This window comes from Heterodontus francisci, chromosome 9 (assembly GCF_036365525.1).
Source record: "Heterodontus francisci isolate sHetFra1 chromosome 9, sHetFra1.hap1, whole genome shotgun sequence".
Taxonomy (NCBI): domain Eukaryota; kingdom Metazoa; phylum Chordata; class Chondrichthyes; order Heterodontiformes; family Heterodontidae; genus Heterodontus; species Heterodontus francisci.
Window position 1 is genome coordinate 42,488,344 of NC_090379.1, and position 72,089 is coordinate 42,560,432.

Consider the following 72,089-nt stretch of genomic DNA (forward strand, 5'->3'; position numbering starts at 1 on the left):
AGACTGTCCTATCGGATTGCACCCTGGTGAAGTGTGTCAACTTCAACATCCATGCAGTCAATCACTACCAATCCATCTGTGATTTCTGCCATAATTTGAACAAGTGGATGTAATGATACCTCGCGAAGTCATCTTTTTAATATAGTTAAAAATGGTGCACTGGCCCAAACATTTGATACCACTTCAAGGGCAATAAAAATGCCAGAAGTGTAACAGAGGCATACAGCTATCACCTTTGATATTAGAAGCCAAGATATACTAACAATGCAGGACTCCAATGTACAATTTTTTTTTGCACACTAACAGCTTTTCTTATTCAATCTTAAATTTACCTCTGATTATTAAATATTGGTATCTTACAAGGTAAAAAATTAATTAATTAGTATGATGCATTCTCTCTTTACTTTGCCTTTCCCCTCCACTTACTTTATATTTAAAGCTATTTAGGAGTTTTTTTATTATTATTCATTCTTGGGATGTGAGTGCAAGGATTGCATTTATTGCCCGTCCCAAATTGCCCTTGAGAAGGCGGTGGTGAGCTGAACCGCTGCAGTCCATGTGGTGTAGGTACACCCACTGTGGTGTTAGGAACTGAGTTCCAGGATTTTGAACCGACAGTTAAGGAAAGGTGATATTTTTCCAAGTTGGGATGGTGTGTGACATGGAGGGGAATTTGCAGGTGGTGGTGTTCCCAAGCGTCTGCTGCCCTTGTCCTTCTAGCTGGTAGGGGTCATGGGTTTGGAAGATGCTGTCGAAGGAACTTTGGTGAATTGTTGCAACTTCACACTGCTGCCATTGTGTACTGGTGGTGGACGGTGTGAATGTTTAAGGTGGTGGATGGGGTGCCGATCAAGTGGACCGCTTTGTCCTGGATGGTGTCGAGCTTCTTGAGTGTTGTTGAAGCTGCACCCATGCAGGAAAGAGGAGTGTTTTCCATTGAATGCCTGACCTGCGCCTTGTAGATGGTGTACAGGATTCAGGGAATTAGGAAGTGAGTTACTCGCTGCAGAATTCTCAGCCTCTGATCTGTTCTTGTAGCTACAGTATTTATATGGCTACTCCAGTTTCCCCTCACCTTCCCCACACATTTCTACAACATACATGGGCATTATAGGAATGCACCTATTTTGAAGAATTGCAAAAAGAAGCTCACCATCACATCAACTTGCAGGGTTATAAAATATATTATTTCAGCAAAAGTACAACAGCAAGTTGTGTAACATCAGCAATATTCTTAAAAGTACAATTCCTTCATGAACATTATGGTGAAGTGGATTAGACATTGGGGGCTTAGATCTTCTATTGCAGGAAGAGTAATGGATGGTAAGCTTATTTTGAGCTATCATACTAAAATATATGCAGATTTTAATTTTAGCTTTTATGAGCTAGTTGTGTAATTTGAAAATAGTATTGCTCTCACTTAAATATTTCTGAAGCATGCTTCAAATAAGTGTGACTAAAGGAAAATTATAATCTGCTTTCTGATATTCATTTTAGTTTTTGTAGTTTTATCAGAAAGTGGCCAAACTCAATACTGTTGTCCTACAGAACTGCTGTTTGATTATCAACAGATGTAGGAACATTACAGTAGCTGTTGCTGAAAATAGAGACATGTTGCTGAAGCTTTTCATCTTGCACTCATCAGGACAATCGGCAAGAATGCTAATGTAAGGGAAAGCATCAACTTTATACTGAAAGCTGTTGTTTTCCCTTACATTGGTATTCTTGTGGTTGGTCCTGATGAGTGCAAGGCGAAAAGCTTCGACAACATGTCTCTACTTACAGCAATACTCAAGTTCTGTACTACCAAACGACGAACAGTAGCTATTGTTATTTTAAACTAAAAAAACTGGAGCTAAAATTGTTACTGAAGTAGTTTTGCATCTCATTTCTGAAGGTTTAATCCTAACCTGATATCCTAGGTAATGATTATCCAGGCCTGAAGGTGATTTTTAATGATATTGGAGTCAGGCTTATAAAAGCTAAAATGTTATTTTCATACATAAATACATGTCATTTTTGTCTCTCATCATCCAGAAACATCAAATTTACCTTATCTTAAATAAACTAAATATATCAGGTCAAATGATGGCTAAAACTATTTTTGTTTGCAGGATGTTGCACAATGGCTGCCACAAATGCAGTTAATGCTGTTGATATGGTTGAGTGACGGGAAACGGGGAGTTGTGGTTAATAGACGTTTTTGGACTGGAGGAAGGTTTGTAGTGGAGTTCCCAGGGGTCAGTGTTAGAACCCTTGCTCTTCCTGATACATATTAATGACCTAGACCTTGGTGTACAGGGCACAATTTCAAAATCTGCAGATGATATGAAACTTGGAAGCATTGTGAACTGTGAGGAGGATAGTTTAGAACTTCAAAAGAACATAGACAAGTTGGTGGAATGGGCGGACAAGTAGTAGATGAAATTTAATGCAGAGAAGCGTGAAATGATTCATCTTGGTAGGAAGAACACAGAGAGACAGCACAAAATAAAGGCTACAATTCTAAAGTGGGTGCAGGAGCAGAGGGACCTGGGTGTATTTGTGCATAAGTCATTGAAGATGGCAGGACGAGTTGAGAGCACGGTTAATAAAGCATACGGCATCCTAGGCTTTATCAATAGAAGCATAGAGTACAAGAGCAAGGAGGTTATTGTTAGAATCAATTCTGAGGGACAGGATAAACTGCCATTTAGAAAGGCACGGATTAATCAGGGATAGTCAACAGTGATTTGTTAGGGAAAGGTCATGTCTTACTAACTTAATTGAGTTTTTTGAGAAAGTAACAAGGAGGAAAGATGAGGGTAATGTGGTCTACAGGGATTTTGGTAAGGCATTTGACAAGATCTGGCATGCCAGGCTGGTCAGTAAAATGAAAGCCCATGGGATGCAGGGGAATGTGGCAGGTTGGATCCAGAATTGGCTCAGGGACAGGAAACAAAGGGTAGTTTTTTAAGTTTTAGTTTTAGAGATACAGCACTGAAACAGGCCCTTCAGCCCACCGAGTCTGTGCCGACCATCAACCACCCATTTATACTAATCCTACACTAATTCCATATTCCTACCACATCCCCACCAGTCTCCTACTACCTACCTACACTAGGGGCAATTTACAATGGCCAATTTACCTATCAACCTGCAAGTCTTTGGCATGTGGAAGGAAACCAGAGCACCCGGAGGAAACCCCACGCAGACACAGGGAGAACTTGCAAACTCCACACAGGCAGTACCCAGAATTGAACCCAGGTCGCTGGAGCTGTGAGACTGCGGTGCTAACCACTGTGCCGCCCTAACGGATGTTTTTGCAAATGGAAAGCTGTTTCCAGTGGCGTTCCACAGGGCTCAGTGCTGGGTCTTTTGCTATTTGTGGTATATATTCATAATTTGGACTTAACTGTGGGAGGCATGATTGGGAAATTTGCTGATGACACAAAAATTGGCCGTGTGGTGAATAGTGAAGAAGATAGCTGTAGACTCCAGAATAATATCACTGGTTTGGTTGAGTGGGCAGTAAAGTGGCAAATGGAATTCAATCCAGAGAAGTGTGAGATAATGCATTTGGGGAGGGCAAATAAAGTGAGGGAATACACAATAAACAGGAGGATATTGAGAGGGGTAGAAGAAGTGAGAGACCTCGGAATGCACCTCCACAGGTCCCTGAAGGTGGCAGGATAGGTAGATAGAGTGATGAAGAAGGCATATGGAATGCATTCCTTTATTGGCTGAGGTATAGAATACAAAGGCAGGGATGTAATGCTGGAACTGTATAAAACGTTGTTTAGGCCAAGAATTGCGTACAGTTCTTCTCACCACATTACAGAAAGGACATAATTGCTCTGGAGAGAGTACAGAGGAGATTTACAAGAATGTTACCAGGGCTTGAAAGTTGCAGCTATGAGGAAAGATTGGATAGGCTAGGGTTGTTTTCCCTAGAACAGAGGAGGCTGAGCGATGACTTAATTGAGGTGTACAAAAATATGACAGGCCTAGATAGAGTAGACAGGAAGGACCTGTTTCCCCTAGCGAAGAGGTCAATTACCAGGGAGCACCGATTTAAGGTGATTGGTAGAAGGATTAGAGGGGACATGAGGAAAAACTTTTTCACCCAGAGGGTGGTGGGTGTCTGGAATTCACTGCTAGGAATGGTGGTGGAGGCAGAAACCTTCAACTCTTTTAAAAGGTACCTGGTCATGCACCTGAAGTGCTGTGACCTACAAGGCTATGGACCAGGTGCTGGAAGGTGGGATTAGAATGGGCGGCTAGTTTGTTTGGCCAGCACGGACATGATGGGCTAAATGGCCTCCTTCTGTACCATAATTTTTCTATGGTTCTATGGTTATGTTAAACTTGTATAAAACACTGGTTCGGCCTCAACTGGAGTATTACATCCAGTTCTGAGTTCCACATTTTAGGAAAGATGTGAAAGTATTAGAGAGAGTGCAAAAAAGATTCATGAGAATTGTCCCAGGGATGAGGAACGTCAGTTACGTAGATAGATTGGAGAAGTTGGGACTGTTTTCCTTGGAGAAGAGAAGGTTGAGAGGAGGTTTGATAGAGGTATTCAAAATCGTGAGGAATCTGGACAGCGTAGATAGGGAAAAACTGTTCTCATCGGTGGAAGGATCGAGAACAAGAGGGCACAGATTTAAGGTAATTGGCAAAAGAAACAATAGCGACATGAAAAAAGAACTTTTTCACACAGCGGGTGGTTAGGATTCGGAATGCACTGCCTGAGAGTGTGGTGGAGGTAGGTTCAATTGAGGCATTCAAGAGGGAATTGGATTATTATCTGAAGAGGAAGAATGTGCAGGACTACGGAGAGATGGCAGGGGAATGGAACTAGGTAAATTGCTCCTTTGGTGAGCCAGCACAGAAACGACGGGCCGAATGGCCTCCTTCTGTGCTGTAACAATCTGTGATTCTGTGATAAAAACAGTCACTGCACTTCAAAAAGTAATTCATATTTTTGGGCCCTGTTTGAAATCCAGGATAGACTGATGGAATGAAAGTCCCCTCTATATGGACAGATGCTAAATAAAATGAGATCGAACAGTCTCAATCCAGTTCCTTGTACACACAAAACCGCCCCCAATTTGGTATTAATTGGCAATGTCACTACGAAAAAGCCTAAAGATGGTTGATGTGGGAATTGGAAACAAAAGATAGCACACTGGTGCAATGAGTTTGTAAGATATTCTCTGTAATAACATATTTGTTACTAATATCATACATTTCAACTCCAAAGCAATTTATATGCAATTTATATGCAATTTATTCCCTAATTTAACAAACACATTAACCAATCCTAGTACCTGTGTTAAAGTAGTGGATAATTGCATATAGATTCATTCATGCTTTCAGAGTTGAAATGTATGATCCTAATAACCAATGTGCTAGCACAGAGAATGTCATGAATTAACAGTTAATAATATTGTATTGAGCAATTTCAACCCAATCATCCTCCAATATATTTTCTGCTAAAGATATTCAAATTTCTGTTCAATTCCTGTACCTATCCATATACCATACCATAATTTGTACTTATATAGCTCCCAGGGCACGTCACATTATAAAACAAAATTTGACACCCAGCCACATAAAGAGATATTGGGTCAGATGACCAAAAATCTGGTGAAAGAGGTAAGTTTTAAGTAGCATCTTAAAGGAGGAAAGAGAGTCAGAGAGTTTTATGGAGGGAATTACAGAACTTAGGGCCTTGGTAGCTAAGGGCATGGCCACCAATGGTGGAAGGAATATTGCTGAAAATAGAGACATTTTGTCAAAGCTTTGCGTCTTGCACTCATCAGGACAATCCGCAAGAATACCAATGTAAGGGAAGCAACAAATTTACACTGTATGAGAAGAGAGTGCTGATTGGTTGGCAAGCGGACTCTGTTTGGTAGAGGCGGTGCCATGGAGAATGCACCAGTTTATGGTGACTGACAGTTAACTGTCAAGCTTTGTTTGAATTTAAACCAGGCAGCTAGGCAGGTGCAATGTGTATACATGTTGCGCCTGTTTCAGCTAAACAAAATAAGTGACAGCCATTTGATGGTTCGGTTTTCACGGCAATGCCTTGACCAATCAGAGTCAAGCTGCCTGGTTTAAATTCTGGGTGGTAGATAGGCATTAATCCAGATTCCCAGAATGTGTTTAATGGTACATCTGTCTAGATCACCCACGACATGATCCATCAGTTGTAAACCAGAATATGGAATACAAAGAGCAACATTGTGATCCTGAAGTGAGTGCTCTCAAGATCACATCACACAGGCTTCTCTGCTGCCAATGGAGTAGGAAGTTGGGCTCACTGGATATTGCAAGCCCACTCATCCACATACTTTAAATAATCTCCACCAGGACGTGGTAACAGATGCGGGAGAAGATGGCACACATTGAGGTGTACCAAACAGATGGCGCAAGATTCCATGCCACAAATCTGTTTTGCAGCTACTGCTCACCCATGCCAAGCCTGTTTAAACAATCTTACAGCTCTGTCTCTGCATATCATGTTCACCCAAACCTCAATGGGGCAGACAGCCAAGATGCAACGTACAGAGGAAAGCTTTGCCACATGTATCTCTGTAGAGATATGCAAAATCATGAGGGATCTGGACAGAGTAAATAGGGAAAAACTGTTGCCACTCCTGAAAGTATCAAGAAGGAGGGGGCACAGATTTCAAGTAATTGACAAAAGAAGCAAAAACGACATGAGGAAAAGCTTTTTCACTCAGCGAGTGGTTAAGGTCTGGAATGCCTGAGAGTGTGGTGGAGGCAAGTTCAATTGTGGCATTCGAAAGGGAGTTAGACCGTTATCTGAAAAGGAAGAACGTGCAAGGTTAGGGGAGAAGGAGGGGGAATGGCACTCGGTGAATTGCTCATTCGGAGAGCTGTGGCGGATATGATGGGCCGAATGGCCTCCTTCTGCACTGTAACACTTCTGTGATTCTCTGTTCAGTCATCAATGCATTGAAATACAACTGCATGCCAAATCATTCATGGGGACACAGGTTAGCCCAGAGCTTAAGCACATGCCCATCAGTATGAATGTGTTCCTTCAACTTACAACAACTCAAAACTACTTTTCTACTTGCGCATCAAGGTGGCAGAACATTCAATAGAATATGTCCCAACTGGTGATAGGCTCACAGATCACACTGAACCTCCTAACATGCAATAGCCTGGAGGGGACAGAGAATGGTGAACCCAGCAAACCTCTTTTAATGCCAGGCCTAGTACTGTTCTTGTCTCAAATAGCTTTGGGATCTTGTAAGCCTCTAACTCCAGTATCTCCTTACTGATCACTCTCTCTGGTGAGCCAGGTCATGATTCTCTAATCAGGGGAGGGGATTCATGCCTCAGGCTCGAGTTCAGTTTACCACACCAACAAATACATTTGTTGAAAGGATAGATTATTTATTTAGCATTAAATTTCCCCATATATACGAATCTGACTTCAGAGTTTAGTATAGTCAGGCATAGAACAGAACAATTTTCTTTACCCAGCAAGAGCCAAATGCAGCTTACCTGCAGGGTCAATCTACCATCCTTCAATCAGTCAAGGTTCAACTCAGGACCATCTGACACAGTCAAGAGGCATCATCGGACCAGACTGCCTTAGATGTTTAGATCCCATTTTGTATCACAGCTATGCTTTATCATCACACAATATGATTTATTCATTTTATTTAGAGATACAGCACTGAAACAGGCCCTTTGGCCCACCGAGTCTGTGCCGGCCATCAACCACCCATTTATACTAATCCTACACTAATCCCATATTCCTACCACATCCCCACCTGTCCCTATATTCTCCTACCACCTACCTATACTAGGGGCAATTTATAATGGCCAATTTACCTATCAACCTGCAAGTCTTTTGGTGGTGGGAGGAAACCGGAGTACCTGGCGAACCATCACGCAGACACAGGGAGAACTTGCAAACTCCACACAAGCAGTACCCAGAATTGAACCCGAGTCGCTGGAGCTGTGAGGCTGCGGTGCTAACCACTGCGCCACTGTGCCACCCATTGACAGACCTTTGTCTAGGTATCAGCTCATCATCTAAACTAAGTGTTCACAATGCTAGGCAGTTTGTTGACCATAGATATCAGGAGGTCACAGTTATATTATTTAGCAGGCACAACAGAATAGTTTTGTTCATCAGTGCCCAACAACAGAAATATGGAAGGCCAACATTATCCTGTGGAACAGCTGACTTTTCCAGAGTTCAGAGGTCAGTGAGTCCACCGACATTGTTTTTCAGGCCCTGTGGGTATTGCTGAACCCTATATGACAGGAAATGGATTCTGTCCTATCAATACAGACAGAGGATTACCCACCAGCACAGATCTGTAAAGGGTGCCAGCTTCCCTGGAAGCTTCCAAGATGCTTTCATTTAAATTCATATATCTTATCTTATTCAAAGAAGAATGAAAAGTTAGGGATGCTGTGGCTTATCTCTGCAGCCATGGCTTGCGGTAGTCAAATACGCACCATAGACAGAAGCAGAGCACAGATACAATAAAGCTCATGTTAACACCGGAATTATTATCAAACATTTCATTAGGATCATGAAGCATCACTTCACATATCCAGATCCACAAGATCACAAGATAATTACAGATGAGGAAAACTATTTGGCTCTTCTTAATTCATCCATTCTGAAAGATATTAACATTCCCTTGTTACAGCATCCAATTGTTTCTTAAATGATTTCCATGTTTTTGCCTCCACTACTCTATCTGAAACTTTTCCATTGCTTTTATGTGATCAAAGCTGTACAAAATATTATAACTATGGTCTAAGGTGTGAACAAGTTCAACATTACCACTTTGCTTTGTATCCTTTGCCTGGAGATACAAAACCAAGAATTCCATTTGCCTTTTCATGGCCTGATCTACTTGTGATACCAGACTTAATCCACACCTAACTGCTTTTCCACTCCATTTTAAACCTTATCATTTAAGATGTACTCCCTTCTTCTATTCTGGCTTGCAAAATATATTACTTCATTTTTCTCATCAATGAACACTATCTGCCACAGACCTGTCCACTCATTGGGCTGAATTTTCACCACTGAGGTGGGAAACAGGAATCAGGAAAGTTTTCGAGTCAGGAACTCGTCTCCAGTGGGAAACTTATTAAAATCACGATTTTCACGTGAGTGAGCCCTTAGTTGTTATGGAGGTGGGTTCACTGTCCAATTAGAGCCAGCGGGGGTGGGTCAGATGAAGTGGGGGACTGATTTAGACCCCCATGGCAGCCAGCACGAGGCTGCTGGTTATCCCGATGGAGAGATCTGAGGTTTGTGCCAAAGCCTTCCACTGCACCAGAGGAAAGTGAAATTAATCAGGAGAGCGGGAGGCCTGACACCCAGGGAGGGCAGTACTCCTTGGTTCATTGATGCTGGCCTTGATCTAATGTTGGAGGCCGTGAGGAAGAGGAGGAAGGTCCTCTTCCTGGCGGGTGATAGGAGGACACCACCAGCTGAAACCAAGAGGCCTGGGTCCAGATTGCTGCCACTGTCAGCGGCAGAAGCGGGGCGGCACAGTGGCGCAGTGGTTAGCACTGCAGCCTCACAGCTCCAGGGACCCGGGTTCGATTCTGGGTACTGCCTGTGTGGAGTTTGCAAGTTCTCCCTGTGTCTGCGTGTGCTCCGGTTTCCTCCCACAAGCCAAAAGACTTGCAGGTTGATAGGTTAATTGGCCATTATAAATTGCCCCTAGTATAGGTAGGTGGTAGGGAAATATAGGGACAGGTGGGGATGTGGTAGGAATATGGGATTAGTGTAGGATTAGTATAAATGGGTGGTTGATGGTCGGCACAGACTCGGTGGGCCGAAGGGCCTGTTTCAGTGCTGTATCTCTAATCTAATCTAATCTAGAAGAAGCTGGATCCAGTACGGTAAAACGTTCAATGACCTCATACGTTCTGGCAAGGTGAGTGCCACTCTAACCCTCGGGACAGGTGTCAGGGCTTGTATTCTATAGCAGACACACAACCTGAGGAGCTTCAGAGTGCAAGCTGCTCCTGAGCATAGGAGGGGTGTGTACCCAGGGTACTTACTCAACCCTCAGAATGGCTCACAGTCCAAGAGCTACTGAGGACCTTACCACTGAGACATGCAGCTCCCAATGCATAGGGACAGATGACAATGAACACAGGAAAAGAACACCTTATCTCGCTCTCGTCTGTCCTTGCAGGAGAAACACGTGCACAGATGGGAGGAGAGATGCTGTTCTTTTACTGAGTTACCCCAGTGACAGACAGCAACGGAGATAGCCAGGATCGTGAAAGAGGCGGCAGTCAGCCCTGGTGAAAAGGAAACTCTTGGTTGACCTGGTGATTACAGAGAGCAAAACTGTGATTAGGGGGGTGCAGTGCACTCCACCCTGTCCGATATCATGTTGCACACTGAGTAGCATTGGTCGCCTCAGCACTGCAGCAGTTTTTACTCTCCTAGGCTAGCTTTCATCATCTCTACTTGTGTCTCGCACAGGTGCATATGTTCACCCCATGAAATCCTCTCCCTCTCCCTCCGCAGGCCCAGAGCAGCACGAAGGAGAAGAAGAAGCACCTTCACACCTTCTGAGCACACCGTTTACCAGCGCAGATACTCTCACCTCAATAAGTCCTTGCGCGCAGGTAGATAGGGTGTCAGAGGGTGATGATCATGGTACTAGTACGCAGGAGGAGATGCCAGAAGCAGAGGGAGCTTGATCAGTTCCCCTCAGGGGAGGGAGGACAGCCACAGCCCTGCTCAGCTGGAACAGATGCAGGGTCTCGGGAGACTCTGGAAAGGAGGCTGTACCTAGAACAGTAGCAGGAGATGCGTTCCCACATGTCGGAGTTCCCTGAGACAGTGCGGAGTCTTGGATAGAGTTAGAGGAGTCCATCCAGCTCATGTGTGCCGCAATGGCTCAGGCCTATGAGCAGATGAGCTCCTCCATAGAGAGCACGGCCAACCTCTTGGACAGCCTCTGTGGCATCACTCGGAATGTATGCAGGAACTGACAGCCATAGATCCATAAGATGCTGGATAGCATGGACCATTCAGTGGTGCTGGTGTCACAGAGATCATTGGAAGGTGTGCCAGCTGGTATCCTCCGCCAAGCATCCAGAGCACCCGGCAAGGGCTGAGGATGTCATGGAGAATGATGAGGGTGGCACCCCTCAGGGGCACCCTCATTATCCTCAGCCTACTTTGCCCCCCTGACTCTGCAGCAGGGACAACTGACAGAGGCTGTCCCTGCAATGATGCAGGTTCAGCAGCCTCAGGAGATGCCCCCACAGGCACCTTCACAATGAGGATGACTGCCACATCATCTCAGCTGCAAGTCGAGACAAGTGAGCAGACTGCCTCCACCTCCTCTGAGGCCAGGAGGGGAGCACCACGTAGATGTGGTCGAGTGCAGAGGCCACTGCGTTGCACGGAGCACTAAGTGGGTCACTGGCGTGTGTTCTTACTGCATTTGTCAATTGATTTCCTTTCTGAACAGTGTATAAATGATGACACTTTAAGCCACGTGTCTCAGATTCCTTTCATTGCTGCCATAACAGGAAAAGGGGTATGAGGAGGTGAAAGAGATAACAGGATCCTCCATGATGAAGACAAAGCCTCTGGGCAGATGTGCTTCTTTCATTGGTGATAACTGATTAGATGTTCCAGGCTGCGTCTTCTATCTATGTATTAGTTCAGGTATCTCAGACTCATGTCCATGCCATGCCCCTCAACTTGGGTCAAGGGAACTGATTTGAAACATTCCTGGATCAGGAGATCCCTGATATTCATGGCATCCTCATGAGCCCTTAGCACCCTGAGCCAGGCCCAGTCACCTTGTCGTATGCCGGGGCACCTCTCTGTTCAGAGTCATCTCTCACAGTCTCCACTTCCTCTTGCTCTCTCGCCTTCTGCTCCTGCTCTTCCCCTGATGAGCTTTCTCCTTCCAGGGCCTCTCTGTCCTCAAGGTCCACAACTCCCTGGAGGGCCATACTATGGAGAATGTAGCAGACCACAACAATGAGCAAGACCCTTGCAGAACTTTATTGCAAAGCACCAGTCAACCAGTCCAGGCACTGGAAGCACATCTTGAGAAGCCCAATTGCCTGCTCAATGGTGGTCCTGGTGAGCAGATGGCTTTGGTTGTATCGTCTCTGTGCCTCTGTCTGGGGCTCCTGTAGAGGGGTGAGTAGCCAAGTCTTCAAGGGTTATCCCTTGTCCCCTGGGATCAATCCACGCTCCTTGGAGGGTGGAGTGAAGATCTGAGGCAGCCTGGACTGCCGGATGATGAAGGAGTCATGGCAGCTGTCAGAAAAGCGAGCGCACACATGGAGGACCCTCTGATGAACATTGATGAACTTTGGGGAAGTGGAAGTCCCTCCTGTTGATGAATCTGATCCAGTCATCACTGGGTGCCTTGATGGCCGCATGGGTGTAACAGTGATGCCCTGCACCTGGAGGACTCCAGCAATGGCACTGAAACCAACTGCCCATTGTGCCTGTGAGGCTGCATCTGTCATGAGATGAATGTACTGTTCAGCTCTGGCAAAGAAAGCATCATTAACCTGCAAGATGCAGTGGTGTGCTGCCATCTGCGAGATGCCACTAAGATCCACAGCTGATCTTTGGAAGGAGCTGAAGTACAGAGGTGACTTTCACAGCTACTGGCAGGGCATGGACACCAGTGCTGCGAGGTGCAAGGTCCTCAGCGACGAGGTCACAGATGTCTGTGACCATCTGCCTGTAGAGTCAGTCTCCTGTGGTACTGGGTTTCAGTCGTCTCCATGTAGCTTTGGCTTCAGCGGTACATCACGTGTTGGTGGTATAGCCTTCATGTCCTCCCTGTACCTCATTCCTCTCCCGTGACTTCCTGCTGCTCAGGGTTCTGTCCTTCCTGCGGTGTGTTGCCCCTCAATGCCACTGGGCTCACAATCTGACAGTTGTGTCCCCCTTGGCAGCTGCAGCCTTCCTTTCAGACAGGTGGCCACCCTATTAAGCCTGGCAGCCTTGTCCCCTTCTCTTCTGCCCCTGCGATGCTGTGGGAAGGTGATGACCCCATTCATAGCCTGAGCACTTAGTGCCCACTCTCCCCACCACCTGCACAGCGCCAAGGGTACCTCCATTCCAAATGTGAACTGCCCCTTTTCCCCGCTAACCCTCATGGGGCCAAGATGATTCCCTGGGGCAGCCATGACTGACTCTCTACTGTGTACCCGCCTTCCTTCAGCTGATCAGCAACAGCCAGTGCATGAAACCCGTGCACCCCCTTCAAAATTCAAACCTCCCCCTCTAACAAACTCTTAATGAGCTGCTTAAGTACTTTAATTGGCCTTAATCAGGAGGCGGACAGGATCACTGTTCCGCCTTCCCTCCATCCTGGTGATCCTTGCTGGCACCAGAAAAGGCATCTTGAAACTGACATGCCGGCTGGCACTAGTATTTTCGGCCCCCAATGCCTCTGTTCCTGGGGGGCAGGGGGGGGGGCGGTCAGGGAATTCAGCCCATTGAGAATATCTATGTTCTCCTGCAATCTTTAACAGTCCTCATCACAATTTAGTGTCATTAGCAAATTTAATATTATTCCATCGATTTCTAAGTTCAGATAATTTATGTACAATGCAGCAACCCACCACAGACTCCTGTGGATCAAGACTCACCATAACTTTTCATTCCGAGGAAGTTTCATTCTGCCTTCTATTTTATGCCCTCTAACAATCTGCCTAGCAATGTATGGGGGGCAAAAATGAAAGCTAAGGTGATCCTCAACTCTGAGTCAGAGAGTTGTAGCTTCATGCTGAAACTTGAGCGCATAATCTAGCTTTACACCTCAGGACAGTACTGCCGGGGGTGCTGCATTGTAGAAGATGCTGTCTTTCGAATGAAGGCACATCTGTCTGTTCACATGGATGTAAAAGATCCCATAGTACTTTTTAAAAGAAGAGCATGGAGTTCTTGCACTGTCCTGGCCACTATTTACTCTTCAACCATCATCACCAAAGCAGGTTCATTTCCATTTGTGGGAACTTGTTGTGTGCAATTTGTCTGCCACATTTGCCCCTAGAACAAAATGATTTCTCCTCAGAAGTAACTTATTGGTTGTTAAGCACTTTGAGACATCCTAAAGATGTGAAGAGTGCTACATAAATGCAAGTCTTCATTCTTTCTAACTCTTTGTCACATTCCCTTAATTCCATGTGCCATTAGTTTTGTCTTGTGTCTGTTATGTGGTACCTTATCAAACGATTTTTGAAAATCTATATAAACCACATCCATTGTGTTTGCCTTATCTATTCACTTTGTTATTTCTTTGAAGAATTCTATCAAATCAATCAAGCCTAATCTGCCCTTTAGAAATCTATACTGACTGGGCCTGACTATTTCCTGGTTCTCCAAGGAATTATATCCTATATTATAGACTCTAAAGCTACACTTTTTTTCCATTTCTACACTGGCCAGTCTGTGATTTTCTGCTCAGTAATGTGAATGGATAGAGGATCACTGGCTGGCAAGCACAGAGGCATAAATTCCCTGAATAATAATTAACCAACAACTGAAACAAGACTAACTGGTCTATAATTCTCATAACTTAAAAATTCTAAGAACTCTATTGCCCCGCATGTTGTAAAAGCAAGTATTCCTTACTCTTGAGCAGTAGTACTTGCATATCTCTCTAAACATAGAACATGTCCAAGTCATATGATAATTTCTCTAACTCTAGACATTAGGAAGTGCGTGGGCAGAAAACAGAATAGGTTCACTCCATTGTAATGTTCCTCTACATACCAGTTGCTACATAATTCCTGGACTTGTGTACAGAAAAAGAATTATAGACCAAAAACATGTGCCAACAGAAGTAAACAGAGAAAATTTCAAAAACTTCAAAATCATATGAAATGGAAGGAATGGAGCCAACCGAAGGTTGCCAACGTGCTGACAGACAATTCTCATAAATATCCATTTACTTTCACTGTTCTTTTCTAATCCAATTTACATATTTAGTTTTAGGCTCCTAGCAGCCAAAAGGAAAAAAAAACACTCATTTTTGCAATTATGCAGATTAAGCTCATTTATTTTCTTTTGTTCACTGTCAATGAGAAAGAGAACATGGAATCCTTAAAGCTTTCTAACTAAATAAGTAGTTACATTAATACCTGTAATCTGTAAAGAAAGATGTTTCTGAATATTAGAAGGCATGTTGTTTTTCACAGAGAATGGTCTAGGATTTGTTTTAATTTGTTCTTGGGATGTGAGCATCGCTGGCAAGGCTAGCATTTGTTACCCATCCTTAATTTCTCTTGAGCAGGTGGTGGTGAGCCGCTTCCTTGGACCGCTGCAGTCAATGTGGTGTAGGTACACCCATGTAGTGTAGGTGGTAGAGGTCGCATGTTTGGAAGGTGCTGTCAAAGGAGCCTTGGTGAGTTAGAGTCATAGAGTTATACAGCACAGAAACAGGCCCTTCGGCCTACCGTGTCCACGCCGGCCATCAAGCCTATCTATTCTAATCCCATTTTCCAGCACTTGGCCCGTAGCCTTGTATGCTATGGCGTTTCAAGTGTTGATCTAAATTGCAGTGCATCATGTAAATGGTACACATTGCTGCCAATGGTGAAGGAAATTAATGATTAAGGTGGTGGATGGGGTTCTGATCAAACGGGCTGCTTTGTCCTGGATGGTGTCGAGCTTCTTGAGCATTGTTGGAGCTGCACTCATCCAGACAAGTGGAGTGCATTCCATCACACCCCTGACATGTGAATTGTAGATGGTGGACAGGCTTTGTGGAGTCAGTAGGTGGATTACTCACAGCAGAATTCCCAGCCTCTGGCCTGCTTTAGTAGCCACAGTATTTGTACGGCTGGTCCAGTTTAAGGTTTTTTTTACCCCTTCATGTGATATGGGCGTCGCTGGCTAGGCCAGCATTTATTGCCAATCCACCTAATTGTCCTTGAGAAGGTGGTGGTGAGCTGCCTTCTCAAACCGCTGCAGTCCTTGGGCTATAGGTACGCCAACAGTATTGTTAGGAAGGGAGTTCCAGGATTTTGACCCAGCAACAGTGAAGGATGTCAGGATGGTGTGAGGCTTGGAGGGGAGCTTGCAGGTGGTGGTGTTCCCATGGATCTGCTGCCCTTGACCTTCCAGGTGGTAGAGGTCGTGGGTTTTGAAGGTACTACCAAAGGAACCTTGATGAGTTACTGCAGTGTATCTTGTAGATGGTACACACTGCTGCCACTGTGCATCGATGGTGGAAGGAGTGAATGTTTAAGGTGGTGGATGGGGTGCCAATCAAGCGGGCTGCTTAGTCCTGAATGGTGTTGAGCTTCTTAAGTGTTGTTGGAGCTGCATCCATCCAGGCAAGTGGAGAGTATTCCATCACACCCATGACTTGTGCCTTTTAGATGGTGGACAGGCATTGGGGAGGCAGGAAGTGAGTTACTTGCCGCAGAATTCCTATCCTCTGACCTGCTTTTGTAGTCACAGTATTTATGTGGCTGGTTCAGTTCAGTTTCTGGTCAATAGTAACCCCCAGGATGTTGATAGTGGGAGAATTCAGTGATGGTAATGCCATTGGATGTCAAGGGGAGATGCTTAGATTCTCCCTCATTTGTGATGGTCATTGACTAGCACTTGTTTGGCCCCAACGTTACTTGCCACTTATCAGCCCAAGCCTGGATGTTGTCCAGGCCTTGCTGCATCTGGACACAGACTGCTTCAGTATCTGAAGAATTGTGAATAGTACTGAATACTGTGCAATTATCAGTGAACATCCCCACATCTGACCTTATGATGGAGAGTAGGTCATTAATAAATCAGCTGAAGATGGTTGTGCCTACGACACTACCCTGAGGAACTCCAGCAGTAATGTCCTGGGACTGAGGTGATTGGCCTCCCACAAATCTCAATCATCTTCCTTTGTGCTAGGTATGACCCCAACCATTGGGGAGTTTTCCCTCTGATTCCCAGCTGCCTCATTTCTTTCATCTAATTGTGTCTAACATGAGGTTATGGAAATACCACTGATATTAGGGTTACTGTTTCAATGCTAGCTAACAAGCTTTAAGACTTCCAGATGAGGACTTCATTCTGACTCTACAGCAGTTCATAAAACAAGCAAAAGCCTAATTCTAATCAATAGGAATCAGGATGTTACCAGGACAACTTCAACTAGATTCCCAACAGTGAAATCAGCATTAGCAGAACAACTTGCCTTTGATCCAAATGAAGCTACAATCTGAACCCCAGTTGAGTCACTTTTCAATTTTATTTTACTAACATACTGGTATTAATGAAACAGGCATTACTACAGAGATTTACCTTGTGCTTTTCAAAGCACAAATCAAGAGTAGAATAATATACTATTGAATAGTCATTGTACATGGGAATAAATAAGTGTGGAATAGAAATGAGACAAAAATAAGAAACAGGATTTGATTCAACAGAAAGCAATGGAATTTATCCAATCTTGGACAAAACCTTCTCGCCTCCTCTCTTTGCATCGTCAAAGATATAAACTCCTGAAGAGTACTGGATGTGATTGCCTTGGTTCACTTTCTACTTTCCTCACTTTACCAGAGTAGTATTAGGTAAGCAGTCTCTGCCCGTTCTCATTCATCCTTCCAACGCCATAGCGCCCAAGGCAGGAGGGCCATGAGTCATGGTCGGCCCCAACCCTGGCATTAAAGTCCCCCAGCAGGAATAGGTGTTCGGTGTTGGGGATGCTGCTAATGATGTTATGGAGTTCCTCGTAGAACTGATCTTTAGCTTCATGTGGGGAGCAGAGTGTTGGAGCATAGATGCTGAGTAGGTGTACTGGGCCAGAGGTGGTGAGCAGTCGGATGGACAGTATGCGTTCCGAGCCATTTGAGGGAGGCTCTATCATGCTGAGCAAGGAGTTTCTGATGGCGAAGCCCACTCCATGCTGTCTTGGTTCTTCAGGATCCCTGCCCTGCCAGAAGAAGGTGTAGTCTTGCTCTGCTAGAGATCCACTCGCGGGGAGGCGTGTCTCCTGAAGTGCTGCAATGTCTACATCGAGTCTACTGAGCTCGTTGTTAATGATGGCAGTCCTCCGAGAATCGTTGATTTGTGTAAGGTCTTCCGACAGGCCAGGACACATAGTTCTGACGTTCCAGCTTGCAAAGCGAAGGGCTGGTACCTTCTTTCCTTTTTTCGTGTTGTTTGGTGCGGTGTTTCAGTCCACCTTTCGGGCAATGACCCTGAGCTCCAAGCACCCATTGAAGCAGGTAGACTGTGACGGGACAGTACCTTATTGACCGGGGGCTGCCCGGTTTGAGGCGGGCGGTAGCTGTCCAGTGAGGTGCGATGACCTCTCCCACCGACAAAGGCAACCCGTGGCGCCCAGTTTCTACGCCAATTTATCTGGACTTATAACCCGTAACTGCTGCCTTCCGTGTTGTTTCAGTCACTGTGAGGCAACTATGGAGTGACCTCTCCATGGCGCATGCCTGGGCGAATTTATGGAGGTTGAGAGTTGCCCAGTTGTAAGTAATGCTTATGTATAGTTCTTTTTTACCAGAAGGTGCCTGTTCAAGGTAGAGGCTCTGCTCTCCTTTAGGCTTGCTGTATAGTATTACTGTCAACATGAGAAACAAAAATTTGTATTACATATAAGTCAATTTTAATGTGGTATATTGTGCTAATTTTCTTCATTGCAAAATTTAAACACAACTATAAAACAAACAATAAAACAAAAGTAGGTATCAGTGCTTAGTGCAGTGGGATTCTGCAGATGCAGTGCTACAAAGTACAATTACTAACTGTGCGTCAGTAATTTGGTAACTTCAATAACTGCACAGTAACAAACATTTAGGACATTATTTTTCCAGCTCACCATTGATCTTGGCAGCGAACTTCAAAAGCAATGGGGCTCACGAGCAGGATTCACTCCGCGGAGCTGCTGCGATATTTAGCACAGAGGCTCATTTACATGGAGGGGTGGAACATCCGCCTCCGATGACGTAGAGGGGGTGGGTGCTCCATCCCTGGCAACGGCATCTGGCACCACCGTGCAGGCGCAGCGCTATTTCTAAAGGGCTTCAAGCCCTTCGGGTCCATTTTAATTTTTAAAGATACAGGTCTGTCAAACATAAAATTAAAACTATATTAGCAGTTTCAATCCACTCTCCCACCACCCCCCCCCATGACTAATCAATCTATAAATTGCTCTCTCCCCCCAAAAAAACTTTTGATCCCGAACTTTCCCCCAAACTTTATTAACCTTGACCTTCAACCCCTTCCCACCATCCCCTCAACCAATAGCAAGTGTCTCCCCTGCTCCCCCGAGCCCCCCCGCCCTGAAAACTTCACTCCTCCCCCCTCCCCGCCAGTGTTCCACCTCAGATCTACAAACAGAGATCCGAAGGTGCAGGAGTTCTGGCAACCAGCCAGAGTATCGGAGTGGGAGAGCCGTCACGACGAAGTAAGTACTTATGCATTAATTAACATTTATTTAAATATTTAAATTAAGTTTCTGTTGTCGAGCAGCAGGGGTTGCCGCCATGAGGCCTCATCGCCACCGGTAATATGGGGAGGGGCCTTCCCGGTGTCGAAGCCAATGGCAGGCCTCTCCCAGAGGTATTTTCCGAGCCCCACTGCCATGACCCCTGACATTGGGGGGCTGGTAAAATCCAGCCTATGGTTATTATCATTATGAGCACCTTGGAAAGGTCTCACTAAAAAGTTATCACCTGGAATTTTTTTTCCCGCCATAATTTTGGTGAAATATACAATTTATTCCTGAAGAAGTGGAGAAAACAATCTTTCACACAATTTCTCACCTTTTCTCTGATCTTCCACTGAAGTTATGGCAGGAGATGAGAATCCCATAGAAATTCTCCCCCTATAGATATAAAACAAATTCAATATGCCTTTGTTATTCCCTGGATATTGATGACTGCAGTCTTCTTAAACATTCCCTAAATGCCAATCAATTAATTTTAGAACTTAAGAAAAATGATCAGACAATATTTTTAACTGTGCTAGATTTCTGTATTAAACAAAGGAAGATTAATATGTCATTGTTAAAATTAGATTCCACTGGAAACACAAGTAATATTGTATTTTTCTGGAAATCTTGCAGCTAAAACTTTGATATTATTTCAAAAAGATTGAATATATGCATAGAAATTCATCCTCTTTGTGTAAGCTTCCTACATTTATATTCACATGCAGACAATTGAGGCTTACAGAAATCTGTGTAAGAAAATCCTTTGGGAATCAAACATCCATTAAAAAAAGGAAAATAAGTAGAATTATTCATTCTCAGAGAAAAAGTGTTCATTATGAAACGAGAAAAGAAGGGATCTGTATCGTTGTATTTTTCAGACTGATGGGTTTATGTGAATGTAGACAATGTCAGCTTAATGGATTAAGTAAGAACATATCTTATAATTCTCTCCTGATATGTGTTCTGATGATAATACCACATTGATTTATTGCGTAACATAGATAGCTGCAGATCAGATTTTTGGATGTAAGAGCTTTCTTCTTCCTAGGTGATAGATTCTGGTGGCAAAGCTAATTGTATCTTATCTGGTGGTCAACTTTAAAACAATTCCAAAGTACAGTCTGAAAAATTGAAAATAAAGTGAACAAGGTCCCACAATGCAATCATCGAATTAGAGAATCATAGAATGGTTACAACACAGAAGGAGGCCATTTGGCCCATCATTTCTGTGCCGGCTCTCTGTAAGCTAGTTCCACTCTCCCATCTTTACCCCATGGCCCTGCAAATATTGTCTCTTTAGATAATTATTCAATAACCTTTTGAAAGCCACAAATGAATCTGCCTCCACCACATTCTCAGGCAATGCATTTAGATCCTAACCACTCACTGCGTATAAAGGTTTTCCTCATGTTGCCTGTGGTTCTTTTGCCAATCACCTTAAATTGGTGTTCTCTGGTTCTTGACCCTTCTGCCAATGGGAACAGTTTCTCTCTATCTATTCTGTCTAGACTCATCATGATTTTACAAATAGAAACCCAACTCATCAGCACACTTTACCACTATAGTCATCATCAGTAAAAAGTAATCTTTCCTTATTTCAACTATAAAGGGATAATTATTTTTTTTTGATTGACCAAATTAAAATCAGACTTAAACTCCAAAAGGGAACAAAATTAGTTGTTATTAAATAAACTTATATATGCTTTATTCTCACATAGCATAATTAAATTACACATACAGAAACCTATAAATGACATGGTGAGCCTTCATATGGTGAAATTATACAGACTTTCCTGGTGACAGAAGCTGCTGGTTTATTTGTCACTTCTTCCCCCTTTCACTTATAGCTGCAGCAAGTGAGGTGAACACGTCTATTAGTGAACGCCTGAGTGACACTCTCGTGGACAATTCTATCTGTTTTTTGCTGTCATAAATAATCTCTCCATTCGTCTTCCTTTCAGTTTTCCACTTATTGCCTTTCTACCAGATATGTCGAGTTCTCAATGATGCTTTCAAACGCAGTGGAATGGCCTAGGCAACGTCTCTTCTTTGAAACTGGCATGAAACAAAATTCATGAGACAAATCTCAGTGATTAATAAAATGACATGCATAATGCAAGTCTAACAAACAACTCTAGGAGTCATAAATATAAGCTTGGGGCCATAAATATGATAGTTACTAATAAATACAATAATTCAACAGAAACTTCTTAACCCAGTGAGTGGTCAGAACATGAAGCTTGTTACCACATGGAAAGGTTGAGACAAATAGCATAGATACATTTAAGGGGAAGCTAGGTAAGAACATGAGGAAGAAAGGAATAGAAAGATATGCCGATAGGGTTAGATGAAGTAGGATAGGAGGAGGCTTGTGTGGAGCATAAACACCAGCATAGACTAGTTGGGCCTGTTGCCGTGCTGCAAATTCTATGTAACCATGCAACTTCTGCAGTCACTATGGCTACTGTTGTTCAAGGTACTGCAGCCATTTGTGCTATTATCAGCAGCATCATTGTTTTGAATCTGTGATGTGAACTAATATAAATCAACAGCAAATGGCCAGGCCAGTTGAAAATACAACATGAATTGTAGGGAACAAAATGGGCGAAGTATGCACAATAAGGTGTGAATAATGAAAATAACACGTTATAGCCAATGTAATATTAAAACATTGTATGAGGCCTGAAAATATTAAGGAGGAACCAAAGGCAGAAGGAAATGCAGCAGTGACTAACAAGCGACAATTCCCACAGTGTCAAACATGATAGCTGGACGTTTTGATTTCCAGCTTTTATTTTCGTTCCCTGTCTTTAGTTGAAAAAATCAGTTGAAATCAGCAAATGTGCACTTTATCGGTTGAAAAATAAAACAATTATAATCAGAAAACTTCAGGTTTAATCAGCTTCACGTTCATCTGTGGCTCAGTTGGTAGCACTTTCACCTCTGAGTCACCAGATTCCAAGTTCATAGTCCCACTCTGGGACTTGAGCACAAATATCAATGCTGACACTCCAGGGCAGTTCTGAGGGAGCACTGCACTGCTGGAGGTTTCCTTCTTTTGGATGAGATGTTAAACCAAAGCCCCATTGGCTCCCTCAGGTGGACATAAATAATCCCATGGTACTATTTCAAAGAAGAGCAGGGGAGTTATGCCTGGTGTCCTGGCCAATATTTATTCCTCAATCAACGTAAAGAACAGATTATCTGGTCATTATCGCATTGCTGTTTGTGGGAGCTTGCTGTGTGCAAATTGGCTTCCTTGTTTCCTACATTACAACAGTGATTACACTTCAAAAGTACTTCATTGGCTGTAAAATGCTTTGAGATATCTGGTAGTCGTGAAAAGCGCTATATAAATGCAAGTCTTTTTTTAAATCAATTTTGGAAGGAAAAATATTTAAGAAGTAATTGCCTACTAGTGTATTCACAAAGTATTGACTGTGGAAATTCACAGGGTGGCACATCTGGGTATAAGTTCGAAAGTGAGTTTGCTCCAGACCTCTTTCGCTGACCCTGCCCAAAGTTCAAGAGACTGGGGAGATCCCGTGATTAAAATTTCTTCGGCAAGTAAGGGGTATATCTGAGCTCCCCCTCCCCTACAAAGCTTGGAAAATCTGGTGGTAAAGTCCCAACTGGCATGGGAGGAGGTGCTACATCAATTACAATATTTCTAAAGAAAAAGCCTTGGTATTTCACTTGTGAAGTAGAAAACATTGGGCTGGATTTTGCAGTAAGCAACAGCATTTGCCCCTAATGTTGAATAACGCTGCCCACAAAGACCTAGCAACCTCTGTGGTGTGGACTTCCCCTTTCTCGATGGTGCTAAGACAAGGGGATCTCCAGGCATCCAGCAGTAGTGATGTCAGCATGCATGCTTGGCTAGCAGCTAAGCATATTGAAGTATTCTCATAGGCAGCAAACTGGGAAGTTAAAAGCACTGAATCCCCTCACTTTACAGATAGCAAAATAAATGATTATGATTGGATTAAAATAGAAGCTAAAATATTATAAATAAACTTTAATAATTATTTAAAGTATATGTGGAATTGTTTATCATTATGGAGAAATTTGACATTCCACAAATATAAAATTAGCTTTTCAGGGCCAGTGATGATGCTTTGCAGTAATTATGAACATAGTACACTGTTAAAAACTCAGTTACATTTCATTTAACAAGGTGTAGTTTTTTTCAAGTGTTTGTACAACAAGACTAACAGCATAAAAGTGGATGTTTTCATCAATTCACTGGTTACTTAGGGATTGCATTCTGAGGGAACCTCAACAGAGCTCCCCTCGAGGAGCACAGAATCACTGACAGTAACTTCTGGGTTTCCACATTATTCTGTGCATGCACAGACTCCAGAGGCTACTGTGGGTTTCAGTGGAATAATGACAGTGTAGACTGATAGTTTCACAGTCATTACTACAGCAAAATCCTGGCCAATGTAATGCTTCTGTTTCTAAGGTTCATGTATCAGAAGGGAAAATTTGATGCACCTGCTATACTCTTCTACTGGTTTTGTTGAATACACATGACGGCCATGATATTCCGGAAATTTGGCTTGAATACCACTGTGGTGCACCAAGGCCATAATGAGAAGATCTACCTGCACCCCCACCCACCCCCCCCCCCCCCAAGTCATGTCCCCCTTGACATGTGGGGTGGCAGAACATTCACCCATGCCACTCCAATTGGAATTTAAAGGGGAATTGCAAATAAGGCTGAATCCAAGTGGAGCCAGGTTCTACCCCAATTTCCCGGCAGAAATCTTGTTTTCCATCTGTGATGGCCCCAGGAATTTCAGGGGCCATGATTTTATTTTGTACTATTAGATGCTTTGGTACATTTTTATACTCTGCAGCAAAGGTCTATAAGGTCAGAAGTATGAAATCACCAAGACAAAATAAGTATGGTATTGTGCAACGAGATAGGATTAATTGAGGACCACATAGTGAAGGCACCCCGAAGTATCAGCGATTACAATATGATTGAATTTTACATTCAGTTGGAGGGAGGGAAGAATGGGTCCAAGAGTAGTATTTTAAACTTAAATAAGGGCGATTATGAGGGCATGAAAGCGGAGTTAGCTGAAGTGAATGGGAAAATTAGTTAAGGGATAGGACAATAGAGATACAGAGGCAGACATTTAAGGGATATTTCAGAGTACACAGAATAGATACATTCAAACGAGAAAGAAAAATTCCAAGGACCCACTAGCCATGGTTAACTAAAAAAGTTAAAGATAGTATCAAACTTAAAGAAAAAGCATATAATTGCGCAAAGATGGGTGGCAGGTCAGAAGATTGGACAGAATATAAAAACAGCAAAAAATGACTAAAGGATTAATAAGGAGAGAAAAATTAGAGTACGAGAGAAAGCTAGCTAGAAATATAAAAACAGATAGTAAGAGTTTCTATAGATATTTTAAAAAGGAAAGAGGTAACAAAGTAAGCATTGGTCCTATAGAAAGTGAGTCTGGGGAATTAATAATGGATAATAAGGAGATGGCAGATGAACTGAACAGATATTTTGCATCAGTCTTCACCATAGAGGATGCAAGAAACATCTCAAATAGCTGTATATCAGGAAATGGAAGGGAGGGAGGAATTCAGGATAATTACAATCACCAGGGAAATGGTACTGAACAAATTGTTGGAGCTGCGGGCTGACAAGTCCTCGGGTCCTGATGGACTTCATCCTAGGGTGTTAAAAGAAGTGGCTAGTGAGATAGTTGATGCGTTGGTTTTAATTTTCCAAAATTCCCTAAATTCAGGGAAGGTTCCATTACATTGGAAAATGGCAAATGTAACTGCTTTATTCAAAAAGAGAGGGAGACAGAAAGCAGGAAACTACAGGCCAGTTAACTTAATCTCAGTCATAGGGAAAATGTTAGAAGCTATTATTAAAGATGTTATAGCAGGGCACTTACAAAAATTCAAGGTAATTAGGCAGAGTCAATATGGTTTTGTGAAAGGGAAATCATGTTTAACCAATTTATTGGAGTTCTTTGAAGATGTAACATGTGCTGTGGATAATGTGGAACCGGTGGATGTATTGTACTTAGATTTCTAGAAGGCATTTGATAAGATGCCACATCAAAGGTTATTGCGGAAAATAAAAGCTCATGGTATGGGGGTAACATGTTGGCATGAATAGAAGATTGGCTAGCTAACAGGAAACAGAGAGTAGGCATAAATGGGTCATTTTCTGGTTTGGCAAGATGTAATGAGTGGTGTGCCACAGGGATCAATGCTGGGGCGTCAACCTTTTACAATTTATATAAGTGACTTGGATGAAGGGACTGAATGTATGGTTGCTAAATTTACTGATGACACAAAGATAAGTAGGAAAGTAAGTTATGAAGTGGATATAAGGAGGCTACAAAGGGATTATAGATAGGTTAAGTAAGTGGGCAAAGATCTAGCAAATGGAGTATAATGTGGGAAAATGTGAAATTGTCCATTTTGGCAGGAAGAATAAAAAAGAAGCATATTATCTAAATGGTGAGAGATTGCAGAGCGCTGAGATGCAGTGGGATCTGTGTCCTTGTGCATGAATCACAAAAGGTTGGTAAGTACAGCACATAATTATTAAAGCGAATAGAATGTTATCGTTTATTGAGAGGGAAATTGAATACAAAAGTAGGGAGGTTATGCTTCAGTTATACAGGGCATTGGTGAGACCGCATCTTGAGCACTGTGAAAAGGATTGGTCTCCTTATTTTAGGAAGGATGTAAATGCGTTGGAAACACTGCAGAGAAGGTTTACTCGACGAATACCTTGAATGGGCAGGTTGTCTTATGAGGAAAGATAGGACAGGCTAGGCTTGTATCTGCTGGAGTTTAGAAGAGTAAGAGGCAATTTGATTGAAACATATAAAATCCTGAAGGGTCTTGACAGGGTGGATGTGGAAAGGATGTTTTCTCTTGTGGGAGAATCTAGAACTAAGGGTTACTGTTTAAAAATAAGAGGTCGCCCATTTAAGACAGAGATGAGGAGAATGTTTTTCTCTCAGAGGGTCGTGAGTCTTTGGAACTCTCTTCCTCAAAAGACAGTGGAAGGACTGCCTTTAAATATTTTTAAGGGGGTAGGCAAGTATGTGGAGTCTAGGTTACAATCGGATCAAACATGATCCTATTGAATGGTGGAGCAGGCTCGAGGGGCAAGTGGCTTACTCCTGCTCCTAATTCGTATGTTCGTAAGTCTAACTGGGGGATATGGAGAGGAAATGCCTTACAGGAAAACATTCATGAATAAACTCTTTTTACAAGATTAAACAGCACAGAGCTGCAGGTGGGTCATTAATTAATTGAATACAGCTCCTGCTTCACTAATAGAGCTTCTTCTGCTCTGAAATGTAACTCCTCTGCGACAACTGACATACACCTTTTCCAGCTTACGCCATATGTGTAATTGAGCTCTTAAACCTGTGGCTCCTGTGGAGTGGAATCTTTTGCAGAAGACCCTTATAACTGATGAACGCACAGAAATTTCAAGTGGTAGGTGTCATGAAAGGATGATCATTTTATGCACAGCTTTTGCATAGGGACATATAGATGTGTGGACGGTAAATTTACTTTTATATAACTTTATTTTGTTGCCAGTGTATATGCCCCAATAACCTTTCACCCCTTTGCTTATCAAGAGTCTGCCTTAAAAATATGTAAAGACCCATTCATCCGCCTCTAGCATTCTCCCTCCAACTGGACCCCTCCCCCTGGCCTCTTACCCACTCTTGATCTTTTCATTGAAAACTGTCGGCAAAATATTGGCCATCTCAATTTCTCTGCCCCCCTCACTCACTCTAACCTGTCCCCCTCTGAACTTGTTGCACTCCATTCTCTCAGGTCTAACCCCGACCTTGTCATCAAACCTGCAGACAAGGGTGGTGCTGATGTTGTCTGGTGTACCGACCTCTACCTTGCAGAGGCTCAGCGCCAACTCTCAGACACTTCTTCCTACTTCCGCCTGGACCATGACCCCACAACGAACATCAAGTGACTGTCCACAGGACTGTCACTGACCTCATCTCCTCTGGAGATCTTCCCTCTACAGTTTCCAACCTCATAGTCCCGCAACCCTGGACAGCCCGCTTCTACCTCCTTCCCAAAATCCACAAACAGGACTGTCCTGGCAGACCCATTGTTTCAGCCTGTTCCTGCCCCATTGAACCTATTTCTTCCTATCTTGACTCTATATCTTTTCTCCCCGATCCAGTCTCTTCCCACCCTACATCGGTGATTCCTCTGACGCCCTACATCTTTTTGACAATTTCCAGTTTCCTGGCCCCATCGTCTCCTCTTCACTATGGACGTCGAATCTCTGTCCACCTCCATCCCCCACCAGGATGTTTTAAGGGCTCTCCACTTCTTCTTTGAACAGAGCCCCAACCAGTTCCCATCCACCACCACCCTCCTCCGCCTGGCTGAACTTGTTCTCACATTGAACAACTTCTCCTTCACCTCCACTCACTTCCTTCAAGTAAAAGGTGTTGCTATGGGTACCCGCATGGGTCCTGGTTATGCCTGTCTTTTTGTGGGATATGTCGAACATTCCTTGATCCAGTCCTACTCAGGTCCCCTCCCCCAACTCTTTTTGCGGTACATTGATGACTGTATCAGTGCCGTTTCCTGCTCCCGCCCGGAACTGGAAAACTTTATCAACTTTTCTTCTAATTTCCAACCTTCTCTCACCTTTACATGGTCCAGCTCCGACACTTCTCTTCCCTTCCTCGACTTCTCTGTCTCCATCTCTGGGGATAGGCTGTCTACTAATATTCATTATAAGCCCAGCGATTCCCACAGCTAGCTCGACTACACTTCTTCACACCCTGCCTCCTGTAAGGACTCCATTCCATTCTCCCAGTTTTTCCTTCTCCGACGCATCTGCTCTGATGATGCTACCTTCCATGACAGCGCTTCTGATATGTCTTCCTTTTTCCTCAATCAAGGATTCCCCCCCACTGTGGTTGACAGGGCCCTCAACCGTGTCAGGCCCATTTCCCGCATCTCTACCCTCACCCCTTCCCCTCCCTCCCAGAACCGTGACAGGGTTCCTCTTGTCCTCACTTTCCACCCCATCAGCCTCCACATCCAAAGGATTATCCTCCGACATTACCGCCACCTCCAGCGTTATGTTTTATTCCAAAAATTGTTTATTCCTGTCTGGCACAATAGTAAAATGGGAAAGGTAGCCAAACCATGGCTTACCAGGGAAAATAGAGATAGCATTAGATTCAAGTAAGAGGCATGTAAATTCGCCAGAAAAATCAACAGACCTGAGGATTGGGAGCAGTTTAGAATTCAGCAAAGGAGGACCAAGGGATTGATTAAGAAGGGGAAAATAGAGTACGAGAGCAAGCTTGCAGGGAACATAAAGACTGACTGTAAAAGTTTCTATAGGTATGTGAAGAGAAAAAGATTAGTGAAGACAAATGTAGGTCCTTCACAGTCAGAAACAGGGGAATTTATTATGGGGAACAAAGAAATGGCTGACCAACTAAATGCATACTTTGGTTCTGTCTTTACAAAGGAGGACACAAATATCATACCAGAAATGTTGGGGAACACAGGGTTTAGTGAGAGAGAGGAACTGAAGGAAATCGGTATTAGTAGAGAAATGATGTTGGGGAAATTGATGGGATTGAAGGCCAATAAATCCCCAGGGCCTTGATGGTCTGCATCCCAGAGTACTTAAGGAAGTGTCCCTAGAAATAGTGGATGCATTAGTGGTCATCTTCCAAGATTCTATACACTCTGGAACAGTTCCTATAGATTGGAGAGTAGCTAATGTAACCCCAATATTTAAAAAGGGAGGTAGAGAGAAAGCAGGGAATTATAGACCAATCAGCCTGACATCGGTATTGGGGAAAATTCTAGAGTCCATTATCAAAGATTTAATAGCAGAGCACTTAGAGAACAGTGGTAGAATCAGGCAGAGTCAGCATGGATTTACGAAAGGGAAATCATGCTTGACAAATCTACTCGAATTCTTCGAGGATGTAACTAGTAGAGTTGATGAGCGAGAGCCAGTGGATGTGGTCTATTTGGACTTTCAGAAAGCTTTCGACAAAATCCCACATAGGAGATTAGCGTGTAAAATTAAAGCGCATGGGATTGGGGGGTAGTGTATTGCGATGGATAGAAAATTGGTTGGCAGACAGGAAACAAAGAGTAGGGATTAATGGGTCTTTTTCTGAATGGCAGGCAGTGACTAGTGGGGTGCCACAGGGATCGGTGCTAGGACCCCAGCTATTCACAATATATATTAATGATTTAGATGAGGGAACTAAATGTAATATCTCCAAATTTGCAGACGACACAAAACTGGGTGGGAAGGTGAGTTGTGAGGAGGATGCAGAGAGGCTTCAGGGTGATTTGGACAAGTTGAGTGAGTGGGCAAATGCATGGCAGATGCAGTATAATGTGGATAAATGAGAGGTTATCCACTTTGGTAGCAAAAATAGGAAGGCAGATTATTATCTGAAAGGCTATAAACTGAGAGAGGGCAATATGCAATGAGAACTGGGTGTTCTCATACACCATTTGGTATGTTGGCCTTCATAGCGAGAGGATTCGGGTGCAGGAGCAGGGATGTCTTGTTGCAATTATACAGGGCCTTGGTGAGGCCACACCTGGAATATTGTGTGCAATTTTGGTCTCCTTATCTGAGGAAGGATGTTCTTGCTATAGAAGGAGCGCAGTGAAGGTTTACCAGACTGATTCCTGGGTTGGCGGGACTGACGTATAGGGAGAGATTGAGTTGGTTAGGATTGTATTCGCTGGAGTTCAGAAGAGTGAGGGGGAATCTCATGGAAGCCTATAAAATTCTAACAGGACATGACAGGGTAGATGCAGGAAGGACGATCCCGATGGTGGGGCAGTCGAGAACCAGGGGTCATAGTCTAGGAATGGGGTAAACCATTCAGGACTGCGATGAGAATAAATTTCTTCACGCAGAGAGTGGTGAACCTGTGGAATTCGCTACCACAGAAAGCAGTTGAGGTCAAAATATTGTATGTTTTCAAGAAGGAGTTAGATATAGCTCTAGGGTTTAAAGGGATCAAAGGATATGGGGCGAAAGCGGGAACAGGTTACTGAGTTGGATGATCAGCCACGATCATAATGAATGGCCTACTCCTGCACCTATTTTCTATGTTTCTATGTGATGCCACTACCAAACACATCTTTCCCTCCCTTCCCCTGTCAGAATTCCGATGGTATTGTTTCCTCCGTGACACCCTGGTCCACTCCTCCATTACCCCCACCACCTCGTCCCCTTCCCACGGCACCTTCCCCTGTAATCGCAGGAAGTGTAATACCTGCCCATTTACTTCCTCTCTCCTCACTACCCAAGGCCCCAAATACTCCTTCCAGGTGAAGCAGCGATTTACTTCTACTCCTTTCAATTTAGTATACTGTATTCGCTGTTCATAATGTGGGCTCCTCCTCTACATTGGTGAGACCAAACGCAACTGGGTGACCGCTTGGCAGAACACCTCCTGTCAGTCCAAAAGCATGACCCCGAGCTTCCGGTTGCTTGCCATTTCAACACTCCCCACTGCTCTCATGCTCACATCTCTGTCCTGTGATTGCTGCAGTGTTCCTGTGAACATCATGCAAGCTCAAGGAACGGCACCTCATTTACCAATTAGGCACACTACAGCCTGCCGGACTGAACATTAAGTTCAATAATTTCAGAGCATGACGAGCCCCCCTTTTTATTTAGATTTTTAGTTATTTTTTCTTTGTTATTTTTTATGTGTTTATTTTATTTTAGTTTGTTTCTACTGTGCCTACCCACTGTATTTTTCATATTTGTGCTTGAGGTCAGGCTGCTCAGTTTTCTGTCCATTAACACCCTCTCTGTGCTAATGCTTTGTATTTCAGCACACCATTAACATACCGTTCGCCTTTGCTCCATGACCTTCTGGTCAGTTATTCTCTGTGACCTCGTCCTATCAGCACCTTCTCTTTTGTTATCTCTTGCCCCACCTCCTCTTTAATTGCTTAAAACCTTTTCCATTTCTAATCTCTGCCAGTTCTGATGAAGGGTCACTAACCTGAAACGTTAACTCTGCTTCTCTCTCCATAGATGCTGCCAGACCTGCTGAGTATTTCCAACATTTATTGTTTGTGTTTCAGATTTCCAGCATCTGCAGTATTTTGCTTTTATCTTTTGTTGTGTGTTCCCTAGAACGTGCCAGTGCATTCCTTTTTTTATCATGGGAAGACTAGTAATGGAATACCCTGCTAATTGGATCCTGCATAGATATACTCATTCTGCTAATGAGGAGTACAAGCTAATGAAGGAAATAGATGAAATGATGAGAGAGAGTAAGAGGGAGATGCCAGCGTGACTCCTAGAGACCAATCAATTCTAATGGCAGCAATTACAGCATAGTTTACCACTTATTCTTCAACCTTCCACATTGACACAACTCCAAAGAAAGAAAAAAGAAAAATTTGCATTAATATAGAGCCTTTCAGGACCACCAGACATCTCAAAGTGCTTTACAGTACAATGAAATACAGTCACTTTCATAATGTAGCAGCCAATTTGCGCACAACAAGATCCCACAAATAGCAATATTTTTGTGATGCTGATTGAGGGATACATATTGATCAGGGCACCAGGATAACTCTCCTGCAAACTAGTGCCATGGGATCATTAACATCCACCCAAGAGGGCCATCTGGGGCTTCAATTTCAGCTCTCATCTAGAAGGGCTCTAACAGTATAACACTTCCTCAGTAATGTACTGAACTGTCAGTCTAGATTTTTGCATTCAAATCCTGGAGTGGGTTTTGAACCTTGCGATTCAGAGGTGAGAGGGTTACCAACTGAGCCACAGTTAGCACGAATAGCAGCTATGGTGAAATACTGATGAGAAAAAAAATGTGATTCCAGCAATGAAACAAATTGGTCTTAAAAATTGACAACTGGTGTAAAACAAAAATGTCAAGATGTTTGGGCTCTGGAAATTATTTTTAAAAATCTAAAACTTTAAAAAAATATATTTTTCATTTCTTAGATGCAATAGTTTCGCTGGAACAGGCAGGCTTTCTTTCACTCTCCAGCTGGGCCCTGGTGACCACTCTCTATGCTTAATCTTTAAAAGTCTGCAATATAGGGATGCTTGACAAGTACTGGATGCTGTCAAAAAGAGCAGAACGACCACTTTAAAGCAGGAAGGATTTCCTTGTTCTCACTTGGGAAAGAAATTCAAATGGCAACCCACAAGTTGCCAAATGTAATCATTTGAAGATGGTCACACATCAGCCTAGGAAAACGTCTGTGTCAGATTTCTGTGCCCATTAATTTAAGTAAGATGTTAACCGATTTATCTTAAATGAATTATCACCGTTGTTGAATAGTAAGTAAAATAATCTCATTCAAATATATTAAATAAACATTAATAGTGAGCAGTTTAATTCCTGGGCACTGATAACATCTCGGTTGTAATACTGAAGATTTGTGCTCCAGAACTAGTTGCGTCCCTAGCCAAGCTGTTCCACTACAGTTACAACACTGGCATCTACTCGAAAATGTGAAAAATTGCCCAGGTATGTCCTGTCCACAAAAAGCCAGACAAATCCAATCTGGCCAATTACTGTCCCATCAGTATATTGTCAATCATCAGCGAAGTGATGGAAGATGTCGTTGACAGTGCTATCAAGCGGCACTTATTCCGCAATAACCTGCTCATCGATACTCAATTTAGGTTTCACCGGGGCTTCAGACTCAGACTTCATTACAGCCTTGGTCCAAACATGGACAAAAGAGCTAAATTGCAGAGGTCAGGTGAGAATGACTGCCCTTGATATCAAGGCAGCATTTGACCAAGTGCGACATCAAGGAGCCCTGGCAAAATTGAATTTAATGGGAATCAGGGCCACTGATTGGAGTCATACCTAGTGCAAAGAAAGATGGTTGCAGTGGTTGGAGGTCAGTCATCTAAGCCACTGGACAATTGATTCAAGAGTTCCTCAAGGTAGGCCCAAGCATCTTCAGCTGCATCATCAATGACTCCCCAACCAATATAAGGTCAGATTTGGGAATGTTCACTGATGATTGTACAGTGTTCAGTACAATTTGTGGCTCTTATGATACTGAAGTGGTCCGTGCCTGCATGCAGAAAGACCTGGTCAACTTTCAGACTTGGGCTTAACAACTGGCAAGTAACGTTCACGCCACTCAAGTGTCAGGTAATGACCAACAAGAAAGAATATAACCATCTTCCCTTGACATTCAAACTGCATTACCATTGCTGAATCCACTACCATCAACATCCTGGGGTTACCATTGACCAGAAACTTAACTGGGCCAGCTACATAAATATTGTGGCTACAAGAGCAGGTCAGAGGCTGGGATTTCTGCAGTGAATAACTCACCTCCTGACTCCATAAAGCCTTACCGCCAACTACCAGGCACAAGTCAGGAGTGTGACGGAATACTTTCCACTTGCCAGGATGAGTGCAGCTCCAACAACACTCAAGAAGCTTGACACCATCCAAGACAATGCAGCCCGCTTAATTGGCACTCCATCCACCATCTTAAACATTCACTCCCTCCATCACAGTGGCAGCAGTGTGTTCCATGTACAAGATACACTGCAGCAACTTACCAAGGCTCCTTTGACAGCACTTTCTAAACCCTATCAGCTAAAAGAACAAGGGCAGCAGACGCACGAGAACACCACCAACTGCAAACTCCCCTCTAAGTCACACACCATCCTTACTTGGAACTGTATTACTGTTCCTTCACTGTCGCTGGGTCAAAATCCTGGAACTCCCTTCCTAACAGCACTGTGGGTGTACTTACACCATATGGACTACAGTGGTTCAGGAAGGCAGCTCACGACCACCTTCTCAAGGGCAATTAGAGATGGGCAACAAATGCTGGCCTAGCCAGCGATGCTCACATCCCATGAATGATTACAAAAAATTCTATGGAGCAGAAAATCACTAGAAGGAACATCAGAACCTCACCCCTTCCCCTCCCTCCCAGAAATGTGACAGGGTTCCCCTTGTCCTCACTGTCCACCCTACCTGCCTCCACATCCAAAGGATCATCCTCTGCCATTTCTGCCACCTTCAGCATGATGCCACTACCAAACACATCTTCCCTTCCCCTCCCCTATCAGCATTCTGAAGGCATCATTCCCTTTGTGACACCCTGGTCCATTCCTCCATTACCCCCGACACCTTGTCCCCTTCCCATGGCACCTTCCCATGCAATCGCAGGAGGTGTAATACCTGCCCTTTTACCTCCTCCCTCCTCACCATCCAAGGCTCCAAACACTCCTTCCAGGTAAAGCAGAAATTTATTTGTACTTCCTTCAATTTAGTATGCTGTATTCGCTGCTCACATTGCGTTTGCCTCTATATCAGGGAGACCAAATGCAGATTGGGTGACCGCTTGGCAGTCCGAAAGCAAGATCCCAAGCTTCTGGTCGCTTGCCATTTCAACACTCATCCCTGCTCTCATGGCCACATTTCTCTCTCTGTGTTCCAGTGAACATCAACGCAAGCTCGAGGAGCAGCACCTAATCTTTCGATTAGGCACTCTACAGCCTTGCAGAATGAACATTGAGTTCAATAATTTCAGAGCATGACTGGCCATTTTTATATTGTTTTATTTTATTTTTTAACCATGTGCCTATTTTTCATGTAGGCAGAGCTGCTCATTATTCTGCTATTAACACTCTCTCTGGACTAATGCTTTGTCTTTCACCACAAGCATTAACACACTCATTGCATTTGCCCCAGGACAGCTTTGACTCACCTAATCTCACCTGCCCTTTGCCCTATCACACACCTCTTTTATTCTCTTCCCCACCAACCACACCCCCCATCCCCTTCACTTGTTTAAAACTTAATTCTTATCCAACCTTTGCCAGTTCTGATGAAAGGTCACAGATCTGAAATGTTAACTCTGCTTCTCTCTCCGCAGATGCTGCCAGACCTGCTGAGTACTTGCAGCACATTTTGTTTTTATTTCAGATTTCCAGCATCTGCAGTATTTTGCAAGTGTGCAGTAAGAAATGAATTTGAAGACTGAGTTGAGAAATGGCTAGTTTTCACGCTATATTACTGAAACTTAGCAGAACAGAATGTGACACAAAAGCACAGAGAAATGTTATTAGAAAATAACATGGTGGGGATGGGTGAAAGAGAGTAAAGCTAAAATACTCTACTGTTGAGAGGAGGAAGGATTGAAAGTGGACTCAGGGTAATGTAGCCCAGTTGAGAACTTTGGCATTGTCAAGACTGACATTTACAAGAACATACACAGAAAATATAGTGTTATGCTGCAGAGGAATCTCATTTGTTGGAGGAATTGCAGTTCAGAACAAGACTCAGAAAGCATGGTATGCTGACATTAAACCCTGCTGCAATGTGGTTGTATGGTTCATCATAATGATCGGCTTTCAAGCTCAGTTGTTTGAAATCATCTTGCTTTAGCTATTGAGAGCTGAACTTAGTAAAATGGTTATTCTCAATGAAAAGCATGTTTGTCATCCTGTAACTTGGGATAATTTGGGGGTGAACAGGGCTAAGAAGGGAAGTGTTGCATCATCTAAAACACAACAGCTTCAATGTTTGACTCTGTCGCACTGGTAGTTTCAGCATTACTGGTCACGATTAATAGAAAATGCCATCAGTGCAACTTCCTCCAACTTCAAGCATGGCCCACACCGAACACCATCTTGGGCATTATGAGTGTGCAATGGAAGTCTACAGAGTAGGCAGACCGTGATGTAAATCAGCATGTAACACTGATTTAACACCCGGCCTACCATTTTCAACCTCAGTACACTAGTTAAAGGCATCTCTTAAACACACACAGCTGAAGATGCATTCATCAACACAGGAGACAACCATCCTCCCCCATCACCAGCACTTTTTAAAGGCATCATCACCCAACTTGCAGGTTAGTTGCTTATTATTTTCTACTGGCTCTTGCTGCATTTTTGGAAAAAGTAGGTCTTTGGAGGAGTTTGTAAAAGTTGTAGGGAGTTGTGCTGCATATCGGGAAGGTGTTGGTTGCTACTGCAAGGACTTTGAGCACACCAATTGCTCCCAGTCATGGGGGTATAGCAGTAGTCCCCCTTAGGCTGAAACTCCAGAGGGAGATGGTGCAGAGGCAGCAGAGAAGACAAGCTGCCTGCAGAGGGAAGAGGAGGAGGGAGAGCAGAGTCCTCAAAAGGGTGCATTTCTCGTACCTCCAGGGGCAGTGCATTCAGCAAATGCATTTCACCAAGCAGGTGGTCACAGAATTCTGACACCTCTTGGAACCAGACCAGAGCCTCAGAGCAGAGTGAGGACAGTGCTGGAAGTAGCCTTGAACCTTTTCACACATGGATCTTTCCAGACTGGAACAGATGACATCACAAACATCTCGCAAATTGTCATCCATAGTTGCATCTAGGAGATGACAGGCCAGGATAGAGACACCATTACATTGCTGGGAATATTCTATAGGCCACCAGTTAGTGGGAAAGATATAGCATGAAGAGCAGCTCGTCTGAGTCCTGTGAGACAGGGTGCTTAACTCAGGAATTTGATAAGTGAGGGAGGAGGTGCTTTTCTGGTCTTTTACAGAACAAGGATTGATTCGAGAGATCTCAGTACAATGTCTTCTTTAGAACAGTCTTTGTTTTTCTGTAGAGCGTTTTAGTCTGTCTTTTATTTTCAGTTTCAACTTCTTCAGCTCCACCCATTGGTTTATGCAATCAAACACAGTGAACACTATTAAGTGAACAGACTAATATAATCAAACCCAGATCAAACACTACACTGACTACCTTAAGCCATTTTTTTTAATGTAAGATAAAATGTATGGAGAGATGAACGAATGTCCTTCTGAGCAGATCTACTGTTGCTTTCTATGTGTTATCATCAGTTTCACTACATTTTGGCTGCAATCCTGAGCTAAAGTCTTGCTCATCTATATTCAGCTTGTATTCTTCTGGGTCAATAAGATGTTTCTTTTTCCCTTTCCTTGCAATGTTTTCGTTCCTCAGGGTTTACTTGTGGAATTGGAAGCATTCCATCTCTCACAGGTGGGAGCTATGTAGTTGATTCCCTGGCTGTAATGGTTAGCTGATTAGTCCAGGAGAGGGTTGGGTGGAGGTGGAAGTGCAGCCATAGTCCGCAACAGTGTAGTTGTGGCAAGTGCATCAATGTTATTTACTGGCCTCTGGAGGCTCTCATATTGATCTGAAGCACTGGAATCAGATCATTGTTTTTAACTTTGCAAAACTTAAATTGTGCAGCCTTTAAAATGAAAACTGCAAAACCAAACATCCTGTAAGATACATTGGGGGAGGGGGTGGTGGTGGTAGCAAAAGAGAGACTGTGGAATTCCATGTAATCATCAGATAACAAGGTTTAGATTAGATTAGAGATACAGCACTGAAACAGGCCCTTCGGCCCACCGAGTCTGTGCCGAACATCAACCACCCATTTTATACTAATCCTACACTAATCCCATATTCCCAACAAATATCCCCACCTATCCCTATATTTCCCTACCACCTACCTATACTAGTGACAATTTATAATGGCCAATTTACCTTTCAACCTGCAAGTCTTTTGGCTTGTGGGAGGAAACCGGAGCACCCGGAGAAAACCCACGCAGACACAGGGAGAACTTGCAAACTCCACACAGGCAGTACCCGGAATCGAACCCGGGTCCCTGGAGCTGTGAGGCGGCGGTGCTAACCACTGCGCCACTTCGTCCAGAGAAACACCAAACATGGTATGTATGTAGAACAGTTTATATGTAATAATCACCAGGGTCAATGATTTAACTTTGTAACCCAACAGCACATTAGCTTTTCCCACTCTTCATTTTGTCCAGTTCGAGGAACCAAAGATATGGTGTTTGCAGTCAGACAGCTCCAGAAGAAATGTCAAGAACAGATCATGGACCTCTACACCATACTTGTTGGCCTGACCAAGGCCTTCAACACAGTTAGTCATGAGGGCCTTTGGAAGGTAATGGAGAAATTCAGCTTCCCTGAGAAATTAATCGTGATGGTTCGACAGTTCCATGGCAGCATGCTTGCACGTGTCCTTGATGATGGTAAGTCTTCTGATGCATTTCCAGTCACCTACCCTCTTCAGCATGTTTTTCTCCGCCATACTCTCTGATGTTTTCCATGATGCTGATCTTGGCATCAAAATTAAATATTGCATAGATGGGAAGCTGCTCACCCTGAGACGACTCTGGGCAAAATCCAAGGTCTCCAAAGAAATACTTCACGATTTCCTGTTTGCTGATGACTCGTGCACTAGTTGCCTTTTTTTTATTCGTTCATGGAATGTGGCATTGCTGGCCAGGCCAGCATTTATTGCCCATCTCTAATTGCCCTTGCGAAGGTGCTGGTGAGCCACATTCTTGAACCGCTGCAGTCCATGCAGGGTAGGTACACCCACAGTGTTGTTAGGAAGGGAGTTTCAGGATTTTGACCCAGCGACAGTGAAGGAATGGCGATATAGTTACAAGTCAGGATGGTGTGTGACTTGGAGGGGAGCTTGCAGGTGGTGGTGGCCCATGCATCTGCTGTCCTTGTCTTTCTAAGTGGTAGAGGTTGCGGGTTTGGAAGGTGCTGTTTAAGGAGCCTTGGTGCATTGTTGCAGTGCATCTTGTAAATGGTTCACACTGCTGCCACTGTGCATCGGTGGTGGAGGGAGTGAATGTTTGTCGATGGGGTGCCAATCAAGCGGGCTGTTATGTCTTGGATGGTGTTGAGCTTCTTGAGTGTTGTTGGAGCTGCACCCATCCAGGCACGTGGAGAGTATTCCATCACACTCCTGACTTGTGCCTTGTAGATGGTGGACAGACTTTGGGGAGTCAGACCTGAACATGCAATGCAGCATGGACTGTTCTCCAATGCATGCGACGTCTTGGACCTTACGATCAGCACAAAAAAAAACTGAAGTTATGTACCAGCCTGCTCCAGGAAAACTCTATCTTGAACCCAAGAACAAAGAACAGGACAGCACAGGAACAGGCCATTCGGTCCTCCAAGCCTGCGCCGATCTTGATGCCTGCCTAAACTAAAACCTTCTGCACTTCCGGGGACCGTATCCCTCTATTCCCATCCTATTCATGTACTTGTCAAGATGCCTCTTAAATGTTGCTATCGTACCTGCTTCCACCACCTCCCCCAGCAGCAAGTTCCAGGTACTCAACACCCTCTGTGTAAAGAACTTGCCTTGCACATCCCCTCTAAACTTTACCCCTCTCACCATAAACCTATGTCCCCTAGTAACTGACTCTCCCATCCTGGGAAAAAGCTTCTGACTATCCACTCTGTCCATGCTGCTCATAACTTTGAAAACCTCTATCATGTCGCCCCTCCACCTCCGTCGTTCCAGTGAAAACAATCTGAGTTTTTCCAACCTCTCCTCATAGCTAATGCCCTCCAGACCAGGCAACATCCTGGTAAACCTCCTCTGTACCCTCTCCAAAACCTCCACGTCCTTCTGGTAGTGTGGTGACCAGAATTGCATGCAATATTCTAAGTGTGGTCTAACTAAGGTTCTGTACAGCTGCAACATGACATAACAATTTTTATACTCTATGCCCCGACCGATGAAGGCAAGCATGCCGTATGCCTTCTTGACTACCTTATCCACCTGCGTTGCCACTTTCAGTGACCTGTGGACCTGTACGCCCAGATCTCTCTGCCTGTCAATACTCCTAAGGGTTCTGCCATTTACTGTATACCTCCCACCTGCATTAGACCTTCCAAAAAGCATTACCTCACATTTGTCTGGATTAAACTCCATCTGCCATTTCTCCGCCCAAGGTGTCAGTCCATGACCAGAACCTGTCAACAACTCGTCCAAAACGCAATCATCTGCGGTATCCTGCCCTAGTTGCAGCCGAACTTTCCGGGCACAGATCGGCCTTACCTATGTACCCACCAGAACCCAACCATATACCCTTGATGATGGACATGGCCTCATAGGACAAACAGTATTCTGGCCTTTACACAAAGCAATCTGGATTTGCTTTAAATACCCAACTTCTGTCTCCCATCTCCTCCCCTTATCTTCCTCAGAGATGAGAGGAGACACAAGTCCACCTTTCCATTGCTTCCAGATTGTTACATTTCCTCCCTCATTTTCTGACATCCCATCAGTATTTAACACTGAGATGTCCACATGACATTTCTGTTAAACAAGTGAATAGGCTTAACATCGAACATTGTACTGATAATGTCATGAACAGTTTGGGGGTAGTTTTACAATCTGCATTGTGTGACGCATGAGGGCAATTTTACGAGTCTGAGTTTCCTGTCACATCGACATAATTTTACTTACTGATGCTCAAGGGTAATTTTCCGAGTCCATGCTGCTGGTGGGTTAAGAAACTGGGTCAGTTTTAGTTGTTCCTGCACCTGGGTGTATTGGATTACCAGGCGCAGCAAATAAAGGGAGCTTAGATGGGAGGCTAACATGCCTATAAGGGAGCCTGACAGATTTTCCATCCATTATTTTAAATTAACAGAAAATTGGGTGGGCTGCTTCACAGCTGTGCAATACCAATAGACCCATGTGCAGAAACAGGAAAATCTACCCTCCTGTGAAACAAACTGGATGCTTTCCAAATGCTTGCAAATTATTCTCTTCCTACTACCAATTACTTTCTTTAAACCCCGTCCCAAATCAAACAACACCATGATGAGTTAAGTGAGCTCAGTTAAATGTTCCTGGATTATTCACAACTTCTTGAGGAACATGAACATTCAGGCGACATCTTAAAATCCTCTACATAAATGTCAAACTATTTTATATTCCTTTGCACTCAAGCGACGTTAAGAAACTGCCATTACACATCCCATTGGGATGAATCTGTTATAGAAAGGACCACACAAAATTCAGAACCTCACTGTACAATTCGGCAATTAGCTGAAGGAGAGTTGGACAAGCTGTTTCTTAACCTTGAAAGAGCATGACAAGAGAATCTATAGTTGGTAGTGTTCACATATAAAGCTGAACATCCTAAAAACGAAATACCAAAATTTGAAAAGGTTTACTAAATGACACTACCATTGCTTTGTAATATTAACTATGTGTTTATTTTGTATTTACTAGGAAAAAAGAACTGTGCAGAAACAAATTTTCACATGAACAACTTTTGTTTAATTTGTTCCTGAGTTTTGGAAAATGCAGTTATTACTTCTTAATTTTTCTCAAATGGTAGTGTTGGACCTTTGCTTGCACTGCTGGAATCCTTGTGATGATGGTGCCTCCTCGATGTTGTTAAGAAGGAATTTCAGGATTTCGACCCAGCATTGACAAAAGGATGATAGTATATGACTTTATTTATTTAGAGATACAGCACTGAAAGAGGCCCTTCGGCCCACTGAGTCTGTGCCGCCCAACAACCACCCATTTATACTAACCCTACAGAAATCCCATATTCCCTACCACCTACCTACACTAGGGGCAATTTACAATGGCCAATTCACCTATCACCTGCAAGTCTTTGGCTGTGTGAAGAAACCGGAGCACCCGGCGAAAACCCACACAGTCACAGGGAGAACTTACAAACTCCGCACAAGCAGTACGCAGAATCGAACCCGGGTTCCTGGTGCTATGAGGCTGCGGTGCTAACCACTGTGCCACTGTGCCGCCCCTTGGAGGGGTACTTGGAGTTGATGATATTCCCATAACGTTGTTGCTGTTCCTCTCAATCAATGTTAGAGGTTGCTGGACTGGGAGGTGTTGTCGAAGGAAGTTCGGTGAGGTTCTGCAATGCATCATTTAGCTGGTGCATGCTGCCGCCACACTGTGGAGGTAGTGGAGGGATTAAAGATTGAGTCCAGTGACAGGGATGCCAATTAAGCACTGATCTAATGACTGTATCTCAAGATTTTAAATCCAAATGATATGCATAAGGCTCAGCTTTGCCTTTATTCTGCTCTTAGTTCTAATCATGGAAGATAAATAGCTGCAAATCTGATCAAGGGAAATGAGAGAGCTGCAAAGTGAAGCTTGCATTCACATCACTGTGAGAAGGCAACAAGCATGGGCTGATGACTTAAAAATAGGGAAAATAGTGCACCTGATGTTTGTGCATGCATTGTCCATTAGAGATTGCTGGATTTAGAATCAGGAACATGAATGCTGTCAGAATATTCTTTCATGGGATGTGGGCATCGCTGGCAGGCCAGCATTTGTTGCCCATCCATAATTGCCCTTGAACTGACATGTCAGAGAGCAGTTAAGAGTCAACCACATTGCTGTGAGTCTGGAGTCACATGTAGGCCAGACCAGGTAATGACGACATTTTTTTTTTCTCTGAAGGACATTAGTGAACCTAGAGTACTAAAGCCAATTGTTACCCCAATTGCATGCTGACTGAGATCAACTAACTAAGAATGGTGCAAGTATTGAATCTGGTACTTTTTGAGCTACTCAGTGGTCTCAATAAGCTAAACCTTTCGGGAACTCCTATCTGGCAAGAGAGTTTGAAAATCCTACACCAAAGTAGCATACATACCTGAAAGCTCCGGACCATCTTTTTAAGTAGCGAACCAAAGTCATGGTCAAGAAAGATAAGGACAGCTGTTACACTAAAACTGTGTGAAAGGCCACAATGACAGCATAACATCTAGAGCATAAGTCAGTTTATCTGAGTCTCGTCACCTTTCCACTGCATGTCTGTATTTCTCTAAATCACCACCAAAATTTAAAATTTACTGCCCAAAAAAGTGCACCATTGTGTGTCAGAGTCTGTGAACTATTTCTCCAATACATCAACGTTTCCCTGATAATATTTTGTTTGTATGTGAAGTGCATTAACGGTGTACAGCACTCACACAAACACTAGTACTCTTTATCTGATGAAGAGTCACTGACCTGAAACGTGAACTCTGCTTCTCTCTCCACAGATGCTGCCAGACCTGCTGAGCATTTCCAACATTTCTTGTTTTAATTTCAGTTTTCCAGCATCCGCAGTATTTTGCTTTTATATTACTCGTTATTTGGATTTGGCACATGTCTACAGCTTGTTGATTACTGAATCTTTAATTTGAAACCAAAGCCAATGCCCTTTCTGACAGCATCAAGTATATTACAAAGAAACAGACAGCATTCTCTGCTTTGAAGTGATTCATTCTCATGGGAGTACAGGAAAATAAAATAAAAATGAAAGTGCACAGCAAATTCATTATTAAAGACCATCTTTTTCAATATTTGCCAGTGCAGCAAAAATCTATATGTGGCTCTTATCCAAGGATTTGCAAACATACCATGACTGCTTCAATGCCTTCAAACTGAAAACAAAGGAAATAAGGTCATTTTAGCAAACAGAAAACCTTATACAATAAATCTTCTATTTGATCGCCTTTAGCTTTTAGCTCAGGGCAGGTAATGATGATGCCCCTTGGTTATGACACTTAAACTGCAGATTAAGCTCTGCATTTTCTTAAAAACAACTAAATACATTGCAGGTTTATATATTAGATCGAGTTCTTTTGCATTCTGGATCCTGCAGACTTTGGGACACATTGCTTATTTCTAATAAATTTGACACCTGACTTAATCTCCAATATCAGAGATATTAATATATATTGTAATCTTTAGTCACTATCAAGCCTTAAATCATATCCAATATTCCTTCTAAGCTGCACAGGTACACGACCTTGCACAATCTGGAATGTACCACACAATGCAACAAACAGGCCATTCACAACTAACATTCCCTCCAAGATGCACACTTGCATGCCATATATTGAATATATTGTGCAATCTAATAAACAGGCTGCGCATAAAGAAGGAACATTGATTGTATCCACAACAGAATCAGAGATATATTTGAATAGTTCACTATTTTACCTTTTTAATTACTAAAAATAATTGATGAAAAATAATTTGTTACTTTAAGCTGCTTTTTTTTTTATTCTGGTCTTAGTTTAACAGCCTGACTTTGTTACCAGCTTTGGTAAAAGCTGAGGCAAAGTAATCATTCAATTCTTCTGCCATTTCTCTGTCATTACCTGTAAGTTCAACTGGAAACAATGTTATACTCTCCACTCACATTACTTTTAAGTCATACAAAAAGGATTCTTCTCATGCATTCTATGTAGTTTATTTACAATATAGTTGTAGTTTGCATATCTAAAACAATCATCATGTGTTGTGCAATAACAACAAGTTGTGTTCACTTTTTAACTTTCAAAGGTCTGCATGGATCCGTAATCTTTGCATATTTGGTGCCATGTTCAATAGCATGATCGAAGACATTGCAAGAACATTAAAGGGCACCATCTTTGGTTGTCGTTGTGAAGAATAACATTGTACACATTATTCTTCAGAATTACAGGCACTTAATCTAATGATGTGTATCATAATGAAATGCATCACTGCATCATCTGGCTTGCTTTCCCATGTCAAAGAATCATTAGGATGATTTCATGAAGCCAGCACCTCTATAAGAACATATTTGTCCAATAATAATGCATGTAGCTTTTATTTTAAAGTGGAAGTCTGCCCTATTCCAATAAAACATATTTCAGTCATCAAATTATGTTAAATGAAGATCAACATATAATAACAAGCAATATGTAAATAATAAGTTAGAATTAGGTACATAATAAAACAAAGGAGTTGATAAACAAATGTAGGGAGCAGAGCGGAGAATAAGGGGGGAATTTTATGCTCTCTCCTGCAGTGAGTTTGGAGGCAGGGAGTGCATAAAATCAGGTGGGATGGTGGCGAGGGAGGGAGATCCTGCCACCATCCCACCTCCGTCAAAATTTAGTCCAGGGCAGAAAGGTTGTTCACAGGTCTTCCCGCCCCACTGCCAATTGAGGCCCTTAACTGGGCAACTAACCCCAATTAAGAGTCTCTTCCCGCCACAACCGCAATTAGCCATGCAGCGGGTGGCCCTGTCACCACACAAGAAGCACGGCACAGAAAACTGTGCCGGCTGCTTCCCAGCTCTGGGATGGGGGGTGCGGGGTGCCCCCGTTTAAAGGCACTTAGTGCCTGAATGAGGGACTCAGCATCGGGAAGGTGGGGGAGCCTGCTGAGCGCCACCCCCTGTCCTTGCTGCTGACCCCTTTGCCCTCCCCCCATGACCATCATCCTGTGAGACCCCTCCCCCCCCCCGACATACCTGGCTCCAGCGAGGCTTCTTGGCCTCCAGTAGGTGCTCCTCCAGCTGCAGCCACAACCTCCACAGTGGCACTGCAGCTGCCGGCCTTTGATTGGCCAGCAGCTCTCCAAAGGCTGGACTTTCGGTGATGGGGTCCTTGATCCTGTGGAAGGCCCACTGCTGTCTACTTAAGTGCTTGATTAACACTTGATTTGGCGGGCCTTCCGGAGAAGAGGCGATGCGGGGATCTTGGAATCGCTTTTTCCAGACTTCAAAACCCCCGCTGCCAGGATAAAATTTCCCCCAAAGAGTGGGAACTAGGGCAGTTTAAAAAGATCCCCTAATTTTAATTAAATAAAATAAAGTTGTACAGGAATGACAGTGCAGGTGATGTGCCACAACTGCAGCATGCAGGAGTTTGTGGAGAGCATTGCGATCCCAGAGTAGTAAGTGTCTGCATCTTGAGGAACACCTGCTCGGAGTTGTTGAGCTGGAGTCTGAGGTACAGACATTGTATATCAGAGAGGGGGAGAGTTACCAAACACTTTGGGCTGGATAATATTCAATTAACAGAGGTTCCAGCAATGGGCTAGAAGGCAGGGGAGAACACACCTTGGACCTCCATCGGATCAGACACCCATTGAAATCTCACAGCAGGAAGCTAAAATTAGAGTAGAGGTGGGAAGATACCCTTATTAAGAGGCCATTTAGCCACATAAGGGCCTCAATCCTCAATTGGCCTGCAGCTGGAACGTCATCCTTAACCTTCCCCGCCCCAGACAAAATGGCAAGGGGCCAGGCAAGGTTGGGAATGGCACCCCTTGTCATTTTGCTTGTCCCTCACCCCTCCATTCTCATCTCCAAGAATCCCATCTCCAAGGGCAAGTTAAAATCCTGCCTTTTGATTCAAGAGACAGTCACACCCCTTAGGTTAGGTAATGGTACAGGTTTGGCTCAAAGTTATCGACAGGAAGGTGTGACTGCAAATCAAGCAGGTAATGGGACCCCAGGTGCAGTGCCGGAGGAGCCTCAGCCTTTGTCCTTATCCAACAGGTATGAAGTTCGGAACACCTGGATGAGGGAAAAGTCTGCAGGGGTGGATGAGCAAACTGACTAAAACACCATGGTACAGGAGGCCATTCAAGTGGGAGAAGTGAACAGGGATAAGGGACAATCCCTTAATAGGATCTATTCCCATTTGGAAGAAAATGGGCTTATCAGTGATAGTCAACATGGTTTTGTGCAAGGAAGATCATGTCTTACCAACTTAATAGAATTCTTTGAGGAACTGACAAAGTTGATTGATGAGGGAAGGGCTGTAGATGTCATATACATGGACTTCAGTAAGGCGTTTGATAAGGTTCCCCATGGTAGGCTGATGGAGAAAGTGAAGGCACATGGGGTCCGAGGTGTACTAGCTAGATGGATAAAGAACTGGCTGGGCAACAGGAGACAGAGAGTAACAGTGGAAGGGAGTTTCTCAAAATGGAGACGTGTAACCAGTGGTGTTCCACAGGGATCCGTGCTGGGACCACTGTTGTTTGTGATATACATAAATGATTTGGAGGAAAGTATAGGTGGTCTGATTAGCAAGTTTGCAGACGACACTAAGATTGGTGGAGTAGCAGATAGTGAAGGGGACTGTCAGAGAATACAGCAGAATATAGTTAGATTGGAGAGTTGGGCAGAGAAATGGCAGATGGAGTTCAATCAGGGCAAATGCGAGGTGATGCATTTTGGAAGATCCAATTCAAGAGTGAACTATACAGTAAATGGAAAAGTCCTGGGGAAAATTGATGTACAGAGAGATTTGGGTGTTCAGGTCCATTGTTCCCTGAAGGTGGCAAAGCAGGTCAATAGAGTGGTCAAGAAGGCATACGGCATGCTTTCCTTCATTGGTCGGGGTATTGAGTACAAGAGTTGGCAGGTCATGTTACAGTTGTATAGGACTTTGGTTCGGCCACATTTGGAATACTGCGTGCAGTTCTGGTCGCCACATTACCAAAAGGATGTTCAAAGTGAAAGGGGAAAAGTTTAGGGGGGATATGCGTGGAAAGTTCTTTACGCAGAGGGTGGTGGGTGCCTGGAACGCGTTGCCAGCGGAGGTGGTAGACGCGGGCATGATAGCGTCTTTTAAGATGTATCTAGACAGATACATGAATGGGCAGGAAGAAAAGAGATACAGACCCTTAGAAAATAGGCGACAGGTTTAGATAGAGGATCTGGATCGGCGTAGGCTTGGAGGGCCGAAGGGCCTGTTCCTGTGCTGTAATTTTCTTTGTTCTTTGTTCTCTTTGTTTGTAATCTAGTCATGGGATGGATACTGTCCTTTGCAGCTATGGCCAGGTTTTCCAAAGGCTATGTCTGGTGAACCTTCATTGCACTCCCTCTATGGCAATAATATCCTTCCTAAGGTAAGGGGACCAAAACTGCACACAGTACTCCAGGTGCGATCTAACCAAGGTTCTATACAATTGAAGCAAGACTTTGTTACTCCTGCACTCAGATCCTCTTGCGATAAAGGCTAACATACCATTAGTCTTCGTAATTGCTTGCTGCACCTGCATGTTCGCTTTCAGTGACTTACTGACAAGGACACCCAGGTCCCTTTGTGCATCTAAACTTTCTAAGTGTTACTTAAGAAATACTCTGCATTTAAGAAATACTCTGCACATCTATTCCTCCTACCAAAATTTTCCAAATTATATTCCATCTGCCATGTTCTTGCCCACTCACTAAGTCTGCCCAAATCCCCTTGAAGCCGCTTTGCATCTTCCTCACAACATACATTCCCACCTAGTTTTGTGTCATCCGCGAAGTTGGAAATATTGCATTTGGTCCCCATATCCAAATCATTGATATATAGTCTGAACAGCTGGGGCTGTACCCCACTAGTCACAGTCTGCCAGCACGAGAATGACCCATTTATTCCTACCCGCTGTTTTTTGCCTCTGAACCAATCCTTAATCCATGCCAGTATACTATCTCCTATCCCATGTGCTTTAATTTTGCTAACTAACCTCCTGTGGGGGAATTTATCAAAAGCCTTCTGAAAATCCAATTATACTATGTCCACCAACTCCCCTTTATCAATTCTGTTAGTAACATCCTCAAAAAACTCCAACAGGTTCGTCAAACATAATTTCCCATTCTTAAATCCATATTGACTATGCCCAATCAGATCATTATTATCCAAGGTTGGACTTTTACGCCACCCCAGCGAGCCCGATGGTGGCGAGGGGGTGACGTAAAATGGATTCAGTTAAGGGCCTTCACCCGCCTTCACGAGGATTTTACTCATGGCAAGCAGGCATCCGGGAGATGTGAAAGGTCACCCAGTGAAACCTGGCAGCCTCTCAGCACACCGGGTGGGGGGGACACGGACAAACCGGCAGATGGTGCCCGATTGGGGCTGCCCCCACTTCCCCAACCACCCCCAGGACCAAGACTCCCCCTTCCCCCCAAATGACCATCATTGCCTTGTCAGGGTGCAACCAATTAGCCCGGCGAGGGAACCCTAACTTACCTGGACTCCTGGCTCCATGTCATCAGCTAGGCTGCAGTCCCAGCAGTGGCCACCACTCCCAGTGGTGCTACTGGGACTAAGAACTGCCGGCCCGATGATTGGCCAGCAGTTCAATGAGGGGAGACCTCCTCCATCAAGCAGGTGGATGTCCTGCCTCAGAATAATTAAAGCTCGGGGAGCTGTAAAATGTGGGACGGATCCCTGGGCCGGGCAGAAGTGGTTACGCCACTGACTTTTATCTCAGTGGCCAGCTCCCGTCCGCGCAATGTAAAATCCAGCCCCAAGTGTCCATTTATCACACCCTTTAGAATAGATTCTAGCATTTTCCCTACTACTGATGTAAGGCTAACAGGTCTGTAGTTCCCTGTTTTCCCTCTCCCTCCCTTCTTAAACAGTGGGGTGGCATTAACGGCAGCGCAGTGGTTAGCACCGCCGCCTCACAGCTCCAGCGACCTAAGTTTGGTTCTGGTACTGTCTGTGTGGAGTTTGCATGTTCTCCCTGTGACTGTGTGGGTTTCCTCTGGTTTCCTCCCACATGCCAAAGACTTGTGGGTTGATACGTAAATTGGCCATTGTAAAAGATTGCCCCTAGTGTAGGTAGGTGGTTGGAGAATTGAGGGAAGGTGGGGATGTGAGAGGGAAAATAGGATTAATGTAGGATTAGTATAAATGGGTGGTTGATGGTTGGCACAGACTCGGTAGGCCGAAGGGCCTGTTTCGGTGCTATATCTCTCTATTTGCCACCTTTCAATCTGAAGAAACCATTCCAGAATCTATAGAATTTTGGAAGATGATCACCAAAGCATCACTATCTCCATTGCTACCTTTCAACACCCTGGGATGTAAAATATAAGGTCCTGGGGACTTATCAACCTTCAGCCCCATTAATTTCTTCAATACAACCCTCATACGAATACTAATTTCCTTCAGTTCCTTATTCTCCCTAGTCCCCTGGATCTCTAATTCTGGGAGATTTCTTGTATCTTCCTCAGTGAAGACAGACACAAAGTAATCATTTAGCCTCTCTGCCATTTCTCTATTCCCCATTATAAATTGTTCGAACTCTGATTGTAATGGACCCACATTTGTCTTAGTCAAATATTTTCTTTTTACATACCTACAGAAGCTTTTACAGTCCATTTTAATGTTTTTTGCTAGTTTACATTCATATTCTATTCTCCCTTTCTTTATCATTTTCTTGGTCCTCCTTTGCTGTATTCTAAAATCCTTCCAATCCTCAGGTCTATTACTATTTCTGGCAACTTTAACGGTGTTTTCTTTTAATCTTATACAATCTTTAACGTCCTTTGTTAGCCACGGTTGACTGACTTTTCTTTTTGGGTTTTTGTGCTTGAAGAAATGTATAGTTGCTGTAAACTATGTAATGATTCTTTAAAAACTATCCATTGCCAATGTACTGTCATACCTTTTAATGTATTTTGCCAATCCAGCTCAGCCAATTTGCCCCCATACCTTCAGAATTTTCTTAATGTACTGATCCCATCCCTTATTATCAGTGCAACACCACCTCCTGTTTCTTTTTGCCTGTCCTTCCTAAATGTTGAATATCCTTGAATATTTAGTTCCCAATCTTGGTCACTCTGTAGCCAAATTTCTGTCCTGGCAATTAGATAATACTCATTTACCTCTATTTGTGCCTTTAAATCATTTACCTTGCTGTGAATGCTGTGTGCATTCAGGTAGAGTGCCCTTGACCTTGTATTTTTGACATTATTCTACATTCTAAACCTAGTAGATGCTCGCCTTTGTTTCGCCTGCCTTCTGATGTCGCTTGCAACTTTTCTATTTCCTGTTACCAACTTTACTTCCTTCCAATTTGAGCTACCCATAAGGTTTCCAGCCCCCTGACAAGCTAGTTTAAATCCTCCCCAAAAGCACTAGCAAATCTCCTTGTGAGGATATTAGTCCGGGTCCTGTTAAGGTGCTTTTTTGTTTTTTAGAGATACAGCACTGAAACAGGCCCTTCGGCCCACCGAGTCTGTGCCGACCATTAACCACCCATTTTATACAAATCCTACACTAATCCCATATTCCTGTCACATCCCCAACTGTCCCTATATATTTCCCTACCATCTACCTATACTAGTGACAATTTATAATGGCCAATTAACCTATCAACCTGCAAGTCTTTGGCATGTGGGAGGAAACCGGAGCACCCGGAGGAAACCCACGCAGACACAGGGAGAACTTGCAAACTCCGCACAGGCAGTACCCAGAATCGAACCCGGGTCCCTGGAGCTGTGAGGCTGCGGTGCTAACCACTGCGCCACTGTGCCGCCCCCTGTGTTGCCCGTCCATCTTGTACAGGTCTCACCTCCCCCAGAACCAGGCCCAATGCCTCAGAAATCTGATGCCCTCCCTCCTACACCAATTCTCCAGCCACGTGTTCAATTGATCAATCCTCCTATTCCTATGCTCACTAGCACATGGCAACAGCAGTAATCCTAATGTCATGCTCGGCCCCCACCTGCCAAGAATGAGATACATCAATTTTGTCATGAACATTGATTTTTAACTGTTGTTGGAGTGAGGAAATGACTTGTTAAATAGATCAGCTGTGGCTGGAAAAAAACATTTACATGCTAACAGACATCGAAGTTGAGGAAGCGCATTCCAGGGCCTGCTAAGGAGGATACAATCCACAAGGGCCAGGACTGGTTAGACCAGCTGGTCACATGACTACCTGGCTGTTTCAGGGTTTTCTTTTGAACTGGCCACAGAGAGTTTGAAGGCAGAGTGTCTGTTTGCTCTTGATCTGAGATGATCTCTCCTGTCTGCTCCCATCTCTTTCTCACAAGCCTCTGACTCCACTGAAGACACATGAACCCTAAGAAAGAGAAGTCTCCTACAGTGAACAAGGTTTAAGAAGAATACTGGATCCCAATGAAAAGCAAGATCTACCTAGAATCAAGGACTCTACAATGAGCTCGAAGAAACATTACAAAAACTATTCAGATATTGCTTCAAACTTTTCACTTTATTTTTCTTCTGCTCTTTTCTGTCTCTATTTGCATGTGTGTATCGCGTATGCATGCTAGCGTGGGCACATCGTGTATCCATAGGTGTCAACTGAATTAGAGTTTAAGTTCAAGTTTGTGGCACAGTGGCGCAGTGGTTAGCACCGCAGCCTCACAGCTCCAGCGACCCGGGTTCAATTCTGGGTACTGCCTGTGTGGAGTTTGCAAGTTCTCCCTGTGTCTGCGTGGGTTTCCTCCGGGTGCTCCGGTTTCCTCCCACATGCCAAAGACTTGCAGGTTGATAGGTTAATTGGCCATTATAAAATTGCCCTTAGTATAGGTAGGTGGTAGGGAAATATAGGGACAGGTGGGGATGTGGTAGGAATATGGAATTGGTGTAGGATTAGTATAAATGGGTGGTTGATGGTCGGCACAGACTTGGTGGGCCGAAGGGCCTGTTTCAGTGCTGTATCTCTAAACTTTAATAAATTTCAAGTTTTCCTCTTTAAACCTAAGAAAGCCTATTTGTGCTGGTTTCTTTGCCTTATAATGGGAAAGCGGTGAACAAGGACTCACCAAGGGGAAGCTAAAAAAAAACGGTGTGTGTAGAAATAAACCCTGTTACAGTAAGACCAGGTAAAGGTTAAGAGGGACCCCTAGACATCTTTCTCACCTGGTCATAACACTGAGATTACTGCTCTTGAGGTCCTGCTTTTTAATTTCCTTCCTAACTCCCTGAAATCTGCTTTCAGGACCTTATCATTGGTGCCAATATCATTGGTGTCAATGTGGACCACGATCTCTGGCTGTTCACCCTCCGGCAGAAGAATGTCCTGCTGCCACTCCATGGCAGCCTTGATCCTGGCACAGGGGAGGCAACACACCATCCTGGAGTCCCATTACTGCTGCAGAAATGCCTGTCTGATCCCCTGACTATAGAATCGCCTATCATTATTGCTCTTTTACTCTTCTTCCTCCCCTCCTGTGCAGCTGAGCCACCCGTGATGCCACAGACTTTGCTCTGGCTGCACTCCCCTGAGGAACGATCGCCCTCACCAATGTGCGAAGCATTTGCAAAAAAATAGATGAACAGATAGCAATAAAAGGGTTTGATCTAATAGCCATTATGGAGATGTGGTTGCAGAATGACCAAAGTTGGGAACTAAATATTCCAGGATACTTGACTTTTAGAAGAGATATGAAAAATGGAAAGGAGTAGGTGGGGGGGGGGGGGGAGGGGGTGGGGGGTGTCCTGATAATAAAGCCTGGGATAAAGACACTAGAGGGAAAGGATCTTAGCTCAGAAAATCAAGATGAAGAATCAGTTTGGGTGCACCTAAGAAACATCAAGGAGTAGAAAACACTTTTGGGGGAGTTTATAGGCCCCCATCAGTAGTTGCAGTGTCAGACTGAGTATAAGTCAGGAAATTAGAGACACATGCAACAAGGGTAATGCAGTAATTATGGGAGACTTTAATCTTTTTATAGACTGGGCAAACTAAATTTGTCATAGTGGTATGGAGGATGAGTGTGAGGAATGCACACATGTAGTTTTCTAGATCAGAATGTTGAGGAACCAATGAGGGAACAGATGATTTAAGATCCAGTATTTGCGCAAATTGTTTTTTTAAATTCATTCATGGAATATGGGCATCGCTGGCCAGGATAGCATTTATTGCTCATTCCTCATTGCCCTTGAGAAGGTGGTGGTGAGCTGCCTTCTTGAACCACTGGAGTCCATGTGGGGTAGCTACACCCACAGTGCTGTTAGGAAGGGAGTTCCAGCATTCTGACTCAGCAACAGTGAAGGAACGGTGATATAGTTCCAAACCAGGATGGTGTGTATCTTGGAGGGGAACTTGCATGTTGTGGTGTTCCCATTCATCTGCTGCCATTTTCTTTCTAGGGGTTTAAACTAATTCAGCAGGGGGATGGGAACCTAAATTGTAGTTCCAGTGTACAGCATGTTGAGAGTAGTGAGGTCAGGGATAAGGTTACAAGGACGCAAGAGGGCACTGGCAAGCAGGAACTTGGTTTAAAGTGTGTCTACTTCAACGCCAGGAGCATCCGGAATAAGGTGGGTGAGCTTGCAGCATGGGTTGGTACCTGGGATCTCGACGTTGTGGCCATTTCGGAGACATGGGTAGAGCAGGGACAGGAATGGATGTTGCAGGTTCCGGGATTTAGATGTTTCAGTAAGAACAGAGAAGATGGTAAAAGAGGGGGGGGTGTGGCATTGTTAATCAAGGAGAGTATTACGGCGGCAGAAAGGACGTTTGAGGACTCGTCTACTGAGGTAGTATGGGCCGAGGTTAGAAACAGGAGAGGAGAGGTCACCCTGTTGGGAGTTTTCTATAGACCTCCGAATAGTTCCAGAGATGTAGAGGAAAGGATAGCGAAGATGATTCTCGACAGGAGCGAGAGTAACAGGGTAGTTGTTATGGGGGACTTTAACTTTCCAAATATTGACTGGAAATACTATCGTTCGAGTACTTTAGATGGGTCAGTTTTTGTCCAGTGTGCACAGGAGGGTTTTCTGACACAGTATGTAGACAGGCAAACCAGGGGCGATGCCACATTGGATTTGGTACTGGGTAATGAACCTGGCCAGGTGTTAGATTTAGATGTAGGTGAGCACTTTGGTGATAGTGATCACAATTCGGTTAGGTTTACCTTAGCGATGGGCAAGGACATGTATATACCACAGGGCAAGAATTATAGCTGGGGGAAAGGAAATTATGATGCGATTAGGCAAGATTTAGGATGCGTAGGATGGGGAAGGAAACTGCAGGGGATGGGCACAATCGAAATGTGGAGCTTATTCAAGGAGCAGCTACTGCGTGTCCTTGATAAGTATGTACCTGTCAGGCAGGGAGGAAGTTGTCAAGCGAGGGAGCCGTGGTTTACTAAAGAAGTTGAAGCGCTTGTCAAGAGGAAGAAGAAGGCTTATGTTAGGATGAGACGTGAAGGCTCAGTTAGGGCGCTTGAGAGTTACAAACTAGCCAGGAAGGATCTAAAGGGAGAGCTAAGAAGAGCGAGGAGAGGACACGAGAAGTCATTGGCGGATAGGATCAAGGAAAACCCTAAGGCTTTCTATAGGTATATCAGGAATAAAAGAATGACTAGAGTTAGATTAGGGCCAATCAAGGATAGTAGTGGGAAGTTGTGTGTGGAATCAGAGGAGATAGGGGAAGCGTTAAATGAATATTTTTCATCAGTATTTACAGTAGAGAAAGAAAATTTTGTCGAGGAGAATACTGAGATACAGACGACTAGGCTAGATGGGATTGAGGTTCACAAGGAGGAGGTGTTAGCAATTTTGGAAAGTGTGAAAATAGATAAGTCCCCTGGGCCAGATGGGATTTATCCTAGGATTCTCTGGGAAGCCAGGGAGGAGATTGCCTTTGCCTTTGTCCTTGATCTTTATGTCGTCATTGTCGACAGGAATAGTGCCGGAAGACTGGAGGATAGCAAATGTTGTCCCCTTGTTCAAGAAGGGGAGTAGAGACAGCCCTGGTAATTATAGACCTGTGAGCCTTACTTCGGTTGTGGGTAAAATGTTGGAAAAGGTTATAAGAGATAGGATTTATAATCTTCTTGAAAAGAATAAGTTCATTAGCGATAGTCAGCACGGTTTTGTGAAGGGTAGGTCGTGCCTCACAAACCTTATTGAGTTTTTTGAGAAGGTGACCAAATAGGTGGATGTGGTGTATATGGATTTCAGTAAGGCGTTTGATAAGGTTCCCCACGGTAGGCTATTGCAGAAAATACGGAAGTATGGGATTGAAGGTGATTTAGTGCTTTGGATCAGAAATTGGCTAGCTGAAAGAAGACAGAGGGTGGTGGTTGATGGCAAATGTTCATCCTGGAGTTTAGTTACTAGTGGTGTACTGCAGGGATCTGTTTTGGGGCCACTGCTGTTTGTCATTTTTATAAATGACCTGGATGAGGGTGTAGAAGGGTGGGTTAGTAAATTTGCGGATGACACGAAGGTCGGTGGAGTTGTGGATAGTGCCAAAGGATGTTGTAGGTTACAGGGGGACATAGATAGGCTGCAAAGCTGGGCTGAGAGATGGCAAATGTGGAAAAGTGTGAGGTGATTCACTTTGGAAGGAGTAACAGGAATGCAGAGTACTGGGCTAATGGGAAGATTCTTGGTAGTGTAGATGAGCTGAGAGATCTTGGTGTCCAGGTACATAAATCCCTGAAAGTTGCCACCCAGGTTAATAGGGCTGTTAAGAAGGCATATGGTGTGTTAGCTTTTATTGGTAGGGGGATCGAGTTTCGGAGCCACGAGGTCATGCTGCAGCTGTACAAAACTCTGGTGCGGCCGCACCTGGAGTATTACGTGCAGTTCTGGTCACCGCATTATAGGAAGGATGTGGAAGCTTTGGAAAGGGTGCAGAGGAGATTTACTAGGATGTTGCCTGGTATGGAGAGAAGGTCTTACGAGGAAAGGCTGAGGGACTTGAGGTTGTTTTCGTTAGAGAGAAGGAGGAGGAGAGGTGACTTAATAGAGACATATAAGATAATCAGAGGGTTAGATAGGGTGGATAGTGATGGCAAACACGAGGGGACATAGCTTTAAGTTGAGGGGTGATAGATATAGGACAGATGTCAGAAGTAGTTTCTTTACTCAGAGAGTAGTAGGGGCGTGGAACGCCCTGCCTGCAACAGTAGTAGACTCGCCAACTTTTAGGGCATTTAAGTGGTCATTGGATAGACATATGGATGAAAATGGAATAGTGTAGGTCAGATGGTTTCACAGGTCGGCGCAACATCGAGGGCCGAAGGGCCTGTACTGCTTTGTAATGTTCTATGTTCTATGGTAGAGGTCGCGGGTTTGGAAGTTGCTGTTGAAGGAGCCAGGGTGCGTTGCTGCAGTGTATCTTGTAAATGGTATTCACTGCTGCCACTTTACGCCGATGGTGGAGGGTGTGAATGTTTAAGCTTGTGGATGGAGTGCCAATCAAGTGGGCTGCTTTGTCTTGTGTGGCGTTGAGCTTCTTGTGTATTGTAGGAGCTGCCCCCATCCAGGCAAGTGGAGAGTATTGCATCACACTCCTGACTTGTACTTTGCAGATGGTGGACATGCTTTGGGAAGTCAAGAGGTGAGTTACTTGCCATAGGATTCCTAGCCTCTAACCTGCTCTTATAGCCACGGTATTTGCATGGCTACTCCAGTTCAGTTTCTGGACAATGGTAACCCCCAGGATGTTGATAGTGGGGGATTCAGCGATCGAAATGCCATTGAATGTCAAGGGGATATGGTTAGATTCTTTCTTGTTGGAGATGGTCATTGCCTGGCACTTGTGTGGTGCGAATGCTACTTTCCACTTATCAGCCCAAGCGTGGATATTGTTCAGGTCTTGTTGCGTTTCTACATGGACTGCTTCAGTATCTGAGGAGTTGCGAATGGTGCTGAACATTGTGCAATCATCAGCGAACATCCCCACTTCTGACCTTATGATTGAAGGAAGGTCATTGATGAAGCAGCTGAAGATGATTGGGCCTAGGACACTACCCTGAGGAACTCCTGCAGCGATGTCCTGGGAGTGAGATGATTGACCTCCAACAATCATAACCATCTTCCTTTGCACTAGGTACGACTTCAACCAGCAGAGAGTTTTCCCCCTGATTCCCATTGAATCCAGTTTTGCTCGGGCTCCTTGATGCCATACTTGGTAAAATGCTGCTTTGATGTCAAGGGCAGTCACTCTCACCTCACCTCTGGAGTTTAGTTCTTTTCTATATGTTTGGACCAAGGCTGTAGTGAGGTCAGGAGTTGAGTGGCCCTGACGAAACCCAAACTGAGTGGCTCTGAGCAGGTTATTGCTAAGCAAATGCTGTTTGATCGACTGTCAATGACACCTTCCATCACTTTACTGATAATTGAGAATAGACTAATGGGGCAGTAATTGGCCGGGTTGGATTTTTCCTGCTTTTTGTGTACAGGACATACCTGGGCAATTTTTCACATTGCCGGGCAGATGCCAGTGTTGTAGCTGTACTGGAACAGCTTGGCTAGGAGCGTGGCAAGGTCGGAGCACAAGCCTATTATTATTGCTGGAATGTTGTCAGGGCCCATAGCCTTTGCAGTATCCAGTGCCTTCAGTCGTTTCTTGATATTAGATTAGATTAGATTAGAGATACAGCACTGAAACAGGCCCTTCGGCCCACCGAGTCTGTGCCGAACATCAACCACCCATTTATACTAATCCTGCACTAATCCCATATTCCTACCAAACATCCCCACCTGTCCCTATATTTCCCTACCACCTACCTATACTAGTGACAATTTATAATGGCCAATTTACCTATCAACCTGCAGTCTTTTGGCTTGTGGGAGGAAACCGGAGCACCCGGAGAAAACCCACGCAGACACAGGGAGAACTTGCAAACTCCACACAGGCAGTACCCGGAATCGAACCTGGGTCCCTGGAGCTGTGAGGCTGCGGTGCTAACCACTGCGCCACTGTGCCGCCATATCATGTGGAGTGAATCGAATTGGCTGAAGACTGGCATCTGTGATGCTGGGGACTTCAGGAGGAGGCCAAGATGGTGCGTGCACTCAGCACCTCTGGCTGAAGATCATTGAAAATGCTTCAGCCTTATCTTTTAGGTTAATAAAGGGTTAACTAATAATTCTGCAGTAAACAGCCTTTAGCTTTAGGAAAAATTGATCATAAAATGACAGGATTTCATATTGAGTTGGAAAATTATTTAGTTAAGTCCGCAACTAGGGTCTTAAATCTGAACAAAACAAATCAAGTAGATATGAGAGGAGAGTTGGTGAAGGTCATTGAAAAACTACATTAAAAGATATGACAGTCGATGGGCAATGGCAAACATTTAAAGAATTAATTTATAATTTGCAACAAATTTAAATTCCTTTAAGGAATAAAAACCCCATGGGAAAAGTGGTCAAACTGTGGCTAACAGGAGGTTAAATATGGTATTAGATTAAAGGAAAAGGCTTATAATGTTGCCAAAAAGAATAGTAAGCCTGAGGATTGGGAGGATTTTAGAATTCAGCAAATGATATAAGAAATTGGTACAGAAGAAGAGAATATGAGAATAAACCAGCAAAAGACATCAAAGCAGATTATAAAAGCTTCTATAGGTATGTAAAAATGAAGAAATTAGCAAAAATAAATAAGAGGCAGAGGCAGAAGAAATTATAATGAGGAATAGGGAAATAGCAGGGACATTAAAAGAATACTTTTTATCTGTAGTCATGTAGAACATACAAAAAACATTCGAAAAGTAGTGGAGGACCAAGGATCAAGTGAGAATGAGGAACTTAAAGAAATTAATATTAAAGAAACAGGACTGGAGAAATTAATGGGACTAAAATTCGACAAATCTTCTGGACTCAATCGCCTGCATCCTCGGGTTTTAAAAAGAGGCAGCAACAGAGATAGTGGACGTCCAATCGCTCTTCACCTCCATCCCCCACCAGGATGGTTTGAGGGCTCTCCGCTTCTTCCTGGAACAGAGGCCCAACCAGTCCCCATCCACCACCACCCTCCTCCGCCTGGCTGAACTTGTTCTCACATTGAACAACTTCTCCTTCAAATCCACGCACTTCCTTCAAGTAAAAGGTGTCGCTATGGGAACCCGCATGGGTCCTAGTTATGCCTGTCTTTTTGTGGGATATGTCGAGCATTCTTTGTTCCAGTCTTACTCAGGCCCCCTCCCCCAACTCTTTTTCCAGTACATTGATGACTGCATCAGTGCCGTTTCCTGCTCCCGCCCCGAACTGGAAAACTTTATCAACTTTGCTTCCAATTTCCACTCTTCTCTCACCTTTACATGGTCCATCTCTGACACTTCCCTTCCCTTCCTCGACTTCTCTGTCTCCATCTCTGGGGATAGGATGCCTACTAATATCCATTATAAGCCCATCGACTCCCACAGCTACCTCGACTACACTTCTTCACACCCTACCTCCTGTAAGGACTCCATTCCATTCTCCCAGTTTCTACGTCTCCGACGCATCTGCTCTGATGATGCTACCTTCCATAACGGTGCTTCTGATATGACCTCCTTTTTCCTCAACCGAGGATTTCCCCCCACTGTGGTTGACAGGGCCCTCAACCGTGTCTGGCCCATTCTCCGCACCTCTACCCTCACCCCTTCCCCTCCCTCCCAGAACCGTGACAGGGTTCCCCTTGTCCTCACTTTTCACCCCATCAGCCTCCATATCCAAAGGATCATCCTCTGCCATTTCCGCCACCTCCAGCGTGATGCCACTACCAGTCGCATCTTCCCCTCCCTTCCCCTGTCAGCATTCCGAAGGGATCGTTCCCTCCACGACACCCTGGTCCACTCCTCCATTACCCCCACCACCTCGTCCCCGTCCCATGGCACCTTCTGTTGCAATCGCAGGAGGTGTAATACCTGTCCATTTACCTCCTCTCTCCTCACTATCCCAGGCCCCAAACACTCCTTTCAGGTGAAGCAGCGATTTACTTGTACTTCTTTCAATGTAGTATACTGTATTCGCTGCTCACAGTGTGGTCTCCTCTACATTGGGGAGACCAAGCGCAGACTGGGTGACCGCTTTGTGGAACATCTCCTCTCAGTCCGCAAGCAGGACCCTGAGCTTCCGGTTGCTTGCCATTTCAACACTCCCGCCTGCTCTCATGCTCACATCTCTGTCCTGGGATTGCTGCAGTGTTCCAGTGAACATCAACGCAAGCTCGAGGAACAGCATCTCATCTATTGATTAGGCACACTACAGCCTGCCGGACTGAACATTGAGTTCAATAATTTCAGAGCATGACAGCCCCCCATTTTACTTTTATTTTTAGTTATTTTTTTCTTCCTTTTGTTTTTACATTCTTTTTTACATTTTTTACAATCTTTTTTTTGCATTTATTTCATTTCATCTTAGTTTGTTCAGTTTGCTTACCCACTGTTTTTTTTCAGGTTTGCACTTGCTGCTGTTCAATATTCAGTGTTATTACACCTAATCTGTACTAATGCTTTGTCTTTCAACACACCATTAACATATTGTTTGCCTTTGCTCCGTGACCTTTTGGTCAGCGATGTGGCCTGGTCCAATCTAGACCTCCTTTGTTATCTCTTGCCCCACCCCCACCTCACTTGCTTATAACCTGTGACTTTTCTCATATTTGTCAGTTCCGAAGAAGGGTCACTGACCCGAAACATTAACTCTGCTTCTCTTTTCACAGATGCTGCCAGACCTGCTGAGTGGTTCCAGCATTTCTTGTTTTTATTTCAGATTTCCAGCATCTGCAGTATTTTGCTTTTATTATAGAGATAGTGGATGCATTGGTTTTGGTCTTCCAAAATTGCCTCGATTCTGGAACAGTCCCCATGGATGTAACCTCACTATTTTTAGGAAAGGAGGGGGAGAAAAAACAGGGAACAATTGGCCTGACATCAGTGGTAGGAAAATTGTTAGAACCTATTAATAGGGATATGCTAGCAGGGCACTTAGAAAATCATACTATGATTAAGCAGAGTCAACATGGATTTTTGCAATTATGTCTGACAAATCTGAGTTTTTTAAGGATGTAATTAGTAGGGTGGATAAGGGGGAACCAATGGATGTAGTATATTTGAATTTAAAAAAAAACATTCAGTAAAATGCAGAACAAAAGGTTATTACAAATAATTGGGGCTCATGGGATTGGGAGTAATATATTAACTTAGATTGGAGATTGATTAAAGGGCAGAAAGCAGACAGTAGGAATAAACGGGCCATTCTCGGGTTAGTAAGCTGTATAGTGAGGTACTGCAAGGATCAGTAGTTGGGCTTCAGCTATTTGCAATCTATACTAATGACTTGGATGAGGGCACCAACTGTAATGTTTACAGATGATACAATGTTAGGTGGGAATGTAAACTGTGAAGAGGATGCAAAGAGGTTGCAAAGGGATTTAGACAGGTTAAGTGAGTGGGCAAGAACATGACAGATGTAATATAATATGGGAAAGTGTGAAGTTATCCACTTTGGTCAGAAAAATAGGAAAGCAGAATATTTTTTGAATAGTGAGAGACTAGAAAATGTTAATATACAGTGGGGACTGGATGTCCTTGTACACGAAGCACATACAGTTAACATGCAGGTACAGCAAGCAATTAGGAAAGCAAATGGTTTGATCGCGTTTATTACAAAGGGATGGAGTATAAGAGTAAAGAAGTCATACTACAATTTTATAGGGCCCTAGTGAGACCATACCTGGAGTACTGTGTACGGGTTTGGTCTCTTTACCTAAAGAAAGATATACTTGTCATAGAGAGTGTGCAACAAAGTTTCGCTGGATTGATTTGTGGGATGGGAGGATTGTATGAGGAGAGATTGAGTAGACCAGGTCTATAATCAGTAGAATTTAGAAGACTGGGAGGTGATCGAATTGCGATATAAAAAATTCCCAAGGGGCTTGACAAGGTAAATGCTTGGAGGTTTGGAGTGAGCATTGGTCCCTTTGAGGATGAGACTGTGGGAATTAGTAATGAGAAACAAGGACATGACAGAGACTTTGAACAAGTATTTTGTATCTGTCTTCATGGTAGAAGACACAAAAAGCATTCCAAGAATAGTAGAAAATCAGGGGGGAAAGGTAGGGAGGAACTTAAAACAATCATCACCAGAGAAAAAGTAATGGAAATACTAATGGGACTAAACTGACAAATCCTCTGTACCTGATGTCCTGCATCCAAGGGTCTTAAAGGAAATGGCTGCAGAGAAAGTGGATGCATTGGTTGTAAACTTCCAAAATTGCCAAGCTTCTGGAAAGGTCCCAGTGGATTGGAAAATTGCAAATGTAACACCTCTATTCAAGAAAAGAGGGAGACAGAAAGCTGGAAACTATAGGCCTGTTCGCCTAACATCTATCATTGGGAAAATGCTGGACTCAATTATTAAAGAGGTAGTAGCGGGATATTTAGAAAATCACAAAGCAATTAGGCAGAGTCATAATGGTTTTGTGAAAGGGAAATCATGTTTGACAAATTTATTAGAGTTCTTTGAGGATGTAACAAACAGGGTGGATAAAGGGAAAACAGCAGATGTAGTGTATTTGGATTTCAAAAAGGAATTCAATAAGGTGCCACATAAAAGGTTACTACACAACGTAAGAGCTTATGGTAAGGGGGTGATATATTAGCATGGATAGAGGACTGGCTAACTAACAGAAAACAAAGAATTGGGATAAATGGCTCATTTTCAGGATGGCAAACTGTAACTAGTCGGGTGCCACAGGGATCAGCGCTCGGGCCTGAACTATTAGTGATCGATATTAATGACTTGGATGAAGGGACCGACTGTGTTGTACCCAAATCTGATGACAATATGCAGTTAGATAGAAAAGCAAGTTGTGAGAAGGATGCAACGTGTCTGCAAAGAGATATAGATAGGCTAAGTGAGTGGGCAAAAATTTGGCAGATGGATTATAATGTGGGAAAATGTGAGGTTTTCCACTTTGGCAGGAAGAATAGAAAAACAGAATATTATTTATATGGAGAGAGACTGCAGAATGCTGCAGTACAGAGGGATCTGGGTGTCCTTGGATATGAATCACAAAAAATCAGCATGCAGGTACAGCAAATAATTAGGAAGGCAAATGGAATGTTGGCCTTTATTACAAGGGTGATGGAGTATAAAAGTAGGGAAGTCTTGCTGCAACTGTACAGGACACTGGTGAGACCACACCTAAGGCTGAATTTTAGGAGCGCGCTGCAATTCGCGGCGACACACTTTGATCTCAGCGGACCGCTTACGCAGGTCTGCCATGGCTGAGCTCCCGTGATATTTTGCACGGGGGCTCATTTAAATGGAAGGCGCGGAGTGGCCACCCCCAATGATGTAGAGGGGGTGACTGCTCCGTACCCGATAATGGCATCCACGCCACCATGCAGGTGCCAGCGCCATTTTTAAAGGGCTGGAAATCCTTACCGGCAGTTTTAATTTTTAAAGTGACCATTACCTTTAATTTATATAAAAACATTAATGTACACATCGAATCCCCTCTTCCACGCCTCAATCATAAACCAATGAATTTATTTCCCTCTCCCCCCGCCCGAAAAACCATTTTTGCCGGGCCTGACCTTTCACACCCAAACTTTGCCCTTTAACCCCTTCACACGATCCCCCCAGCCAGTGGTGTCTGTTTCCTCTGTGCTTCCACCCCTCTCCTGATCTGAAAATTAAACTTCTCCCCCCCTCCCCACCAGTGTCACGCCTTGAATCCCCAAACGGGGATTGGAAGGCGTGGGACTACCGGCCACCAGTTGGAATATTGGTGTGGGATGGCCGTCCAGTCTAGGTATGTTTATTTACATTTATTTGCATACATTTAGCAATGCATTTAGCAATACAAATGAAGGCCCCGCCGCTTGGTGGCAGGGGGTCGCACTGAGGCCTCAATGCCGCTGGTAAATTGCAGCGGGGTCTTCTCGGCATTGGGGGTCATGGCGGGCCTCTCCCAGAAGAATTTCCACGACCCCCGATGCCGGAGGGCTCATAAAATTCTGTCCCCAGTGTACTGCGTACAGCTTTGGTCTCCTCATTTAAGGAGGGATGTAATTGCAATGGAAGCAGTTCAGAGAAGTTTCACTAGGCTGATTCCTGGAATAATGAGGTTATCTTATGAGGAAAGGTTGCACAGGTTGGGCCTATGCACACTGGAGTTCAGAAGATTGAGAGGTGATTTTATTGAAACCTATAAGATTCTGATTGGACTTGACAGGGTAGACAGGATGCTTCCCCTTGTGAGGGAATCTGGAACTAGGGGGCACAGTTTCAAATTTAGGGGTCTCTCATTTAAAACAGAGATGAAGAGGAATTTCTTCTCTCAGAGGGTCATTGGTGTTGGAATTCTTTTCCCCAGCGAGCAGTAGAGGCTGGGTCATTGAATATATTTAAGGCAGAATTAGACAGCTTTATGATTGACAAGGGAGTCAAGGTTTATGGGGGCTGGCAGGAAAGTGGAGTTAAGGTGACAATCAGATCAGCCATGATCTTATTGAATGGCAGAGCAGGCTCGAGGGGCAGAATGGCCGACTCCTGCTCCTATTCCTTATGATCCTATGTTCATTCCCCTGGCTCGGGAGTCTAGATCTTGAGGTCACATTCTCAGACTGAGATGAGAAGAAATTTATTCCTTCAAAGTGTTGTGAATCTTTGAAATTCTGTTCCCCAAAGGTTTGTGGATGCTTAATTGCTGAATAGATTCAAGACAGAAATTGCTAGATTTTTGAGCACTAAGTGAATTAAAGGATATGGGGATCATGTGAGAAGGTGGAGTTGAGGTAGAATATCAGCCATGATCTTACTGAATGACGGAGCGGACTCCAAGTGCCAAAATGGCCTACTCCTATTTCTTATGCTCTTACACAAACGCTTAAAGCAGTCATTTTAAATTTCCTATTCTGCTATTTTAAGAGAGGAATGCACCTTTTTAAGGTAGTGGACAAAGAAATTCCTTACAAACAGGTTAAGCAGTCATGCATTGATCCCAGAGAGTTTAATTTCAAGGCCAAGTTCAGGTAGTTAACTGTTGACTTGTTCCTTTGCAGTATTTGTCCTACATCAGTTTCCAATCAACTTTCTCAGAATAAAAGAAACATGGCTATGACCCAATAAGTGTGGTGACAGTCTCTGTGTTGGTGCCTACTATGGTTAGAGCGAATGATGCTGCATCTTCAGGAAGGCTGACCATCTCCTCGTGAGGGGGCACAGAGACCTTAACATTTTTCAGCACCTGAAATGAAAGAGAGAAACAAAGGTTAACTTTTAGTGTGAAGGAAGAACAAAAAACAAAGAACAGGACAGCACAGGAACAGGCCATTCGGCCCTTCAAGCCTGCGCCGATCTTGATGCCTGCCTAAACTAACACCTTCTGCACTTCCGGGGCCCATAGCCCTCTATTCCCATCCTATTCATATATTTTTCAAGATGTCTCTTAAACGTCGCTATCGTATCTGCTTCCACCACGTCCCATGGCAGCAAGTTCCAGGCACTCACCACCCTCTGTGTAAAAAACTTGCCTCGCACCTCCTCCCTAAACTTTGCCCCTCGCACTTTAAACCTATGTCCCCTACTAACTGACTCTTCCACCCTGGGAAAAAGCTTCTGACTATCCACTCTGTCCATGCCGCTCATAACTTTGTAAACCTCTATCATGTCGCCCCTCCACCTCCGTCGTTCCAGTGAAAGTAATCCTACTTTTTCCAACCTCTCCTCATAGCTAATGCCCTCCAGACCAGGCAACATCCTGGTAAACCTCCTCTGTACCCTCTCCAAAGCCTCCATGTCCTTCTGGTAGTGTGGCGACCAGAATTGCATGCAATATTCTAAGTGTGGTCGAACTAAGGTTCTGTACAGCTGCAACATAACTTGCCAATTTTTATACTCTATGCCCCGATCGATGGAAGCAAGCATGCCGTATGCCTTCTTGACTACCTTATCCACCTGCGTTGCCACTTTCAGTGACCTGTGGACCTGTACCACCAGATCTCTCTGCCTGTCAATACTCCTAAGGGTTCTGCCATTTACTGTATACCTCCCACCTGCATTAGACCTTCCAAAAAGCATTACCTCACATTTGTCTGGATTAAACTCCATCTGCCATTTCTCCGCCCAAGTCTCCAACTGATCTATATCCTGCTGTATCCTCTGACAATCCTCATCATTATCCGCAACTCCACCAACCTTTGTGTCGTCCGCAAACTTACTAATCAGACCAGCTACATTTTCCTCCAAATCATTTATATATACTACAAACAGCAAAGGTCCCAGCACTGATCCCTGCGGAACACCACTAGTCACATCCCTCCATTCAGAAAAACACCCATCCACTGTTACCCTCTGTCTTCTATGACCGAGCCACTTCTGTATTCATCTTGCCAGCTCACCTCTGATCCCGTGTGACTTCACCTTTTGCACCAGTCTGCCATGCGGGACCTTGTCAAAGGCTTTACTAAAGTCCATATAGATAACATCCACTGCCATTCCTTCATCAATCATCTTCGTCACTTCCTCAAAAAACTCAATCAAATTAGTAAGACACGACCTCCCCTTCACAAAACCATGCTGTCTCTCGCTAATAAGTTTGTTTGTTTCCAAATGGGAGTAAATCCTGTCCCGAATAATCCTCTCTAATAGTTTCCCTACCACTGACGTAAGGCTCACCAGCCTATAATTTCCTGGATTATCCTTGCCACCCTTCTTAAACAAAGGCACAACATTGGCTATTCTCCAGTCCGCTGGGACCTCACTTGTAGCCAATGAGGATGCAAAGATTTCTGTCAAGGCCCCAGCAATTTCCTCCCTTGCCTCCCTCAGTATTCTAGGGTAGATCCCATCAGGCCCTGGGGGCATATCTACCTTAATGCTTTGCAACACACCCAACACCTCCTCCTTTTTGATAATGAGATGACTGAGACTATCTACACTCCCTTCCCTAGGCTCATCATCCACCAAGTCCTTCTCTTTGGTGAATACTGATGCAAAGTACTCATTTAGCACCTCGCCCATTTCCTCTGGCTCCACACATAGATTCCCATCTCTGCCCTTGAGTGGGCCAACCCTTTCCCTGGTTACCCACTTGCGCTTTATATATGTATAAAAAGCCTTGGGATTTTCCTTAATCCTGTTTGCCAATGACTTTTCATGACCCCTTTTAGCCCTCCTAACTCCTTGCTTAAGTTCCTTCCTACTGTCTTTATATTCCTCAAGTGCTTCATCTGTTCCTAGCCTTCCAGCCCTTACAAATGCTTCCTTTTTCTTTTTGACTAGGCTCACAATATCCCGTGTTATCCAAGCTTCCCGAAACTTGCCAAACTTGTCTTTCTTCCTCACAGGAACATGCTGGTCCTGGATTCTAATCAGCTAACATTTGAAAGACTCCCACATGTCAGATGTTGATTTACCCTCAAACAGCCGCCCCCAATCTAAATTCTTCAGTTCCTGCCTAATATTGTTATAATTAGCCTTCCCCCAATTTAGCACCTTCACCCGAGGACTACTCTTATCCTTATCCACAAGTACCTTAAAACTTATGGAATTATGGTCACTGTTCCCGAGATGCTCCCCCACTGAAACTTCGACCACCTAGTTCATTCCCCAATACCAGGTCCAGTACGGCCCCATCCCTAGCTGGACTATCTACATATTGTTTCAAGAAGACCTCCTGGATGCTCCTTACAAATTCTGCCCCATCCAAGCCCCTAGCACTAAATGAGTCCCAGTCAATATTGGGGAAGTTAAAATCACCCACCACCACAACCATATTGCCTTTACATCTTCCCAAAACCTGTCTACATATCTGCTCCTCTACCTCCCGCTGTCTGTTGGGAGGCCTGTAGTAAACCCCCAACATCGTGACTGCACCCTTCCTATTCCTGAGCTTCACCCATATTGCCTCGCTGCATGACCCCTCTGAGGTGTCCTCCCGCAGTACAGCTGTGATATTCTCCTTAACCAGTAATGCAACTCCCCCACCCCTTTTACATCCCCCTCGATTCGGCCTGAAGCTTCTAAATCCTGGAACATTTAGCTGCCGATCCTGCCCTTCCCTCAACCAAGTCTCTGTAATAGCAACAACATCATATTTCCAAGTTGTGAGATTATTGAACTACTTATGGCACTGCATCCAGGTCCTCAGGCTTGACTCCTGGCATTGACCCCCGCAGCTATCTGTAATAGCAACAACATCATATTTCCAAGTACTAATCCAAGCTCTAAGTTCATCTGCCTTACCTGTTATACTTCTCACATTTAAACAAATGCACTTCAGACCACCAGTCCCGCTGTGCTCAGCAACATCTCCCTGCCTGCTCTTCCTCTTAGTCCTACTGGCCTTATTTACTATGTCCTCCTCATTTACTTCACTAGCTGTCCAACTGCTCTGGTTCCCACCCCCCTGCCACACTAGTTTAAACCCTCCCGAGTGACGCTAGCAAACCTTGCAGCCAGGATATTAGTGCCCTTCCAGTTTAGATGCAACCCATCCTTCTTGTACAGGTCCCATCTGTCCCTGAAGAGAGCCCAATGGTCCAGATATCTGAAACCCTCCCTTCTACACCAGCTGTTCAGCCACGTGTTTCGCTGCACTATCTTCCTATTTCTAGCCTCACTGGCACGTGGCTCAGGGAGTAATCCAGAGATTACAACCCTAGAGGTCCTGTTTTTTAACTTACTACCTAACTCCCTAAACTCCCCCTGCAGGACCTCATCACTCTTTCTGCCTATGTCATTGGTACCGATGTGTACCACAACCTCTGGCTGTTCACCCTCCCCCTTCAGAATGCAGAGATGAGTGGCTGGTAACAGCACGTGCAGTTTGTCCTGCAGAGTGTAAGGTGAGATAAAAGTAGGAAGGGAGAAAAAGGATAATTTGTCAAGAAACCCTATGTGCCATCTCCTCCAGCGGTGCCATCCACCATAGCCTTGACTCCAACTGTGTCCGTAATGGCCAAAGTGGAAAGGGTGTGCAGGTGTTCTCAGTCTCCTCTGATCGTAACCTCCTGCCGCAAGTTGTGCATGACCTTCTCTTGCAAGAAAGAGGTGTGTTACTGACAGCCTTATGAGGTGTTTTAACAATTTTTCTACCATAGCCAAATGGATTGTATGTTGTGTGAAAATATGGGGTCTGGGGAAGTGAAGGTTGCAATAGTGTGAGAGTTGGAGGTGCAGAGTGTGTTAGTAGGAAGCTAAGGGGACGGTGTGAAATATGGTGCAGTGATTATAGGAAGCTAAAGGGCCGTGGAGGAAAGGAATGTTGTGAGTACTTTGGCTGCAGATGGTGGAGGTGTGAGGAGAGAATAATTGAGGTGAGAGGTGAGATTCTCACCTTAACAACTCTGATAAGGTCATTGAACTTTTTGTGCATTGCAGCCATGTCCTGGCAGCTAAGTTCCTGGTATTACCCTCCTCTGCAACCTCTTCTCACTGGCAAGGGAGATGTTACCTCCAGAGCCTTCTCACCCAAAGCATGGGTAGTGCAAGCTGTAAACCTGACTGATTATGATAAGCTGGCAATACTAATTTCATATGACCCCTGCAGCCAGGTGAACAGGCACGCGCAGTGCATGCCCCGCCACCTGCGTCCTCATTTTCTGGCATGATTGAATTTCTATGCCATTTATTTTTGAATGACTAGCTATATATTCTGTGAAGAAGCATGTAGTTGCTACGCAATCAACTCCTTCTTAATTTTGTAAATTTCTTTGACAAACCTGATATAACTGATGAGTTGTAATTGTAATTTGACCAGATCATCCTATTAGATGCAGAGGTAATTAGTAATTTACAGCACTAACAGACTTTGGCTCCTAAGGCTGCATATTTAATTAATGAGTCCTGCACAAATTAAATGGATAATTAAATTCATCACTGTGTCTCAGTAGTACAGGCTTCTAGACACAGGTAATTGTGACAAAAACCTTCTCCAGAATATTTTGATTGATGGAGGCAACAGATTTTAATTTTGTTTCACTTTAAAGTTTCTGTTTTTTAAAAGGTACTTTTAAAAAAAGGGCAGCACAGTGGCGCAGTGGGTAGCACCGCAGCCTCACAGCTCCAGCAACCCGGGTTCAATTCTGGGTACTGCCTGTGTGGAGTTTGCAAGTTCTCCCTGTGTCTGCGTAGGTTTCCTCCGGGTGCTCCGGTTTCCTCCCACATGCCAAAGACTTGCAGGTTGCTAGGTTAATTGGCCATTATAAATTGCCCCTAGTATAGGTCGGGAAATATAGGGACAGGTGGGGATGTGGTAGGAATATGGGATTAGTGTAGGATTAGTATAGATGGGTGGTTGATGGTCGGCACAGACTCGGTGGGCCGAAGGGCCTGTTTCAGTGCTGTATCTCTAAACTAAATCTAAACTTCATAGATTTCAGAAGCATCAAAGTACTCAATATCCAGATGACAGTACTTTTTATTAAGTTAATAAATAAAAAGCATCATTGTGTAATATTATTTGGGCCATAATGTTTGAATTAAATTGGTAAAACCTGTTAAAATACCAAGAATTATGGGAACAAAAACAAGTGATATATTTTTGCCAAGCACTTGCTCTAATTCCAGCTGTTTGATTTTAGAAATCGCACAAAGACATGCATCATTATGAGCTTCACAGTCATTCTTCTACCTGGTTAAACTTTCTTAAAGCCTACTTGATCTTCATTGGTCTTCTCTTTTAAAGAAAATAAATTGGTAGAACAAAATTACTGCCAAAACAAAACAAAAAAAAAACTAAAAAAAGGAAACAGGCTAGTTCAGAGCAACATGGTTATATATAACATTCCAGGCATCATCCATATAAATGGTAAATATGGAACCATAGTGAGGAAAAGTGGTGGAATGAAGCATCCATAATCAGAAAATTTACTGTCTTTTGATCAGGCTGTTGGATGTAACATCGTGTGATAGTGAAGGGCTTATTATATTGGGATTAGGCCCATTGTTTAAGATGGATTCTCCTTTCTGCTGTGACAGAATTGGCAATGAGAACTCTCTTCTCCAAGATTAAAGGGTTTAGCTTGCTTTAAAGTTACTAACCATTAATGGAGGCCATTTCCCTTCTTCCTATAACTCACATACTGACAGGGTATTTGAAATATTATGGGCAAATATTGGATCATGTAGCACCTGTTTTGAGGGTGTAAAATGAGTGCAATGACTGTCCATTTTGAAGGCCAATGTTCTGCGCCCAAAAGGACACCTAAAAGACATCATCCCAATATTGTAATTGGACAATATACTGGCGCTCTGACACCCACGAAAACATGCCTTCCATATGTAATTGAGCAGTCGAATACCTGTTTTAGGCCTCCTTGCTGTTGGTTTTGTTCCACTCAAGATTTTTCAGCAGCCCTTGTGACCTGAGCAATACCCACCAACAGCTGGTATTTTCTAAAATAATTTTCAGAAAACATTACTGTGCAGCCAGGTTTCATAGTACTCCATAGTACTTTCAATTGGCCTTCCCCCATTAGCCCTCTCCACTCCTCCTCTGGGACGCACCT